Consider the following 68,733-nt stretch of genomic DNA (forward strand, 5'->3'; position numbering starts at 1 on the left):
TTAGCGCAAAATTCTGCGAAACGGTCGTTAATATAGGTATCATATGATGATGATTATTATTATTATACCAGATTTATGATGTTACAGGACCACCAGACAAAGTTAACATTCTATATGCACACAAGAAGTACGTAAAATCCCACGGTGATTTCCATACTGCAAGCAAGCGCAATGTCAAAACAACACAAACTGCCTCGGAAATGTTAACTTATTTCTACAAATTCTAGCAGCCCGGAGAGATTGTGACTTCAGCATCATCTAAAATTAAAATGTGTTCATGATTTATAAAAGAAAATAGAACTCGTACTCACATCAAAAGTGTCCATTTCCTTTGTTTATTTTTCACGTGTAAATTTCAAGGGCGCCGCCATTTTATTTTCATCTCGCTCGACTTTGACGTCACTTTTCTCGCTTACGTCATAAATACCATAAGACATGAAATTGCTTGACGCGGCTCAAATATACAACACAACATTAAAACATATGTAAATGGCCATTCAATTTTAGAATTATAAGAGACATATAAAACGGTAAAAAAACAATACTACAAACATTAAAATCCACCAGATGACTTAAAACAGTACACACAATGTATTTATATGTATAAGCATGAGTGTGCTCGTGTGTGTAAATGCATGTGTGCTTGAGTGTGCTTTTTTGTGTGTGATTGTTTGTGCGTGCTTGCGTGTGTTGGTGAGTGTATATCCATTACGTAAAAAGTATACAGACGTGTGTGTGTGTGTCTGTGTGTGTGTGTGTGTGTCTTTTGTTTTGTGTGTCACACAGTGATTGTTTATGCGTGCTTGCGTGTGTTGGTGAGTGTATATCCATTACTTAAAAAGTATACAGACAAGTGTGTGTGTGTGAATCTGATGAGATAAAGTTACCTCAGAGTGTACTAATACACTAAGTATGGAAGTCAAATCCATATTTAATGAAAACGTGACAGTCACATTCCATAAAATATTAAAACACCATTTATATAAACCGTACTCTACCAATGATACGTATTTATTATAACAGTTGGTACTAAAAACCATACTAATAGACATAGTTGGTACTAAAAACCATACTAATAGACAAAAGATAGATTTGTGAAGTTGGCACTAATCCTGCCTGGTTCACTGGTTCATGTTTAAAAAGATGTACTAAGAAAGTTAAAGTAAAAAGAATACTAAACAAAGTATTTAAGATAGTGGATAATACTTCAGATCAGATCTAGAGCAACATGGTTAATACCAACTTCCTAAATAACAATTTACCCTCATAGCATTCAGAAAGAGATTAAAACTAATCAAATTTAGTGGAAAAAAGACTGAAATTCTATGTAAAATTATTTACATAAGTACAATTTACGACGGTCTAGAATTTTACAACAGGTTTTGGCAACAGATCTTACTAACAATGGGTTTGTAAACAGGTATTTCAGTTGTTCTTGTTCTGGCAAATTCTTGAAATTTTCATTGTTTTTAAATACATAACTGAAAAGAGACTCCCTTAAATCATTATACAAGGAACATTTCAAAATAACATGTTTTTCATCTTCCACAATATTTGGACAGAACGGGCAAATTCTATTTTCAACTTGTAAATTTTCATATCTACCACTCTCCATACGTATTGGTGCTACACCACATCGAAATTTACATAAGGCAGACATATGTTTTCTTGGCAGAATAATTTTACAATAATCTTCAACAATAAATTCAGATTTAAATGTACAGTATGTCCTTAATTTATTGTTGCCTTTACCACTATTACTAGTTATTCTATTAATACCATTAAACCAATCTTGAACATATTTTTCCATAATACATTTCTCAATGTTACCAACAACATTTGACTTACACACATAACTCATTATATTGAAAGTAATATTACACTCTTGGAATTTCTGTTTCACATAGTAAAACCAATTTTTGCACCGAACTTTAGAACTAGCCCAGACTGCAATCCGTTTATACAATGTCATCTGCATATAGTAAGATGCATAAAAGTTCATCACCAATCTTTACACCTATGTCTAAAGATTTAAGAAAAACAGCAAGATCATTAATGTACAAATTAAATAGTAAAGGCGATAAAATACACCCTTGTCGTAAGCCTGATTTAACATCAAACCATTCGGTAGAAAAACAATTTACCCTGATTGAAGCAGAAACTGTAGAGTATAGAGATTTTATAGCACTTAACATTTTTCCATTTATACCAGTATTACATAATCTATTCCATAATTTACTTCTATTTATAAAGTCGTAGGCCTTTCGGAAATCTATAAAAGCTGCAAAAGTTGATTGTTTTAATTTTTTCCTGGTATCTATTACATTATATAAAGATGAAGCTTGGTCTAGAATGATAAGATTAAAATAGGAGGAAAATATATAGTTTATACTTTTATTTTCGCAAGTTATTTTCGTAACCGAATTTGACGCAGGTAAATTATATCGCCGGTTAATAGTTTAGCTTTCGTTTGTAAGAGTGTATTAATAGGATTTATATAGTAACATTATATTAAATCAAATTACATATAAAACAAAGAAAAAAAGATGTAGCTTATTTTCGCCTATTTAGACCTATCAATTTTTAAGAGGTATAATTTTATTCTCGTACCTTATGATAAAGTGATGGAAACTTAAACACTTAGTAGCATATTTTAATCTTTTTATAACAGGCAGGAATCCATTGCAAATATAAGGAAATAAAAGAAGCCATGCCATTGAGTAATTTTTATTTTCGGAAATCGATCCAATTATTGGAAACGTTGGGCTTTTGATTAGCTGATTACGGAATTCCGTTAAGGCCATCGCCTTTGAATGTATTGATCTGAAATGCGATACTCGATAGTACGATGACGAAAACGCGAAATTACGAAACTACAACGAAAAACGCGACAACACGATGATGATATAGAGGATAATTGTTGGTTTCGGTGTAATATCACGTTATAATTTCACCGAGTGGGCACCAAAAGTGATATTTTCACGAGTGGCGCAGCCACGAGTGAAAATAACAACTTTTGGTGTTCACGAGTGAAATTACCGTGATATTACATCGATACCAACAATTTTTCTGTTTATTTTATGTCTAAAACTCTACTTTTGTTGTGTTTATTTCAATAAAATGTCGAAATTTGCGGGAAATTTTATCAGGAAGCATCGCAAAGATGACGTCATTTTAACGACGTCATCGTCATATTGTTTCCGGCTTTCAGTACGCTCGGTAAACTTTTTGACGTTAATCTGGGTATCAGATTTGATAATTTTCACTGAGTGGCCAGTGAGTTTATCAGGATATAATTCACCGTTATATTTCGATAAACCACCGAAAAACATAAAATAAAACGGGATAGTACGATAACGAAAACGCGATAATACGATAGTAGGATTATAAAAAAGGGATACACTATCTCGTTTTCACCATCGTACTGTCGCGTTTTTACCATCACGCTATCGCATTATCGTGTTTTCGTGATCGTAGTATCGTGATTTTACAATTTCATGATCTTACTATCGCATTATCACCATCGTACTGTCGCGTTATCACCATCGTACTGTCGCGTTATCACGATACTACGACAACGAAAATGCGACAATACGATAGTACGATGGTGAAAACGCGACAGTACGATGGTGAAAACCCGAGAGTATATCGCATTATCATCATCGTACTATCGTATTATCGCGTTTTCGTTATCGTAGCATCGCGTTATCATCATCGTGTTGTTGAGTTTTCGTTATCGTAGTTTCGTGATTTCGCGTTTTCATCATCGTACTATCGAGTATCTCGTTTCATATTAACACATTCAAAGGCGATGGCCCTAACGGAATTCCTAGCTGATTCACACTTACTTACCGTTTAGGTATCATTTGATTGCACGATCATTAGTGACACGGGAAACGTTTCAGAAACATATATAATCGGGATGGCACGGAAATTATCGCAAGCTCCACTGTAGATAGTTCTTAAATTCCACGAGGACAATCTTTATAGAATACCACTAGATGATCCTCAAAGCCCTCTGCGCTGTGGTTTTGGACAAAAGATTTTCAAAGGTTTTCCCTATATAAGTCTATATAAACCATGTGACCCCCACTAGATGATGCTACATACCAGATATCCAAACGTAGGCCCTGTGGTTATGGACAATAAGATTTTCAGTCTTTCCTTTCGATTGCCATGGCAACCCGAGTTCAGCAATTCGTTTCTTTGAACAATTTTTAAAGAAGACCATCCAAGGAACATCCCTGCGAAGTTTATCAAAATTGGCCTGGTGGTTTAGAAGATGTTGTTTAAAGAAATTTTGACAGAAGACAGGCGAGACGGACGACGCACAACGGACAAATCACGACGGACGACGAAAGGCAGACAATCACTGACCGCAATAGCTTACCCTTGAGCACTTTGTGCTCAGGTGTGCTAAAATATTAACACTTATGCCAAACATCTTAGACAGGGTGCGCATCGTAAGTGCTTGGTTTTTATCCAAGATCTCTTACATTGACGTTAATGTCGAATCACATATTTTTTTGTTTTCTCCCTCCGCATTCGCCGTCTTGAAGCAGTTCAGGGTCATTTGCTATTCGATTACCTACACAGATGACAGAACATTGTGGCGTCTGCTTCATTTGATTATAAATTGGCCTGGTTATCTATGCAACAGAAAAAGTGGAAACTCCACAGGTCGCTCAACACGATAAAAACAAAAATGTTGCAGGCACGGTCTGATTGAGCCTGTTCATGGAAGGTTGTGGAAACGCATGCTGCCGTCCACGCCCTCTAGCCCCGGGATGAGCAGAACTCAACATTTACACATGCTACAAGTACAAAAAAACAATTTACAGACATCCGCAGATCTGTTCATACGGCGATGCACATGGAACCTTCGATGATACACTAGCGCGTAATTCCATGAAAAGCGACTTATGGTCCCCAGTTAAAAAATGTGTTTGACGATGACGACATTAAATGCATTAAATTAGTTTTAAAGAAAAAACGTTGCTTACTTCTGCCTCCCACGTCCGACTGTCGCCAAACTCTCGGTGCATGTCGCCCTGGCGTGTTGCTTCACTTTAACGTATTTTCGGGCAAACCATTAAGTGCAAACCCAAATTTTGATTGACAAAAAAGTGACTGTGCCGGTTATGCTTAACTATGGTAATTAAAATGTTCTACCTACGTGCTGCTTATCAGCAAAACATGTCACAAAATGTATGACCAAATTACAGAAAGATTGCGAATGACAACAATATACTTCACATTGCTCTTTACACAATATGCTGTTTTTGACAGTAAAGGTCGACGACATTTTTGAACAGCCGTCGGAAGACTTTCATTATTCTATAAACATAATATAGAAATTGTATCGGTAAACATTGACGTGATATACAAATATAATTAGGTCATTTCTTAAAATACATTTGATTTACATTTAACATTTATATGTTTATGTAACAGCATCCATGTAACGACCTTACAGAAAGCCTTACACATAAGATGTATGGCAAAATAAAGAAATTACCACATCTATTATTTCTACAATAAGTACAAAGCTATGTGTAACTATAAGATACAAACTTGTATTTCATTTTTAATACATTGTTTAAAAGCATGCTGATATAAAGAGAACTATTTTTCTGCGAATGTGACTTTAAATAAACCAATGAACTTTGCATGTCGTCCAGATGGCTATTCTTCTGTCGTCTGTTCGCAGCGGTACCGATAACCTCTACTGGTCTTATCATCTACGGTGTCTTAGAAGTTGATATAAGTAATAGAAAATACGAATTTAAAAGCTGGAAAACACCAAATTTGTACTCACAGTGTCACCCAAAGCATCTTACCTAGCAGGTCCTTCTTTTTTCGCTGATGGTATTATAACCAATTGCGTTTTATAGACTCCTTCTGTCGGAAAACGTAAGAATTTAAAAGTCTCATTGCATTTTGTTATTATTTTGATAGAGTTTGCACAAGAACGTCTTTGCAAACAACGAAACAGAACAATTTGCCACAAAAAAATCACAGACATGCTGGCACAATGGCAAACTTCACAGATGGGAAATTCGTATGAGATATTAACCAAAGCGTGCTCGCTGGCTAATTCGTTCCAGTTATGGGTGTTATTTTCCTGATATTTAAAACAATATAGACTTGATAGACTTGGATTCAGTATGTCCTCTGGGATAATGGAGTTTATTCAATACCTCTGTAATAGAGTTCCGCTTAAGCCGTTACTAGGGGGCGTAAGGGATGTTGCACTTTCGAACAGACTCAATCAAACCGAGTCTGGCTATTACCTTGCTTAGTTGCATTCTATGCTTCTCCAAAGGATCTTCCTATAGATATTATTGATATTGAATACTGCCAACGCATAAAGCCAGTTAGAATTGGTGGAAGTGTCATAATTCACTTCGTTTTATTCAGGTGTCTCAGATAGCTAGACAACTTTTCTAAATAACTAATAAATGATTTCGAAAATAAATCTGAATGTGACACCAATAATGTCACGTTGACGCAATCAGTTACGTCTTAGTTTCTATTATTACATTCGTTTATACATGTTTGTAAGTATTGATCTGTCACTCATTCGTCTTTACCAATACTTTCGGGCGTCTTTTTGGTATTTTACGCGGTATTTGTATCTTGAAAATATCTGTATTAATTAAAATATATATATACAGTTAACCAATGTCAGGTTGGCGTAGTGGTAAGCTCTCTAACTCTTACGCACGTTACAATGGCTTGAAATTCAGTTCAGACCATTTTTTTATTCAATGTAATGTAATTGTATAGATATCCTTTATTTTTACATTATTTTATGAAATATATCATTTTTCTCGTGTAGTGACGCCGGTTCCTTGAATTTTTGCGTTGAATGAAAAAACACTTCTCAGGTCCTGAATATTTTAATTGACTGCTTGTAGAAGAATGTAAAATAGTAGAGTATTTCTTTGAATAAATTAACAATAAATCATATTAAGTGTGACAGTGTTTTCGTCTGTTAAGTTTACATAATTATGAAAGAAAAACTGATATGGTCAGGTCAGACAGAGGACTCGATCCCAAAACCCCAATATCAGTGGCTGAACGCTTTGTCTACCAAGCTATATTTGCACATGCGACATGATAATGTCAATACGTACAGACAATAAATGCTCAGTCGGTGTAAATGTACATGTGGAAAGCTTACCACTACGCCTACTGCCATACTGAATGTTGTTTGGTTGGCTGAGTTGTTTTTTTTTTATTTGACCTCACCTGTTGTAAATTTGTCTTTGTTTTCTTTGTTTTTATTTCATGATGCAATATTAAATATGATCCAATTGATTTACAATTAAACATTGCATTGCATTGCACTGGCATTGGCATTGTATTGTATTACAATGCAGCATTGCATTACATTGCATTGTATTATATTGTTACTAACGCGAGTCTGATATTGGTTTAACACGTATGAGCTAGCATTTTTCGACTAGCATCAAATTTGCCTAATATACATTGTAAAAAGATTCGAACTTTCCAGTTGCTGACTCGATATCGCTTTTATTTCTTTCTTATCCATATAAAAATAAGGAACAAAAGAGAAAATTACCATTGTTGTCATGAGAAATTACGAACAGACTTTCAGTTTTAATTTATTTTTAGCTAACCGCAACCAATATATTTTCACGTTACTTAAAACGTGTTAAGATCTGGATCCGTGTAAATTATCAATGGTAGACAATATTAAAAGACAAAAATAGCCTGTTGTCTTTAAATATTGATTTAACTTTTTGTTCTGTTTATATCTTACCTTAGATTTCTTGACTTTTGAAAATTCTCCTTTGATATTTATTACAGTAATCCTGTTATTTTTGCTGCGTTATTATGTAAACACATAACTTGAATGACCTGACCAAGGAATTCTATTTTCACTGCATCAGTTATGTAAATCAAATGTGTGGCATGTAAGTACATCACATCCAGTTATCTATTCTTTAATCTAATGTTACAAAATTATATGTTAAATATATTACTTTTTATTACATGCTCTTCAGTGAATTATCGAAAGATTAGAGTAAAATATATTTGATATATTCACAGTGAAAAAATCAAATATAAAGAAAAAAAGAAATGGGTAAATTTAGTCAAAACATGAAATAAAAAGAAAATTTGTTTGTTTTACATTTAAGATCTGTTTTACATTGGAACACCATAATTTATGTTTTCTCTATTGGCTGCAACACTCGTGAAAATATTGCATATGGTGTTCACGCAATGGAATATATTTTGATCTTAAACTGAAACAATTAAATATCCTCTATACATTATACATATTTTCCTATTTTTATAATGCAGTTATTATAATTACGTGTTCTTGTTTTTGCTGTTGTTGTTGGTGGTTGTTTTTTGTTGTTGTTTTTTTTTATTTTTTTTTGGTGATGGAGTGGGGTAGGAGTCTGTTTCTTCAGAATAAACTTTCTATTGTAAAGGTACCGCCTCGGAGGCCTAGTGATAGAGCATCCGCTTTGAGTGCGGGAGGTCGTGGATTTTGATCCCTGGCCGCGTCATACCAAAGACGTAGAAATTGTACTAGTAGCTTCCTCGCTTGGCGCTCAGCATTAAGAGGGTAGTGCTAGGACTGGTCAGCCCGGTGTCAGTAAGATGTGACTGGGTGGGTATCATGTCACGTGTCTACGGCGTGTTATTCCAGTGAGGCAGCACTATGAAGTTGGGCATTGTGCTCACTGGTACAAGTAGACGCCACCGTTTATATGACTGCAAATTGCTGAAAAAGACGTTAAAGACGCATTCTCACGTAGGGGTGACAAATGCTGTCACTGGAGTTATAAAAGTCAAGACAGTGCCATTATACGTTTTATATGGCGAAAATAAGTATCATTCATACCACTTATGTGTCTCCTAACATTTGCACACATTTTATACCTTATACACATGAACAAACTTTTATTTTTACGAGTTTTATGAGGAAGGGGAAAGCAAAAAATGCCTGTCAATGGAAAAAATTAAATAAATTTCGGTATCAATTTAAGTACAAATCATGCCTTGGTAAAGTAAGTTGTTGCTAAATTACATGGCCATTATGGCCATGCACATTTTTAGCTAGTCAACATTTCACTGAAAAAGATAATCCATTTTCAAAATTAATGATATTGTTATGTCATCAAATTCCTATCATTTACGAGTCCTGTTTATATTTGTGAATTGTGAGAGTCATTTCAAAACATATTAGAGTGGAATTATTGTGTAACTTATTGTAATTTATCAATGTATAAGTTAAACATTGTTATATATTCTTTCTAGATGCTGTAAATCAAATAAAAACAAAACGAACTGCATGCCTGCAAGCGTAATTTTTTAAAAATCATTTACGATTCTTGTAATTAACACTGCAAAACAGCATAGATATTTACTTCTAGTATCTGATGTACCACCTATATCGTGCCTGGAATATCAAAGTTACCATATCTGTGGTGTTATGTCATACATATATGTGTTTTCTCGTGAATAAGCCGTGTCAATTGAAAAATACAATCATTTACGAGACGTCATTTACGAGTCATACGCCGACATTTCTTACCGTAGCTTAGGTTTCTTGTGCGTTTTTATGCATCTTTGGACTCATTCATGACGTCAGCTGGAAATCACGTGAATAAAGTTTGCAAGCCGCCATATTTTTGAAAGATTTATGGACGGACAATAGAAGGCATTTGGATGATATTTCTGGAGAGTGATTCTATCAGGATATTACAATAACGGATAACAGTGAGTATATTGTGCATAACAGATTTTGGCCATACTTTTATGTAATTGGAAACGAAGGTGTGCAAAAACTTCACAGAATTAGTAAAACCTCGTTTAAGTACCGTCCCGTAAATGATTGAATGGACTCGAAAATGACAGATATTCTTTTACCTAGATAAAATGAAGTTTAAAAAGTACAGATTAATTTATTTTGCATTCAAACATGTAAACACATTTGTGTGTGTATAAGTATCAGTACATTTGATGTTTAAATGCAAAGTAAATCGATGTTGATTCTTTCACTGACACATATTCCAACAGAAATCTTTTTTTTTTGTGCAATGAACTAAAAGCAAAGCGCGATCGTCTGCTTATCAATCACTTGAATTTGATATAAAATATCATTATAAATCCTCCCTTGTCATTACGTTAAAAATATGTTATAATGCATGCCTGTGTTATGTTTTGAATGAGATGGTACTGCAGATAAAATGCGTTCCGTAAATGACTCTATTCTGTCCCGTGAATTACCAAAAATTTTCCAAGCCTAATTATGGGTAAAAACTTAATTAAAGACATCAAATACACGCTAATAATGAAATTATGATGCTTTTATAATAAATATAAACTATGAATTATATGTATTTGTTATATAAGAAGAAGAAGAAGAAGAAGAAGAAGAAGAAGAAGAAGAATTTTATTAGACTCTAAACTTTACAGTTTCTGGTCTATAACAATACACAATCATATATACAAATAAAATAAAGGTAAACACGGAAATAGATCTATTGTTACGTTGGTGTATATTTGGATTTCGAATTAATCCAACACCTGACACACCCACCAGTGTTTAACGCATGCGCTAGAACTATTAATGACCGGTGCACAACCACGAACCGCGGTCGGCCGTGACTGATTATTTCATTGACTGAGATCGATTACCATATTTGGAAACTGTACTACGATGTTGTGATGTAAATAAATTGGATGACCAATCAATGACAAGGTGAAGTGTTGACCCAGTTACCTGGCCACGATTAGCACACTTAACACGGGACCATTTGACAACGGAATTATTGAGAACAGGTAAACTATACCTTATAAGCATGTAAATCCTTCATGTGATATGGAATTATTTGTGAATTAAACAATAGAAGTATTTATATACCAATTTCGGAAGGTACATGTATAAGATTTCTAATGTATATAAGACGTAAAAATCTTGTTATTTCTCTTTATTTTTTTTCACAGAATGGCCAAGACAAAAGCACAGAGAACGAAAGAGTACAGGGCAAGAAAAAAAGCTTTGTTGGGCGATGAATGGCTTCGAAGAGAGAACCAGCGCGTTAAAAGTTACTTCGTTCCTGTTTCAGAATTAAGAGAAGAAAAGCAAACAGAAAGAAGAGAGAAAAATAAGGTACATGCTGCAAAATACAGACAAAAGAAACGGCTTACCAGAGAACAGAGTGACGAAGGACATGAAAATTCTAGTCCGCCTTCAGTTGTTAATAACGAAAACATTGTAAGCAGTACCACAAATGATAAACCTGTGCATCTAAAAGTGAAAATGAACTTCCGTTCTAGGTCACGAAGTCCATCCAAGGCAGTGGACGCCAGTCAAGAGGTAGGAAAAGAGTATCCCGTGCTTTGGCAAAACAATACAGACGAAATGATAGGTTGGAAGATGAAAACGAATCGTTAAAGCGAAAACTGAACAGTGCCAGAAAGAAGATAGAACGACTTGAAAAGAAAATGCAACCAATACCTTCAACACCAAGAAGCAAAACTGATGCCCTTTTAAGGGGAGAAGGGATCAACCCTAAGAATGCACCCAATGTAAGAAAGAAACTTTTATTCGCCGAATGCCTAAGTGCAGAGATACAAGAAGCGTCATCATCTAACGATCAGCAATGTCAGAGTGTAGTCCGGCGGGTTGTGAGCGGAAAGGTTGTAAAGAAGTATAGAATGAAAACGATGGTTGGACACAACACGAAATTAAACCGCAGAAAGATGAATAGTACATTGAAATCTGTAGAAATACAGAAACGCACGAGAATGCAGGCCATAAATCTGAAGATCGCCAGAGAAATTCGAGAATTTTTGGCACGAGATGATAATTCGAGAGTTTTACCTGGAAAGGCTGATGCGGTGAAGGTAGGAAGGGCAAAGGAACAGAAACGCGTCCTGAATGATTATATGTATAATCTGCATGCCAAGGTTCAGGCGGAAGTGACTTACAAGGTATCTCTTGCAACATTTTGTAGAAAAAGGCCATTGTCAATTACGCTAGTCAATTTTTCATCTGTCTGTGCCAAAAGCACCAAAATTTTGCTTTAAAGCTTAGGTGCCTGAAAAATTTGAAAATTACTGCATGTAGCAGTCCTGATAAGTTTATGGAAACGTATTCAGAAGATGAAACAAAGCACCTGTTGCAAGGAATTTCCAAAACAACAATCATGTATCAAGAGTGGAAACGCAAGAAAATGAAAGATGGACAGGAAAGAATGAGGGTTGTTGACATTGAATTGCCAAAGGGTGAGTTCATTCAGATGATGATCGAAACATACCGACATTTTGCAGAGCATATAAAAAGGGTAATAGAACAGTATACATCGCTTAAGAATATGAAAGATAGATTACCAAATGGACATGCTTTAGTCCAAATGGATTTCAGCGAAAATTATGTATGCCAAAACCTCGAAGAAGTCCAGTCTGCATACTGGAATGCGACAGCAGTGACCCTTCATCCTGCAGTAATCTACTACAAAACAAACAGTGGAATATTAATGCACAAAAGCATTGTCTTTGTTTCGGAGATTTTGCAACATAATGCAGCAATGGTCATTGCGATAGTTAAGAAAATAGTGAATTCTGCTAGGGAAACCCTCGTTGAGTTGAAAGGCATTCATTTCTGGACTGACTCGCCAACATCGCAATACAGGAACAAAACTGTTTTTGATCTTGTCAGCCGATTTCAGGAAAAGTATGCAGTAGATGCGACGTGGCATTATTTTGAGTCGGGCCATGGGAAGGGCCCATGCGACGGCATAGGCGGTACAACTAATAGAAATGCTGATAATGCTATAAAACAGGGCAAAGTTGTCATTCAGGATGCTGAAGATTTTTTCAAATGGGCAGCACATATTCACAGAGTCAAATAGAATACCAGAAGGTTACCGAAGAAGAATTTAATCAAAGTAAACAGGAAGTTAAAGTTCGTAATGAAAACTTGAGGCCTGTGAAAGGAACTATGAAAGTTCACAGCGTTTTGGGCATGGGAGACGGAAATATTCATACAAAAGAGACAACCTGTGCATGTGAAAATTGCTTCACGGAAAGTGGTTTCAATGTAGACACTAGCTGCGTTTGGGAAAGACAGTGACTTAAGAAGGTAGCTGATGTTCCAAATGAGAAATTGGAGAATATAGAAACAGTAGATGAAAGGCCAGCTCAGATGCAATTAGGTGACTTTATAATAATTCCTTACGAAAAGAAATGCTACATTGGCAAAATCGAAGATATAGATAAGAAAGACAAAGAAGTTGAGGTGTCGTGCATGGAGAAATGCAGTAAAGTAGAGCGGCGGTTTAGACGGCCAGCAAAAGAAGATAGAATCTGGGTGGCTAACGGCAATGTTTTGAAGGTGGTCGATGGGCCGAACGCAACAGGAAAATCACGCAGAGAGTTTGCTGTGAGTGACGAGACCTCCAAGTTTATGAAGGAATACACATTTACGCCGTAGTCATTTACGGGACATAGTAATAAGGGACAATACGAGATTTGACTTAACTCAAAAGGGTTGATATTTTGTTACGAATGTTCATGTTTTCCTGTTACGGTCACATATAATTATGTTTGGTTCTTTTGGTATATGCTAGAAGTACTAGTTTGCCGTTAATTTGTCCGAGTTCTTGAACACGAAACGAGTTTTCAAAAAATATTAATGTTGATGTTATCGACACTGGTTTTTATTACTGGGGAGTGGTAATGAACTTGATGATAGAATGTATTAAGAATACAGAGATTTTGCAAGCACTCGAAATCTATAAAGCATATAATGTGTTTATATTATATTGTACATATCAGTAACAACATCTGGTTTAGTAAGTCATTTACGGGACAAGGTGTGACTTTTAATGTGAGATGAACACACGCGGTGATAACTTTACTACGCCCGAAAACTACGATATTTTGTACCATGTGTTCATTTTTAAGTCAAACTGTCAGATATTTGTTTTGAAATTTGGTACACAGTACAATTTTTAGTTAATCTGACTAAGTTCATTAAGACGAAATGTGTTACCTAAACTATAAATGTTAATATTATTTCCATAGTTTGCACAGAAGATTGGACAAGTAGTGATTAAAATCTTTCTTTGAATATCTTAAGTGTGTTTTATGATACTTTGCCATATAATAGTTACGTCTGACTTGATTTGTGCATCATGCAAATAACAATCATTTACGAGATGTCTCATATCATTTAAAGGACAGTTTGAATGCCTTACTTTTATGGATTTAAGCAATGCCGGTTCCTTTTTGTAACATGATTGGTTAAATTTTGAACGTTTTCCCAGTCAGGAAAGAGCAAAACAATTATATTTTCAATTTTTATGTCTAGACTGCTTAAGTTGACAAAAGAGTGTTTGGTTCATTTGAGTAAAAGTTTGTTTTTTTATTTAATTTTAATTTTGCTTATAAATGAAGGTTATGCTTTTTGTATGCATTTGCACAAATGATCCAATTTATGAAATCTATACCAAAACCGAAAGACACACCATTTTAAAGCTGTAGGTGTGCACAATTTACATACTTAAAACAATAGTTGCGAAGGGTAAGTCACGAAAATGATGAAAAAATATTCATAGTTGTTATAAATATGATGCCATATTTCAGAAAGTGGACTAGTTGTACTTGTAAAGTTTCGGAAAACATGGCAATTCATATGATATTTTTGTAATATCGCTAAATCAGCTGTCACTCTGAAAGTAAAAACAAATGAATTTTTTCATATCTCATTTGTCACCCCTACGTGAGAATGCGTCTAAACCCGAACACACGCACACGGATTTGAAAGGAGAGCATTTACAAACTAAGTGACGAAGTGGTGACTCTGTTACAGTGTACTAATTATATGTCATTTCACTGCTTCCAATGGCAAATCAATAAAATGAAAATATACAATGGTACAAGTTAAAGCATAGCAAAAGTTCCTTCTAGGGCACATCTATATAAATATAAAATGTTCATCTTGTAAAATTTTGGTTGCAATGTCTGTTTTATACTGTCAAAAAATGTCAGGTAAGTATTTACGCTAGTTATTTAACATAAATTGTTAAATCCAACAACAAATTAAATCTGTTACCACTTTCAGTAGAGTAAATACGGCAATAGACAATTGACACGGTCATTCCATTACGATTCGATGCGTGAATTTGTTGCGCATAGTTAGAGGGTCGCAATGGGGTTTGTTTTCACATATTAACCATGCATTTGAAGGTAACGATAATATTTAGTTGTTTACATTTAAATTTGCTGATGTATGTCTATCTGGTCGACTGAATGTACATATGTTATGTTCTTCAAGAATTGAGGAAATAAAAGAATCATGCAATCAATCATCCTCGGGTTTAGTAATATGTAATCCATGGAACGCGTTCAGTCAGAGAGTCGCCTCAATTAGGAAAGAATAGTTTAACGTCAGAGGTTATTTCTAAGGTCACGGAGTTTAATTGGCCAGCTTGTAATTACAACAGCTTTCAATATCAGTAGCTCAGTCAAGTGTGACTTACCGAATTAAGATATTCCATCTCAAGAGATGGAATAATTATGATAATTATAAATATACAACAGTAAATAACTTATAATCCATGTTCGAATCTTCCAGACTCAGGTGTTTAGGTAGTTTATATGCCGCAATGTTCTGGTGTGTATATTGCAGTGTCATCCTAAGTGGCGTGTACTATTTTTAGAAACTACATAGACTTCATAAACTTTGAATAAAGTATTTACTTCTGATTTCTTTTATATCAGACCTTATATTAATTAGATGTTATTGAAAATAACAGTTCCACAGTTGTTACTACTTTATACTTTAATTAAAATTTATGGAATATCGGACAATTCAGTTATGAAACGCTTTTCAATCTTGGGGAGATGTTTATAACAGCATGGCCCGCCATATCGAGCAGTAAAATGCATGGTTAGAACAGAAATAATAAATATGTTCCAATAATTATATCAGTAACTGTTGGTAAAATATGGACAGTCGCGATTTAATTATTATGCATCCGAACTCCTGTCCATATTTTATTAACTGATAAAATATAGGGACATATCTATTAATTTTTAAAGAAACAAAAACTAACCTGCAAGAAATTATTACAGTGGACGCAACTTGACCCCGATGGTTGACCTTTGTATCATAAAACATAATGAGGCACAACCTTTTATTGAAAAGGTGTGTACGTAAAACGCTTAATCTCTTTGCATTTATAAATTTAAAAGTGACGTAGATTTATCGTGATCTAGACAGTATTATACACGTCAAGAGCTGCAGGAGAAAATGGAAATATAAATTTGTGTAAATATAAATTATGTATTGGAAAGTTTTAACTGATAAAATGTAAGCATACTTACTTTAATACTGCACTGTATACAAACTAATTCCATATAAATATATACGGCTACCCTAAGCAACCCTTATTTCTAGTGAAACAATGAAATAATCGATATGAATAATCAGCCTAAGGTCAACCATTGCGGTCAAGTTGCGACTACTATATCATAGATAATTTATTGCGTAAATAAAATAGAAAAAGTTGAACACGACAAAATACCTTTTAGAAGGATAAGCATATTGCACTTGTTTAGATCACCGAGTCATAGGCAAGGGCATAGGTGCACGGTTAGCATGGATTAGTAGAAGGGAATATAATAGACATCTGCGAATTAAGGAGGTAGGTTACCTTAATATTTGTATGTGCGCATGTCTAACCGGAAGCTAACGTGATGATTTACGACGACGTTTACGACAAACTAAATGTGTTTGTATATCCATTCTTCTAAAAACAAATCATGAACCTGTCTCCGATCTGATGCTTTATGGTTTTATAATGCAGAAATAATGAATAAATTGCCGCAGAAACGCTTCAAAACAATGTTGCCTTAAAATGACGTCATGACGTTACGTGTCAGTTACCGCGCAAAATTAATAGCTTTTATTTTGAAAGTACGTAATTCTGTGCATTTTCTTTGTTCGAACTATTTTCAAATAACCATTATTTGCTGAAATATTTTTTATGAGTCTTTTGCTCTGAATAATAATCAATATTTTGCTTCTTTTCTGTAGTTATATTGAAATCTTATGCGGAATGTAAGAAAATGGATGATGGTTACCAATGTTATTTGAAATATAGTTGGGTAAAAGGTTACTTGTTACGGCCATTTTCAAATAAAAAAACTAGCAGTTTGATTTGTAATACCTATTTTTCAGTTTCAGTTGATAATTTGTCACTTATATACTAAAACTAAGATCCAAAATTGTTCAAATTTCAGTAGAAAATTGTGGTTTCTTGAATTGAATTGATGTTACCATGGAAACGAAGCCCGTGACCTATATATCTAAATGTAAAATTCAAAAGCGTTAACACTGGTCTATTTAAGGAACACAGCTTCGGCTTTTTATTTTCATTTCAACAATATCCATGAGAATAATAGCAGCATGCTGAACGATTTTCCATGAAAAATGCCAGACGAAGGGTACTGCTGTAACTATTTTAAGCTGTGAAATTTGTTTGAATAAATGCAAATAACACGAAAATATAACTTACGTTAGAAATAATATGTTTTAAGGCTACATTAGGCCACACCAAATTGATAAGTTGTTCATCGGATTTTTTTCTGAAAAAATTGAGGCGGCGAGCGAAAAAATAATTTAAATATTTGTTTAGGTTTTTGAGAAAATCAGGAGCGAGCGAAGAGCGAAGAAATATATTTATCTTCATTTGGCTCTCGGCTGACTAATAAAAACCTTAAAATAGAATGCATAGCCCTTTTAAATTAAAAAGTAAGTCCCCAGGGATTGAGAAAATCTGACCTGCAGACGCACAACAAAGCGAACTCGTGAAAAAAAATGTATTAACAGTGTCATACAGTACACTGTAATCAAATAATGCATGCTTTTGAAAATGCTGTTAGAAAATATGTAATAAACAACAATGCATAACCTTACACCATACTTATCACATACATATCATTATGTGACTTGAATATTTACTGCTATGAAAATCTAGCATTCTTAGCTGACTTTACAAAGTTTTTGATACATCAAATATTAAGTTTTATATAATGACCAATAGCTCTGTACTTTCAAAGCTTCTGACTATCATGCCCCTTTTACTGGCAAAGCTCTAACTCAGAAAAGTCGAGCATGATGTCTTATTGTACAGCTCTTTTTCTAACTTTAAACTTTCATAACATATTAAATTTGTTGAAACAAAGTCTCAATTAAAGTCTGAAATGGAGATTAACGTACATTACCATTAACATTAGTCAACTAAATGATTGGAAAATTTGAAAATCGAAACGGTTCTGAAAACAACTCATAATGTAAATTCCTTACCCCACCAACTTTCGTCTGCAAATGCTGATCATTTGGACAGGAAAAACAGAAAACAGATAAGTGACATGCATCAATAAGTATTTACCCTTACCAAAATAATGTATATTGATGTTATCAAATAAATTAGTAAGCTTTTCTTCATCCAGTTTTCAATGAAATAAAATGATTTTTCAGCATGTAATTTGGTAAACATTTGAAGAAAATGGCGTAACTGCATAAAGGGGAAACAACTTTAATGCAACTAAATATAAGTGAACATTATGATTTATTATAGACGATGTGTGCGTAGTATGTATTTATTTTGATTAAAATCCATTTGAGAACAATCTAGGACTGGAATTATAAGCATTTATACACTTTTACGTCCGTAAAAAGTAGCGCACCAAAACATTTTGGATTGATTTTTTTCAATGGGGCGAGCGCAAGCCAAAAACAAAAAAAAAAATATTTTTTTTGTGTTTCTGAAAATATACGAGCGGCAAATCCGATGAACAACTTTTTAATTTGGTGAGGCCTTAACAATACAGATAATTTTATTCAATATTTATTTTAAAGAAATTACGACAAAAAGCAATATATAAGCTATTTTAAACATCTCTGTTGCCATGGTTACTTTAAACTTTAAGAAAAATAGGGTACCATGTAAAGTGCTTGGTATTTTTCTAATAATATTACCCAAATATTCCACGTTAGGTATTAACAGAATGGCACTGAAGCCGTCGAAAAACCCCGTTTTTATACATAGTTGTTTAAAAATGAGAGAAAATGCGTTACCATGGAAACACGAGCCCCGCGACATATACATTTTAAGCTTTTATTAGAAAGCTAACGCGCATACTAGAAAAATTATCAATTATGCAGACTTCTACGGATATCAACGAACCTAAAATACACTGAAAAGTGTTAAATATCCGTATTTTCCTTCTTCTTTCAATATAAAATATCTTTGGAGGGTCATGTTCTTCAAACCTGGATAAAAATTGAACTTGAAGGGACTGAGATAAACGAAATTGAGATTGTAGCAGTTAAAACATTATATTACACGAAATACAAAAAATTGCTGTGGTTCAACTAATTTGAATTTACCCTGGTAACAAGGTAACCTACCTCCTTAAGTCTACGTGAACTGTAAACACCTAGGACGATCGAATTTTCAAGGGGACTGTCTCAACATGAGAATTTTAATTTATGTGTGGTAGGAAACCTATAATGATGGTAAGGTCTGGCTTATTATGTCACCGCACAGGATAAGATTTGGATTTGTCTGTCCGTCCGTCTGTTCGGCAGAGAAATGTTTTGTTATACATATCGCAAAAAGTATTTGATCTAGCGTCATAACACTTTCCTGAAATGTTCTTCGATATTATAAGTTGCGCATCTGCAACAAAGTTGAAAAAATTAGCTAGTCTGATTGCAATGTATCCGTATTCCATCGTCGTCGTCGTCCGAAATGAAAAAAAACTAACTGTGTCTAAACTGTGTCAGCTGGGATCAAAACATTGTGAAAAATGTAGAAAACGTAATATTTTGCGTCTCCATTCCTTTGTTGTTATTATATGCCCGAAGGAACGTATTTTGGGATACCCCAGGTGTTCATCTGGCCGTCTGTCTGTCTGTGTGTCCGTCTGTCCGTTAGCAATTTCGTGTCGACTCCGCTCTGTAACTCGTGAACCCCTTGAATGATTTTAAACAAACTTGATACAAATGTTCTCCACATCAAGACGATGTGCATAGTGCCTGTATTAGGTGGCTCGCTTTAAGGTCAAAGTCACACTTAGGGGTCAAGGTCATACGACTTTGTTTCGTGTCCGGTCTGTAACTCTTGATCTGTTTGAAGGAGGATTAAAGACACATTGCACAAATGTCCACCACATCGAGACGACGTGCAGAGCGCATGTTTTCTGTTGTATAAACATGTATGGTACCTGCAAAGTTAAGGTGTATTTCGACATATCTGTACCTGGTAATGATTTTTAGTGGACTTGTTTTAGGGGAATTTCTTACCTTTGTTGTCCTTTACCTTTGGGCTTCAACAGTAAAGTTCTTTAAATTTTTCTCCCATCCTCTGATATTTGACTTAATCAAAAACTTAAACCAAAAATTCTAAGTTAAAAAGGGGCATAATTCTGTCAAAATTCAAATCAGAGTTATGGGGGTTGTTTTTCCTGGTGAATACTTCGATAGTTAATAACTATTTTAAGATTCAAGTCAATAGCTTTGATAGTAACAGAGATATTTGACTTTATCAAAAACTTTTACCAAAAATTCTAAGTTAAAAGGCGGCATAATTCTGTCAAAATTCAAAATCAGAGTTATGGGGATTGTTTCTCCTGGTGTAGACTTTCATAGTAAATAAGTATTTTAAGTTTCAAGTCAATAGCTTTGATAGTAACAGAGATATTTGACTTTAACAAAAACTTTTACCAAAAATTCTAAGTTAAAAAGGGGCATTATTCTGTCAAAATTCAAACCAGAGTTATGGGGATTGTTTTTCCTGGTGTAGACTTTGATAGTAAATAAGTATTATTAGTTTCAAGTCAATAGCTTTGATAGTAACAGAGATATTTGACTTTATCAAAATTCTTTTACCAACAGCGACGCCGACGCCGGAGCGAGTGCAATAGCTCTACTTTTTCTTCGAAAAGTCGAGCTGAAAACAGGCACATCCAAATTCATATCACCCACCGCATAGTGATGATAGAAATACCCAAACCCTATTGCTGTTATTAAATACTTTTCCTACCGCGCATAATATAATCAAATTATGTTGAGACGGTCTCCTTGAAAAATCGATCGTCTTAGGTGTCCACAGTCCACGTAGACTTAATTCGCAAATGTCTAATAGGAATAAAGGGACTATTGTAAAGGCAATATATAGGCTAAACAACAAGTAAAATTAGTACTGTATGGTGGACTGAATATCTCTTAGCTGTCATTTAAAGGAGTGCACAATGAAAAACAACAAACACTTTATTCATTTTGTTTTTATTAATGATGATACCCTATGACATTAGCAAGAAAAGCATGTCTGTTCTTACTTCCCTTTATACAATAATAAAAATTCGTAATTATCAATGGTGATTTATGGCATGTCAAACGTTGCTAAATTATATATGTATGTTATTATTATTGTATGTTTGTTATTGTTATTCAATGTCTTGTCATTCATATTCTAAAAGTCATGATTGTTATTCTATATTTCGTTATTAATCCCCCGCCACAAGTGGTGGGGAGTTATAGGAATGGTCTCCTTCCGTCCGTCTGTCCGTAACACTTTCGTGTCCACTCCATATCTCTTAAACCCCTTGAAGGGTTTTCAGGAAACTTGGGTCAAATGATCACCTCATCATGCCGATCTGCAAAACTCATGAGTCAGCCATGCCGGCTCAAGGTCAAGGTCACATCTCAAGGTCAAAGGTTTGAGCCTTCCGTTTTGTGTCCGCTCTATATCTCCTAAACCCCTTGAAGGAATTTTATATAATTTGGGTCAATTGATTACCTCATCAAGACGATGTGCAGAACCCATGAGTCAGCCATGCCGGCTCAAGGTCAAGGTCACAACTGAAGGTCAAAGGTTTGAGCCTTCCATTTTGTGTCCGCTCTATATCTCCTAAACCCCTTGAAGGATTTTCATCAACCTTGGGTCAAATAATCACCTCATCAAGACGATGTGCAGAACTCATGAGTCAGCCATGCTGACTCAAGGTCAAGGTCACAGCTGAGGGTCAAAGGTTTGAGCCTTCCATTTTTTGTCCGCTCTATCTTTTCGTTTTGAGCTCTGTATCAAACTTGGGTCAAATGATCGCCTTATCAAAACGATGTGCAGAACTTATGAGTCAGCCATGCTGGCTCAAGGTCAAGGTCACTGTTTAGGGTCAAAGGCTTGAGCCTTCCATTTTGTGTCCACTCTGTATCTCCTAAACCCCTTGAAGGATTTTCATCAAACTTGGGTCAAATGATCACGTCATCAAGAGCTCATGTGTCAGCCATGTCAACTCAAGGTCAAGATCACAACTCAAGGTCAAAGGTTTCAGCTCTGTATCTCCTCAACCCCTTGAAGGATTTTCATGAAACTTGGGTCAAATGATCACCTCATCAAGACGTTGTGCAGAATTCATGAGTCTGCCATATCAGTTCAAGGTCAAGGTAACAGCTAAAGGTCAAATGTTTACCCTTTCACTATCCATAACAGTGGCGGAGGATTTAGCTGTCTTTCAGACTGCCTTGTTCTTATTGTATCTTTGATATTGTTATTCAATGTCGTGTCGTTCATATTCTAAGTCTTACCATTGTTATTCTATATGTCGTTATTCTTATTGTATGTTCGATATTCTTATGGTAAAAGTCATTATTGTTATTCTATATTTCGTTATTCTTATTGTATCTTTGATATTGTTATTCAGTGTCGTGTCATTCATATTCTAAGTATTACCATTGTTATTGTATATTATTATTATTATTATTATACCAGATTTATATAGCGCCCTTTTCATGATCAATTTCACGTTCAAAGGCGCTTTACATAGTTCAAATGCAGCCACATAAGCAGGGCGCATAATTCATCCTCTACTAGTACAGACACAGAGCGATCTGACCAGAGGGACAGAGTTAGACAAAGCCCCCACGACAGAGAGATCAGAAATCAGATACAGGCTTGTCCGGCTAACTTAGCCTAGCTCGTTGCGAATAGACAGCCTGGTTCTTTAACGTGCCCAGTGTATAGCACTGATACACGCAAGGATTATATATGTCGTTATTCTTATTGTATGTTCGATATTCTTATGGTAAAAGTCATCATTGTTGTTCAATATCTGACGATTCTATTTACAAAACGTGTCATTCTTATTCTATGTTATGTGATTGTATTTGTATAGCGTCGCTGTGCTATTTATATCGCGGGAAATCGCACATATAATAGGAATATCAAGCTTACAAAAACAATAATGAATATACAACAATAATAACGTCTTTTACAATACGAATATGGAACATACAATAAGAATAACGACATATAGAATAACAATGGTAACACTTAAAATATGAATGACACGACATTGAATAACAATAACAAAGATACAATAAGAATAACGAAATATAGAATAACAATAATGACTTTTACCATAAGAATATCGAACATACAATAAGAATAACGACATATACAATAACAATGGTAAGACTTAGAATATGAATGACACGACATTGAATAACAATATCAGAGATACAATAACAATAACGAAACATAGAATAACAATAATGACTTTTACCATAAGAATATCGAACACACCATAAGAATAACGACATATACAATAACAATAGCCAATTTTAGAATATGAATGACACGACATTGAATAACAATAACAAACATACAATAATAATAACATACATGTATAATTTAGCAATGTATGACATGCCATAGTGATTCACTTTTGAAATTTCACATATTTTAGAGACTTACCACAAGGGAAACAATGTTTATAAATGGAGTGAAATTGTTGAGTGACCTAATCCTGCCTGTGTTATATCAATGCAATGGGAAAGTAAGCTTACCTTCTATGCAGGATAATACAGTCTAACAGCTCTGAAATTGTTTTCTTTTATTTTCTAATATTTCTAGATAGTTCCCATACTTTATAGGTAGCAGAGATTGTTCACTTTTCAGCAGTAGCTTTTTCAACATATTTTACCTTGTGCTGTTCTGTGGGTTTTGACGTTTTCAAAACAGTCGTATGTTTGTTGACAAATTTCACCATAATTAATGTCACACTTCCCCCAGGACATTAACTGATTGGATAATACATTGTACATGATGTTGCATATACATATTTCAGCGTGCACTTGCATGACATTCATACCCGACCGTTTAGCTCAGTAGGGAGAGCGTTGGTCTACGGATCGCGGGGTTGCGAGTTCGATCCCCGGACGGGGCGTATGTTCTCCGTGACGATTTGATAAAAGACATTCTGTCTGAAATCATTCGTCCTCCACCTCTGATAATTCATGTGGGGAAGTTGGCAGTTACTTGCGGAGAACAGGTTTGTACTGGTACAGAATCCAGGAACACTGGTTAGATTAACTGCCCGCCGTACTGTTGAAAAACGGCGTTAAACCCATTACAAACAAACAAAAGCATGACATTCATTTCCGCATCAGTCAGAATTTCTGAATATCGTATTGACCGGAAAGTCAGATGAGAAGGATATACAAGTTTTCTATAACCTTGAACATGAAATGTGGGAAGTGCAAATGTTGTACGGTGGCAGAAATGACACTTGTTCAATATGCAAGGTAGCCAGTTACGAACTGAGCAGTTAACGTAAAAATACTCTTGGAAGAGGTTAGCATATTTTCCCGTTGGGTACTATGATCATAGTATACTTAGGGGTAGGAAATAACACTGTACAACGGCATTTATTTCGTGTCAGTGGGATTGACCTGGCGGGGATAAACTTTGGAACAAAAGGATTAAAAGTGGAGTGAATCGTCTCAGATGCGTTAGTCGACAAACCATTACAAAAGGCGGCCTACTTCGTTCCTTTGTTTGATTCTTGCGGCCGCGGTGTCTATTTTTGTACTTTTGTAAATATATCAATGATGCACATATGCTTATATACACTGCTATAAGAGTTTGAAGGTGATTGTTCTTCTATTCTTACTTTTCCTTTAGGCTTTATTTTAACTTGGTGTCATACATCTGCCACGTGTTTGTCAACCAAAACACAATTGTCAACATATTTCTTTGTTTTACATTTATGTTAACTGTAAGTATTGTCTCGATTATTTCAATACAATAAGGTTATGTATGTATAAATGTAATGACATTGTTTCAAAGACCTACAATTTCATTTGTATCTTATAGCTCCGTGAAACGTACGAAGTTATGTATCTGCAGTTGCCCTTGTTTACTTCTCAGTATCTCTATACAACAGTATCTCGTTTCATGATGTCTTTACCTGAACTCACGAATTCTCCAAATTAATCGTCACTTTTCACGTATAAATCTTGTTATCAAATTACCTTTCACTTTTTGAATTAGTACTATGTTGTATGTTCCATATTATGTGAATTTATATACAATTTAATGTTTTGCATTGTATACTTGTAAAACTGTAATCGGTTTTGAGTTAATAATGGTATGTTCTGTTCTGTTCAATAGTGCACGATACATATACATTGACTCGAGAAGCCACGTGAAACGACCTCTTCACATTTTGTTTCATGGTTTGGAGTTCTACTTGCTTTGCTAGTCGAGCTGTTGCAATGCAATTGTTGCATATCATCTAGCACAGGTGTAGTTTAGATTCACCACTTCAGAATCCCTTCTACAATCAGTTGACAGGAAGCGACAATACGAAAGTAAACATAAGCATAGTAGCTTTGAGAATATCTTTGAAGGAATACAAGCGTTGAACCATATGTTGTTTCTGAATTTCATCTCCTGGTGTGGAGGTTTATTTAATTGTACCCGCTTAACTCAGTAGGTAGAGCGCAGATCTACAGATCGCGGGGTCGTGAGTTCGATCCCCGGGCGAGGCGGATGTTCTTCGTGACGATTTGATAGAAGACATTGTGTCTGAAATCATTCGTCTTCCACCTCCGATTCATGTGGGGAAGTTGGCAGAACAGTGGTTAGATTAACTCTGTTACATAATTGAAATACTGTTGAAAAACGACGTTAAACCCAAAACAAACAAACACAATTTAATTGTACCAAATCACTTAATTTCCATCTTCTAGTCCTAAATGTTCATCAAATGTAATATGTCCGAAGCTTTATGAAACACAAATCCCGAATCAATAGCTGAGACGGCCGGACTAGAAATTAGATTACATTTATAGGATCTTCTTACAGATTCTATTACTACAGAATGACCAAGGATTTGACAGATACAGGCGAATAAATGGAAGAAGAAAGTCGGATGATCTATAAGGTTTTTGTTAAAAAAAAAAAGCCCTTTTTACGCGTCAATATCATATCATTTATTATACATGCAGCTATTCAATTGTAAAATTCGTGTATCCATTGACATGCTAATTGGTGCGTATATTTCTATAGCTTCAGTATGCCACACATTATCAATGTCTATTGGATTGAAAAGTCGGGAGTAAAATACGGGAAAGCTGATCTTTATTCATTTGATTTATTGTAGACTTCAGTAACAAGAAACGTATATGCATACAGATATTAAAACAAATAATATTTTATAAAAACAATATTACGTTTTGAAACAGTGTCATTATAATTATGCACTAACGCAATGAATACTTAGCTGTCAGTTCTAAAATAGCGTTTATTTTGATAATCCAGTCTTGAATGTAAATTTTTAAAGAGGAAATTGAGTTCTGGCTTTCGTCCATTTTTTTTTTTTTGTATTTTTTTTTCGAAAATCAATAAAGACATATCATGCTGTTGCCAAATTATATTCATTATAGTTACAATACATTTATATACACTACGAGGGTTGTCCAAATAAATCGTGGACTCTCGGAGTAGATCATTTTTTTTATTGACGTTCGATTGCAATTATCTTACACACGTGTGTATTTTATCTGTTTTCAAGAAACTATTGAATGAGCATTCTATGCTTGTAAGGGATCTTTTTACAGATTTTATTTATCAAAAAAATAATTTTGAGCAAAACTGTTTTCGAGGTTTTATTGAGGACCGATACATGTGAGCGGTGCATCATACAAGGTGCAACAGTATATAATTTGCGATCCATCATCAGACTGTTACAACAAACAAAAGAACAAGGACAAATATCTAACAGGGAAGCCATGTTCCAAAAACGCAGCCTCCCAAAACAGCAATTAAGCACGCGAACGTGCACATGACCAACACATAAACTCACATAAAGCTAACACACAAGGACAAAACGAACAAATAAAGGAACACAATGGGGCACCGCCTTGGAACGGTGGTTAGCAAAAACACCACCGGGGAGCTTAAACCGGTTTATGATGCATCTGACCTTAATCTTACCCCCACCATGTTCCAAAGTCATAGCACAGTGTAAAAAAAATATCCCCAAAAATCAAGACAAAAATCAAAATAGCTCAGTCCCGTTCGAATTTAAAGGCACTGGCCTCCAGGTCGTTCGACAACAAAACATTTTTTCCAGATATCTGGAAACCAATGCTATACTTCTTAAGAGTGCTTTGAAACTTAATTACTGACAGACTTTACGTTACGGAAACACACGAGAAGTTGTTTATATTACTTTTTACGATGTTTGTAACGCTTTACTCGAGGTAAACCCATGATTATAAATATCCGTATTTAACGCGGATCACTAAATCCGCCATAGCGTTATTGGTAACGACAGCGGAAAACTTCCTTGTTTTCGCGGCCGTCCGGGTTCGATTTCCGACGCGGTCTTTTTTTTTTTTTGTCTTGGTTTGAACTTTTTAAGACAGTTCAGAAACAAAAACTCATATTCTAATGTTAATAATATAACCAAACTTCAATTTGAAAGAATGATCATTTTTAGCCAAACTCTAGTGGTCTGTTCCTTTAAGAGCTACCTATCATAGAGTCCTCCATCTGTTTCGCCAGACCACAATCAAAGAGGAAGCGTAGCGTCCAACTGTAAAGGGCTGGACACTAACATACGGCGTGTCTCAAAACAGTTGGGTCATAACCTCTTTTAAAAAAACGTTTCGTAACTTTACTAAATACAACTGCAAAGTTGCCGTGTAAACCAGATCCCCATAAAAATGGAGAAGTGTCTTTAAATCTCTATATTATTATACTTTAAAATAGAAGAAGTGGAAACTCCACAGGCCGCTCAACACGACAAAAACGAAAATGTTGCAGGTTCGGTTTGAACGTTTACAGCGCTTTTGAACGTTAATTTTACGGATGAAAAGAGCGGTATAAAAATCTGGTAAATAATAATAATAATAATAAAATAATTGAGCCTGTTCATGGACGGTAGTGAAAATGCATGCTACCGTCCACGCCCTCTAGCCCCGGGTTGAGCAGAACTCAACATTTACACATACTAAAAATACAAAAAAATCAATTTAGAGACATCCGCAGATGTGTTCATACGGCGGTGCACATGGAACCTTCAATGATACACTAGGTGTAATTCCATGAAAAGCGGCGTATGGTCCCCAGATAAAATAATGGGTTTGCCCTAAACGAGAAAACAATGGGCAGAACTAAACAAACTGGAATTTAGAAAGGGGATCCGAGATTATGGAAACCAAATCTGGATTACGATAGTAAAACTTAGCGAAGTATTTACGTAATTTATAATAACGATAGCCTTGTTGAAGAAACTTATTTGTAATATATTGATTACGTTCATTTAAATCCTCAACATGACTAAACGCTCTTGCAAACCGAATTAATTGAGAAATGTATATCCCATAAGATGTTGCCTTGGAAAATTTACAATACTAAAAATAAATAAAATCTGAAAAGTAGATCCCTCGGAAGCACCGAAAACAAGGCAAACAGTGAAAATTGCAGACTCGGTTTGATTGTGTCTGTTCATGAGCAGTAATGGAAAAATGCAACACTGCCCACGCCCCCTAGCACCGGCTTAAGCAGTATTCAATCTTCATTCTAAAGTCATCCCTCTTCTCATACATTTTGACATGTATGAAATTGTAAATAGATGTAAATCTAGAAATAAAGCCTAAGTCGTTAGTTTTATTTATAGTTGTTAGTTTTGTTTAACAAACTACCGGCTTTATGAACTTCGTCACAGGTTCACATAGTATAATTTGTTACAATGCAACTTGTAAAAAATGCTTTGAAATTGCGAGCGAGAAAAGTAGCATTTTCCCTGGCAAAAGTCTTTTGAATTAGGGCAGGTAGTTTTTTCATTTATTGAATTATTTGGTAAACTGGTATACAAAGTAGAAAAATCGTATGTATTGACTGAAGACACCTTGTAATTATTATTTGTAAACTTATCCAGGATTTCGACAGAATTCTTTACCGACCAAAATAAGTTTTTTCCAGAGTTTTCATGTATTTTATCACAATATCTTTTCACGTTAGCTTTGACAACAGTAAGGCATGATGTTAATAACTTGGAAATAGAGCTTGAATTAGCGATAAATCTCACATTGTCAACATTTTCGCTAAACGTACGTTAGCGTTAATTATTCTGAAGTCGCACTGCAAAATTTCAAACATCATTAGTTGGTGAACAGTTTTCACATGATGCATACGAGTGATCAAAAACGTCAGGTAAAAATGGCGACTTCGGAAGATGCCGCAGCGCATCGGAAAGACGTCAGATCGTGTGTAGATACCGGAGTAACTCTTCTATACACTTTTGTAGACTTTTCGAAGTAAATGTTGAGTTCTGCTCAACCCGGGGATAGAGGGCGTGGACGGTAGCATGCATTTCCACTACCGTCCATGAACAGGCTCAATCAAATCGAGCCTGCAACATTTTCGTTTTTGTCGTGTTGAACGACCTGTGGAGTTTCCACTTTTTCTATTTTATTTGCAACATGTACAGAGGCATGAGAATATTTCTTGAATACTAGTTTCTTAGGGGCTTCGCAGATATTCTACGGGACATTCAGAAATAGCGTCCCAAAGAGACAGGAATGCTGCGATGGTAACAATATGCGGCTCATAAAAGTGAGAAGTGTCTCAAGTTACAGGATGCTGAAACTGAACAAGTGTACAGTGACTATTTTGAATGTACCAACGATCTGTAACTGTTGCATGTACTTTTGTGATGGGTTCTTCGTCCATTGAAAGTGAATGGGGCATGCAGGATATCATTTTAGAAAGGGTACACATCACACTATATGTGTTTTACAGTAACGATGTTACAACATGCGGCGGTCATATCTATATGCTCTAATTTAACATCATGCAGAGAATAATAATTCTAAATCACAACGTTTATATTTAGTGGTAACTTCTCATAAATAAATAAACAATGACATTGATTTCTAGTAGTTCAAAATTCATGGGTTAAACAATTATTTAAGCGGGGATTTTTTTCGGAGAACACACCAGAATTTAAGCAACCCTGTTATTGGATGGTGTGGTCAGATCTTCCCCTGTGGTCAGACGGATCGATGTATTATAATATTATGTACACACGAGCCGTCAGAAGGACTGCTCGTGACTCTTCTTAAATTTGATTCAAATCGAATATATATTAAAAAAATGGTTTTATTACTAGTTTATTGATACGTATCTCACAACACAACCATAACAGCAAGATATTTTAACCTGTTAAATGTGTAGAAAAAACTCTTGACAATATTCAAACGTAAAATACCCGCTGTTTATCGAGAGATAAATAAACAATATAATTTTTTTTTAATTCTAAATAACATAAACGTAGAGCACTTAAAATAAATAATAGCAGTAACATACAATCAATTCGTTTACATTTCATTTCTTTCATATTGAAAGATACTTCTGTAGTGTCTTTATGAAAGCTGATCCTGTGTTCTGATACGGAAGATGTTTTATTCACCCTAACAGTAGAAAAAGACTATTTTCTAATATCTGTAAGCTCCGTTTCTGAAAAGAAATATGATTTATACGTTTCAACCATACATAAAACAGTATACAATTAACAATTCCCGCATTTCTGAAAAAAAGCAGATATATGTTTTAAAACTACAAATAACAGTTATGTATCGCCGAAGAACGAATGAAGCAGTGTGTGTGTATGCCTGTGCAGTTAGTTCAGTGACACTTTGACTTTATGGAAACGGGTTGACTTTCAGATTTTTACTATTACATTAAACTGATGTCATTCGTTTGAAAGAAACAATCTTCTAACATGGACAAATAATTTACATCTGTATTTTGGCATGTCATCACATGTCAGTACATTCGCATTGCACTGATATAAGTGCTGAATAACTTGAATTCTACAATTGCAGCTTTGAACTGAATTTAGGCGATATCATTACAATATGCGGGTCTGCACTCAATCGATAGTCTTTAAAAATTGTTATGAATTAACGTTCAACAAGCAAAAATACTCACGGTGTAGAATATCTTCTGTTATAATTTCTTGGAGGTCTTAAATCTTCTGATGCCCGTCTTCTTTCTGTCCTGGTGTCTTCCGATCTCCGTCTTTCATTTCTTCTGTTATTATCAGATGTTCTCCTGTTTTCTTCTGACCGGCGCCTTTCATTTTCAGATACTCTTCTGTTTTCCCCCGTGTTGCGCCGTCTGTCACCCTATAAAATAATGTCATGTAATGCACACATGTACACTCAATACTAAAAACTACACCACTTGAATAATTTGCTTCTTTCATTCTAGCGTTCGCTTTCAAATTTACAATTAATTCCTGGAATGAATTAGCAGTTATAACTAATACTTCTTTTCAACTATGAGAATAAAATTTCAGTGCAAGGCAATCGTTTTACACACAGCTTTTCTCATTTGGATCAATGACTGCATATTGAATTTAATATTTCCCTCTCATTTAAGCTTCTTATGTTGTGTTATGTCTTGTGTTATGTCTTCTTACGCAACCAATGATTTGAAGCTTCTTATATGCAAACGGTATGCATTATATTCCGTACCACGGCCGCAATTCCGTGATGTATTATGTCACTTTTCGTTATCATTTGTTCAGTGCTGATATTGCACTCAGTGTTGTCATATTTTCTGGTCCTTTTTGGATAATGGAGAACATTTGATTTGAGAAGAACAAGAACAGACTTCCATTTAAGCCGGTGCTAATAGTACTTCTCATGAGCAGATTTAGTTAATTAAGATTGCTTTTATTCTGCTTGATTGCGTTCTACGCTTCCAAAGGACCCTCCTTATAGATTTTACCAAGTCTTTCAGAGCCGTTTGGCGGCTGTAACACGTTGCTCGGTGCTCGGACTCAGTGTTATTTTATTTTATGGTCACACACTCAATTTTACTGTTATAGAATTCTTCCTAAGCCGGTGCTAGGGGCATGAGGAGTATTGCACAAGATTAATTCCACTCTCATGAACGGAGGCTGCTATTATTTTGCTTGGTTGCGTTCTATGCTGCCGGAGGAACGTGTCTTATAGATTTTATCATCTATGATTGAGTTTCATTGCAGCCAGAGCAATGAAATGTTAGGCCTACTGCACATTTTATTTCCTACAAACAAACCCAATTTACTGTATTTTGTTTGTCCAAAGAATATTATATAAAATTTGATACTTTATGATTCTTTTATAGCTGAAAACTTGTGTAATGTGTTTTGCTTAATTGTTGAATTTAATCAATTTTATAGAAAGTCTGGCTTTGTGCAGATTTATGCCCAATTTGTAAAGCTCACTGGGTGGATTCTTCTATTCAATGAGATAATTTGTGTATTTTATCACAACGCACGCAGTCATTCTTCAATAACGAACTTACTGAATGTCTCCTGTCTTCCTCACTCTTGTATTTTTTTTTGGAACTCTGTTTCATGCAGTAAGTACAAAGCCCGATAAGAATTGAGAGCACTAGAACCCCTCCTGCGCCAGCTGCCACCGGAAGTACCCAGTCTACAAGACGATAAGAATATATTTAATTAAATGAACAATCAAATATATGTATTTCTTTTCAACTTATTAAACAACGTATTTTTGATACATAATTACAAAAATGGTATTCAGATACGGCTTCCATCATCCTGTCGTATATTTAAACACGATTTTGAAATGTAAACATTACTTAGAAGTTAGATGTTTTAACTGAACTAAAATATAGATCCGCCTTGTCAAGATTTAAAAACACTTCGCCATAGCTTATTAATTGAAACAGGAAGATAATACCCAATCGAAAGCAAAGAATGTGTAGGTTGTAATATGAATAATGTTCAAAATGGATTTCATTTTTACTTGTTTGTCCAATATTCCGTGATCTAAGAACTAAGTTCTTTAAACCATATTTTTTTTATCAAAGTCTAGAAAAATTTATTTTTGATTTGTTAAATCATTTGTATTTTGCTACCAAAACCGCATTTTATAAATCAATATGGAAACTAATCACCTATTTAGTGTGCTCATTTTATGTTTTGATCTTCTGCAAAAGTTTATTTTTTCATTTTGCGATGGCTATAGACATTGTTATTATGTTTTATGCTACTAAAGATATACGTATTCTTATATTTAATTTTTTAACCAGATGGAATGATTTTAAAGTCGATATGATTGCGCAGCTTAAGCTGACATTTAACGATATTTAACTACACTTAGCGGGTGTATATTTAAATGAGTAACAATTATTTAAAATATTTATTTACAAATCAGTAATTTGATATAATTTTAAAATATTTATTTACAAATCAGTAATTTGATATAATTTTCTTTTCTTTTCAACCCTCCTCCCACACCCCCCCCCCCCCCCCCCCCACTCCCAAAAAAAAAACCTCTGAAAAAAGAAGTTAGTATGATTTTATCAACTGTTTCCATTACCAGGTAAACCATCTTGTTCGACTGGTGTTTTAGTTGTCGCGTCTTGCGTCGGTGTAGTTTTTTTGGTTGTATCTGATGTGGCGGATGTCTGCGATGAGGTAGTCGTAGATGTCGAAGATGTAGATGGCATTGTGAAACCAGTACAGGAGGCACAACAGTCAGACATGAACTGTGTGCAAGTCGCAACCGAATTGTCGCAGCCTGCTTTTTTATCCCCATATTTGCATTCTTTAAAAGTAAAAGTTCATATTTCGGTACATTAAATGTCACAAGATGTTTTATGGATCTTATTATTGCGTTGTTTCTTGTACATGTATCATATTAGAAAATATTCATTCCTGCTGGTGTTGTTTACAATTACCCTAAAAGGCGACTACAATTGATTAATCGTGAACATATTCCATTAAAAATAAACTGTAGTTACAGTTTACAAATGTTTATTTTTATAAAAAAAATTCGTTCTAAACAACATTATCATATTGATATAACTTCGGACACTAAGCGTTTATTAAGCTATATATTAAAATACCTGCTGGTAAGTTAGTATACGACTTCGCAAAGTCGTAACATGTTTTGCAACAAGACGATTTTGCTATATTCTCGTTATAGCACTGAGCAGAACTAATGCTGCTGCAGTCACTGACGTCCCCGTATTCGCATCCTTAAATAGATAGAACAAGTGTAATGTTGCACATGGCCATCACCATCCCGTCGAAGCAAGGGATTCAAGTAAAGCTGACCGAAAGAAATTGTGAATTCTATGAATATTAGTTAGGAAAGAAAGAAAGTGCTATCAACTACTGTGTTCAATATGTATGCAGGTAAATAAATACTAAACTAAACAAGGTACATTATTCTTTTTTGTACATTGCACTTTCTGCAATGATTCATAAAGTATAAGTTCGTCATAAATCAAACTACAAAGGCATTTCTCTCACACCCCTGTGTTGGCTAAATTATGATTACATTGAAGAGCATACGTCTCTTTTCAAATAAAACTTTTTTTCTTTAGAAGAGTTATAATTGACAAAATATTAAAAAAAACATGAGAATAATGTACACAAAAATGTAGGTCTTCCACAATTTAACACGCATATATTGCAAAATACCACAAACGTCGATATGTACAATAATCTCTTTTGTGTAAATCCGCCCGGTAACGTCTGAGGAGTTGTTTGGACAAACTTTGTAACATACAGACAGACATACACACTGAATGGCAACACTAAATCAATATGTCGTCCCCACTATTTGTGGAGTCCCTAATATAAACTAAGACTTAGCACACTGATAAATGGATATTATCATAGAAAAACTGTGATTTAAAACGTATGGATTTACAAAAAAAATCTACGTTTTCCATTATTATCTAGATGTTGATTGTCTACACCTGTCATACCTTCTAGACCTGTATTCCCAGCTGCACAAGTCCCACAACACGTCTGTTCTATATTTGCTTGATAACATTTCCATATGTTGTCGCCTGCTAGTGTTTCGGCGCATGTCGAGCCACTAATAAATGCTCCAGTTTGGTCTCCGTGTAAACAGGTGTCTGTATACACAGGGTGATTATTTGTTACATTAAAAAGTGTTGTGTTTTAATTTATCACATAAATTATTCTTCGTTTAACTATAATTGCCTCTAATACATGGACGCTCTGCTTTGCTTTGTAAAATCAATGAAGAATATTGAGTCTGTATTTGTGCTCAATTAGTATTCATAGAAAAAACAACACCTGCATCAAGTTATGTAAAGATTATTTTAACAGGAAAAGCTGTCTGTTCACCTGAAAGGGTAACCTTACCATTAGCTGGCGGAGCTTCTTCGGAATAAACACATTTGCCGTTCCAGCACCACTGAAGTATTCAGACATATCAGATAAAGAATAACCTTTGTAAGTGAGAATGTTTACAGATATGACAATGTTATCAAGTAACAGCTCAAATAATTAACCGTATCTTAGACAAAGACGTTTTGTATATTTTCAGTGCATGACATTTTTTGTATAGTAGGCAACAAAATGGTCCGAGGGTCAGTTTTATATATGAGCCATGCCATGGGAAAACCAACATAGTGGGTATGCGACAAGCATGGATCCAGACCAGCCTGCGCATCCGCGCAGTCTGGTCAGGCTCCATGCTGTTCGCTAACAGTTTCTCCAATTCCAATAGGCTTTAAAAGCGAACAGCATGGATCCTGACCAGACTGCGCGGATGCGCAGGCTGGTCTGGATCCATGCTGGTCGCATACCCACTATGTTGGTTTTCTCATGGCACGGCTCATATATATTCACAATATCAAATGTTATGTTACATGACCTGATTGAAAACTAGATATACAATACATTTACAGCCCGCTCGCTCAGCTCAACAGGGAGGGTGCAAATCTACGGATAGCAGGGTCGTGAGTTCAAACCCCGGGCGAGGTGTATGTTCTCCGTGCCGATTTGATAAAAGACATTGTATCTGAAATCATTCGTCCAACACCTCTGATTCATGCAGCAAAAATGACATTTACTTTCGCAGAACATGTTAGTACTAGTTCAGAATTCAGTAACACTTGTTAGGTTAACTGCCTGCCGTTACATAACTGATATACTGTTGAAAAATGGCATTAAACCCAAAACAAAACAAGACAAAGAAACATTATACAGTACAACCTGTCCAGAACGGCCCTCCCTTAAGCAAAAACCTCTTTATAACAGCATCATTAAAATTTCCCTATGGTGAAATATACTATCAAATTTACCTCTCCAGAACAACAATATTTGTATCTCCCGAAGGATGTTGCTCTACAGAGGTTGCACTGTATATACAAAGTAAAGCAAAGTACAATAGCTATAGTTACCTTTTTATCTCCACAGGTCGTACCATCCCCTGGTATAACAAACGTTATCTTCGTCAGTCCTAGTTGCGTACAAGCCATAGCGGTACACATTCTGTCAAATGCGCCATCATGCCTTTGCTTTCATTAAATATTTTATCAGTTCTATTAAATAGCTTAATTGTTCGACATTTAACTTTTTTAAAATACGGCACTAAGCTAGGTGTACTAAACATTGTTGCCATGCTTTGAGATTTTACAATAGAGTAAAGTGAAGAATGTCAAAACACACATTTTAGATATTTTCATATTTTCGTAATATTTTTCACACACACTTATCAAAATACGAGTAGAGTCAGACGGCGTACATGTTCTTTTAACAACAGTATGTTATAAAGCTGTTTAAATTATCTTGTTCAAGTTTAGACCAAGTACGATGTACAAGGCTTAATAAAATTTTGTTCCGTCTATTCTGTCCTACTCTGTTTTATTCTATTCATGAGAGGCATCAGTGGCCGGCCGAGCGGTTAAAGTTTTTGGCTTCGAATAAATGGTCCTATTTACCCAGTAACATGTATTTTATTATCACTCCGTACATATCATTTAGAATAATTATATTTTATTGCGCATTAAAACAACGTCATGTATTGTAAATAAAATGCTACATAATCTTATATTATTTTATTGCGAGAACAAGAAAAGAAACATACGCGCCACATGACTGATTCGTCATCAAACATTAATTTGCATTGTTTATCCGGCGGAAACATTTGCCCTGGCGGAATTCCGGTTGGCAGTAGCAACGGATCGGTGTCATCTCGCCTCAAACAGTTATTGCCTGACCTTGATAAATGAAAGATTAAAATTTGCATTACAGTGTTTATGTTCGTAATTCAAAAATCAAAACAAATAAATTGATTTTTCTATGAAAATATATTTACAATAAAAGAATATACATCTGCATAAAATCTGGAAAGTAGATCCCTCGGAAGCACCGAGAACAAGGCAAATAGTGAAAATTGCAGACTTGGTTTGATTGAGTCTGTTCATGGGCAGTAATGGAAAAAGCAACACTGCCAAGTCTCAAAGACAAAAGTGCCACAGGAAAATCTACATTCAAAGAACGCAGTCGCTCATACAATATTCCGCAAGAAGATATGGGTATGTGTGAAATAAGTTTAGTTCTTAAATCATGGAACACAATGGAGTCAAGCCTTATAGAACATGCTTATCAAACAATATGCATTTTATCATATAACAGAAAAATCAACGATGACACTTTTACCACGTCTCGTGGTATACCAGTATACTATTGGGTTTGTGAATGGGTTAAATTACTGAAAGTAAATTACAAGTAATACGAATTTATAGAATTAAAATAACCTGACCCCGAAAATTAGTTATACTAGAATGTAGAATTTATTTTGTCAATGCAAGCTTTTTACTTATACAAGGCGAAGAGAATGGCAAATTCGTAATTAACAGAATGATAAAAACGAAACTCATATTGTCCTTACTCTTGTTAAGTTGACAAATAATTCTTATGTGGCAAATCACGTTGATGTTTATTCTAACACGACCCGATTTGTTTTCCTATTAAACAAAGAAGACTAAAAATGTCTGTTCATTTGTTTAAGTCAAAATACGTCATAGCATCTAACGTCATAGCATCTAACGTCATATTATCTAACGTTATAGCATCTAACGTCATAGCATCTAACCTCATAGCAGCGCGCTGGAAAAGAAACTCATACAACTGGCAAGTATTTGGGGGATGTCAAGGATTTTCATAATAATTCTTGATAACATAATATACCATAAGAACTCAACAGTGATTTCCTCTTAAATAAAATCAATTTTCGTATTTATAATTCACTTTGGCTGCATCCGCGTGATATAATTCCTTCGCATCGGAACTCCAAACAATGACTGTATTCGACGACAAAATCGTTGTTTTGGATTTATTATTTTCTTAAATACCACACGCTTACGTGACGTCGATCCAGACTACTTGCAATGACAAAGAAATAAGACTTCCATATTTAAAATCAATTTATCAGATAAATATTAAACATACAGAAATGATACACAGCAGATACGTGTTTTAATAAGTTTCAACACTCCGAATCAGTTCTACGCTACACGGAATAACATTCTTTGGTCATGAAACACACGCTTCAACAAAATATCATTTAGATCTATTATGTAATTAATCCCATACGCGTAAGGGGAACGACAATCAAAGGGGAGCGGTGGTCTATTGGTTAAAGTTTCGGTCGCTCAACTCGGATGTCATAGGTTCTATCCCTACTGAGATCACCTTCCAGGACTTGGGAGTGATTAAAATAAACTTAAAGCTTTCATCACAATCGAGCTACAATAAGTTAGAATAAACTATAAACGTACGCTTGCAATTCTGCCAGTTTTGTAGTAAATGCCGCAGCGGAGCAAGGTGAAAATTTCCATGGATGCGTGGCCTTGGAATCTGTATATACTGCATTTATAGAGGAAAGAATGTAACCATCTTCATCCCTACAGTTGGCATCGTCCGTTTCACCGTCGTGCACGCCACCTAGACTAAAACATGAAGAATGTAGGATATATATGTTTTGAAGGCTGCTGAGATTCGTGACGAAATTAACATTTCCATTTCATTTTATATTCTGATATTAAGTCCAACTTAGTCACGTTTAAAAATGGGAAAAAGTGACAAAGGGAAGGAAGTAATTTGCATTCCATAATGAAATTCAGGCTACTTTAACGAGGAATGATAGTTTAGACTTGTGTTTGATGCGTTTAGTTTTAAATCACATCTTCACAATGCAGGTTAGGTAAATATCGTCCAGCATGTACTAATAATGGAAGACTCGGTGGGCACATGGATAGAAGCACCGATCCAGTTAGAAAGCTTCCTCACGAGAATTATACTGTCCTTTTGGGTTTCTGAACCCACAGTCGTCAGGGTTCAGCGTCCTTAAACATTCGGCCACGAACATTCAGCCACGAAGACTTGGAGTTTTAACAAAGTAATATGACTGTCTTACCTGTGACCAAGTTCGTGTGCTGCTGTCACAATAGACAGAAAGTTAAATTTGTCTTCAGCAATAGACATGGACTCCGAAGTACATACTTTCCCGTAAAACGCGTAGCCTGAAAGCATGACATTTGTTAATTGTACATGATTTATAGCAAAGATATCCGATAGATTGCCGCTGTTTTAACAGAAGAGTAAACATGTGTTCCTAACAAAAACACCCTCGCGCTCTTGCGCTGTTAATGCATTTATTTTACATATGCACGTTCCTTGGCAGAGCGAAAACGGTTTACGGCCCATAACGGATAAATCAAAAGGAAATAACGTCAACGTAATCAAATAGCACTGACATTCTCGTGCGTTTCCTGAACATATAATGACGTTGATGGATATTATATTCACACGTTTGCTTTTAACACATGTTATTGCTAGAATAACCCTAATATATCTTAGTTTTGTGATGTATCGTATGCAAAATCCCTCGGGATACGTTCATACATTGGCCCGTCCGGGCTTGGGCACAAACCAGTCCTTCACAATTCTGCAGATGGTACTACACGAAACTACATGCATAACCCCTACATTATAAAATGCGTCGTCTAAAATGCTTGCACTATCGGGCACCTTTTACTGGACAATATCATAGTTCTCAACAAACCTGCGGCATCAGCATTCCCTGAGAGTACAATTTCCCTTCTGAAAACATAAAAGAATCATCCTTAGCCATTATAATTGAGCCGCGCCATGAGAAAACGAACACAGTGCGTTTGCGACCAGCATGGATCCAGACCAGCCTGCGCATCCGCGCAGTCTAGTTAGGATCCATGCTGATCGCTAATGGTTTCTCTAATTGCAATAGGAGCCGCCGTAGCGCAGTTGTATCTCGTCCGCCTTGAGATCGAAGGGTCCCGGGTTCGATCCCGGCCACTGCCTTGGTGGTAATGCCCTTAGGCAAGACACTTTAATTCCACATTGCCTCTCTCTCCCTGCTCTTAGAGGTTGGTTCTATCTGGAATGAGTCTCGAGAGCCATTAATATAAGTTGTAAGAACTTGTTTGGCAATCGAGAATAAATAAATTAGTATAAAACTAATTGCAATAGGCTTTGAAAGCGGATGCGAAGGCTGGTCTGGATCCATGCTGGTCGCAAACGCGCTATGTTGGTTTATGCTGGTTTTCTTATGGTGCGGCTCATATTATCACACCCGTACAGGCTTTAATTAGTTCGAGGTTATACTTGGGCAGGCATACATATTTTTTTTTAATTTAACCTGGTACTGGTCGTCCATGATGCTGGTATAACTTATGCTGATGGAAGACATGACTGAAGTATGCACTGTTAAGGTTCCACCCCGATATTGAAGTACTTCTGGGTCGTTGTGGCCTAACTAATTGCCGCCGGCTTCTTTTTGCCACGCAAGTATTTGGCAAAATCAGCTTGTATTTACACGCGCTTTACAAAAGTGAAAACTGTCTTAAATTATCATTTAAATTTAGTATGATTTTATTTCACATTATTACAACTGTCTTGTGAATATATATGAAAAGATTGAATTTACTATGGTTAAAACGAATTTGCCATGGGAGATCGGTCGTTTGCTATGTGAATGCATTGCCATGGAAAATAACTCTACCATGACAAGAAAAATTATCATTTTGCCATGGCATATTTTTTTTAATTTTCTGGAAAAAAAAACGTGTTTTATCTACTTTTGAACATATTACAGGTAGAATTATAATTCTTTATATCATTATCTCATGTTTTATCGCGTTATACTTCTATGGCTTAGAATAATACTAAAATCGGATATCCATGGCAAAATAACTCTGTCATGGCAATTTTTTCTCATGGCAAATATCCATAAAATTCATTAGAAATGACAACTTAGTAAATACAAAAACGGTCGTCCTGTAGCGCGGGAGAGGGACCCGACAAAACGACAGTCCATTTTTATAACTGGCAGGTATAAAACTGATGTTCTTATCATGTTTTTACCGGTTCGGGTACCAACCAATCCCTTGAGATTCTGCAGATGTTATAACACGAAAAATTATGCGTTATTTCTAAATAAACATACCCCGTAAGTAGCATAAAATGGTCTGCATTGAGAATATTATCTGGATTAGATACGCTCTGTTCGTCTATCCAAGACTTAAAGCTGTTAAGTAGGGTTTCTGCATCCACTGTTCCACGGGAAGAAAATGTGAAGTCCACATTCTCTGTTATAGCGGATTCTTCTGAAGTCTTATAAAACATCAGTATTTTAAATAAACTGTCATAAGATGTTAGATTTTATCCACTATCTTTTAAAGACAAAACTTGTAAATTTGTCTTAAAATAATAGCGTAATAACACAGTAAAGTATTCTAATCATGAATACTAAGCGTGTCAAGCTAGACACTACGGAATACTGTTTTGTTCATATTGCACTATCGCCTTATTATCAAAGCGCGATGGTAGGATGGCATGATAACGGGTTGTTAGGATGGTAGAATGGCGATGGTAGGATGGTAGGATAATAGGATGGCGATAGTAATATTGAAGGATAGATAGCGATATTTGGAATAGGGTGAAAGGATTATCTGAACAATCAGTCAAAATGTTAACTATCTGGCTTGCATTAGAGCTGGTTTAACATAGACTTACGACTAAATTATTGCCATTTCAGCCAGGATTTGAATCCATAATCATTATGGCAACAGTTAAATGATGCTTTCGTGATGTAACATTTCCAACAAAATACAGTCAGCATTGTGCTTAATGGCATGTATGAACAGAAATCAATTTCCTGCAAAGACCAAAAGTTTCTATCCTTTTGACAATTGTAATATACTTTAACTTTTATGTAAATATCATCTGCAAGTAGTGTATAAAAAAAACAAAGACAAATATCAAACGGGGTATGCCACGTACCAAAAACGCAGCCGCCCCAAAACGAAACCCACAGCACGCAGACGTGCACACCACAAGCATACACACACGCGCCCGCGCACAAAGCCAACACATGAGTATCCCAAGCGATGTTTTAAACAAAAGTTTAACGGTATAACTAAAAAGTGATACTAAATTATCAAAATATTAATAATTCATTGTATGATAATAGAATAGCTTTACCTTTAGAACGTAAACACTTGTTAATTCCACATCAATATCTATTCCATATGTTGTTTGTAGACCTTTGTAACGTAAATGAACCTTAAACATTGAACATGCAATAATGCAACCAACATATGACATTTTTAAATGGAATTATATAATCTCAAATTGTCTTGATGTTATAACTGTTGGAGGAAGGTTTATATACTATACATTAGATTATACTATACACTTATATACTTAAAGTTTTTATTAGAATATTTTGTAACTTAGGAAAGGATAGGAATGGAAGACAAGTCTTATAGATATATATTTTAACCTTGGCATGAAACCCATCTGCATATAAAAACCATTTTCAGCTCATCAAATCATGGAATTTATTTACGGGTTGACTGTACATAAAAGAAACGTAAACTATATAGATCAAAGCAGCCTACCCCGTTTCCTAAAAATGCATACATTTTCTGTATAAGATCTAAAGCAGCTGCCTCACGTTCCAGTTGCGTTCCAGTGGTCAGACCATACCAGCTGAAATAAGTAGCAATCGCTGTTGTGCTAATACCGTCTCCTCGGTTACATGTTCTAATACTGAGAGCGGCAACCAGAGTTTCCTCGGTTACATGCTCTAATACTGAGAGCGGCAACCAGAGTTTCCTCGGTTACTTGCTCTAATACTGAGAGCGGCAACCAGAGTTTCCTCGGTTACATGCTCTAATACTGAGAGCGGCAACCAGAGTTTCCACGGTTACATGCTCTAATACTGAGAACGGCAACCAGAGTTTCCTCGGTTACATGCTCTAATACTGAGAGCGGCAACCAGAGTTTCCTCGATTACTTGCTCTAATACGTATACTAAGAGAGGAAAGTCGATTTTTCTCAATGACTTGCTTTATGCTAAGAGCACCAATCTGGATTTTCTCAGTCATTTGCTCTTATACTGAGAGAGGAAAGCCGGATTTTCTCAATAACGTGTTCTTATACTATTAGCAGCAAGCCGGGTTTTCTTAATAACTTGCTGTGATACTAAAATCGGCAAACCAAGGTTTCTTAATTCCTTGCTATTACACTACGAGCTGCAAACCAGATTTCTCGAGTACTTTCTCTAATACTATGAGCGGCAAGCCGGGATTTCACAAAAATTTGCTCTAAGGTCGGTGTGTCTCTGACTCCTTCATCTTATACACAGAACTGCAAGCTATCTTTTCTCTTACGACAATCAGTTGCTCTAACACTAAGAGAGGCCAGCCGGCATTTCCAGTTACTTATATTAATACTTAGAGCGGCCGGGTTTAAGCCGGGTTTACTGAGTTACTTGCACTAAGCCGAGTTTTCGCGGACGGGAGAACATAGAACATCGAATCTGAAAGCCGCAGAATGGAATTCGGGCGATGTGTATGTTCCTCGATATATGTGATTGAAGGCATAAATGGAGGTAATTAATAAACAAATGAAATGTATGTCACTTATATGGTACTAAAGAACTTGTTTTCAAATTACACACCAGAAAAAGTTAATTCTACTGTTGGTCAATGCAGAGCTGCACTTCATATCAACCTAATGTATTGTAACCATAGTAATGCTGCGTTTACCTAAATATACCATTAAGTTATAACTTGTGCCTGGGTTTACATTCTACAAGAAGAGTTAGTCTACAAATGTTAATGTTGACAGCTTTTTATATCTATCAATACCAATTATCTTACAAAAACATCCTTTTATTTTTAAATTAGTGAGAAAACTGATATAAGAATAAAACACATGTATTTTACTTCATCGTATAATGGGGAGGTAATTTCATGTACAAACAAAATAAGAACGTTAACCTGGGTGCCATTGTCCTTGACCTTTGCACACGACACAATGTCTTGTAATGGTAAATGTGTATGAAAGGTTATTTAAATATACACCAATGCAAAAAAGAACAGACAAAACAAAAATTACCAAAAATGTGTGATCTTGACCTTGGAGCTAGGGGTCTGGGTCTTGCACGTGGTATATCAACTCATTATGGGGAACATTTGTGTCAAGTAATAAGTAATTTTAAAGTCCCTTGAATGGCACAGTTATGGATCAGACAAGAAGCAGACGATGTTAACATTCACATTGACTTCTACGTGTGACCTTGACCTTGGAGCTAGGGATCCGGGTCTTGCGCATGACACATTGATATATTTTAAGGCACATATGTGCCAAGTAATTTTAAAATCCCTTGATAAATGGCAGAAGTATGGAATGGACACAAAACAGACCATGTTTAACATTCGACCTCTAAATGTGACCTTGACCTTGGAGCTAGGGGTATGGGTCTTGCGCGTGACACGTCGTCTTATTATGGGGAAAATTTATGCCGAATTATTTCAAAATTCCTTCATGGATGGCGGAGTTATGGACCGGACACGAAGTATGACGGAAGGACGCAGCCTATTTCTTTGTCCCCCTCTTTTCTTCGAAAAGGGCGGGGGACAACAAAAAATCCCTTCGTTATACTGATCTGTCGAGACGGGCCAGAATTACAATAGACAGTCAAAGGGCTAGCATCGCTCACGGAATAGAAAAATACATAAATTTTAAAAATGCTATAAATTTGTTGTTTTTTTTCTTCTCGATAATGCTGTAATAAACCATTTAGTTTGTCTAAAAAATAAACTTATTGCAAAGGCTTATTAGATTATATATCCTCAAGTACATCACGGGAACAAAAAAAACTCATACAAATAAATCGCAATTTGATATACTTACAAGGTGTATAAACTATAGTCAATCACAAGCTGTAGTTCAACATAATTTCTTTCAGTCTGTCTTCTAAACCTATCATTCACGCTGGGGATACTGTTTTCCTCTAAAAACAGATCACAAATTCACATAAAATGACAAAAAAACTAAATTACATCCGCGGAAATGTAAAAGCATTTTGATGACTTATTGTCTCAGCATTAAACATTGAATGAACTTAAACATCTTCTCCAAAATCGTTAAGCCCAGAAATTAGCTGTCTGGTATTTCGAAAGTTTCAAACTTTACAAACTTTGGTTGAAACAATTAAAAACATGTTGTTTTTTTTTACGAGTTCAAGTAAGATTAAATTTTATTTCATTCTTGAACACCAGATTTTACTCGAGAACACATTGTCTCCGCTGTTAAGTGGAAGTAATGGCGTAACGTCATTTTTTCTGGATAACTTAGGAAAAGGCCTGACCTCATATACAGGGAAACGAAAATCATTTAATAATTTAATGACAGTCGGACAGTGAATTTAATGAAATTTTAATCTACGGCAAATATCTAAAAATAATAATAATAATAATAAAAACAGGAACACTGACCTTCATATTCTATTTCACCATATTATAGATCATAATATGCTAATTGACAACAATAAGTTTCATTGAAATCTGACTTGTAGAAAGAAAATTTCACCAGACTTTTAGAAGGTCCGAACTGAGCCTAACACATGCCATTTTTTAAAAGTATATTTTAAATTTTCGAAATATCAAGGTTTAATCAAATTCTTTGTTGTGGAATTCACTATCAAAACGTGCAGAACTACCTAAATCTATCATTTCCACCCACGTTTCATTTGCTTAGCAATCAAACATACCATTGGTATTTTCAGTGGGCACTCTGTAGTCATGTGAATAGTCTCTTGTAGTGTTGACCTTGAAAAGGCCATGTTGAAAACTTTCGTCTGCTTTCTGTGAGTCTTTAGGTAAAATCATATACAGTTCGTTATTGAGAGCAACTTCTGCTACCACTTTTATCGAACCGGTCTCGCCGCAGCTGTCGAGTATTGCATGAGCAGAATGGTTGATATCCTCGTAAAAATGTGTGCACTGTAATAAAAGTTGCATGTCTATTTAATGTGGTGATGTCAATTATATTGGATTTCTTTGTCATGGAACGGTTGGGGTAAACTAAGTTTGTTTTTGTTTTGTTTTTGTTGGACTTCGCACCGACACAATTATAGGTCACATGGCGACTTTTCTGTTGTTGATAGTGGAGGAAGACCCCAGATTCCCCTCCGTGCATTATTTCATCACGACCTCCCATAAACCAACTGGATGGCTTTGACTTGTTAGCTCGATTAAAATGCATCACATGACTATAACATTCCAGATGGATGGATGGAACGAACGGAGGGACAGTTAAAGTTATACAGTTACACTAGTTGCTAGGATGCTGCATTACTGTGACCGGGAACACCCGCTTGTAAATCTGGACATTGTATGTCTAGCATGCAAAATCATTATCTACATCATTATAAATGCTATAATCTGAATGGTTGAACACTGAACGAAAACAATCACATAGAATCGCCTATTGACTCCATACTTCTTCTGAAATGGTGTTAACCCCTTAAATATGAATTATGACAATTTATGCTGTAAAATCCGGATTATTCTAGGAAACGCCTCGGTCGAACATTCTCTGGTAAATTGTCCATTGCTGTAAGCCCATTATGTATCAAATTTCAAAAAGCTTAGAGTCGGAAAGCGCATATGCAAAACTACAATTTGATACCTTTCATTTGTGTGTGGAGGGGGTGGGGCAGTTGATTGGGCTCCGTGGCCGAGTGGTTAAGGTCACTGACTTAGAATCACTTGCTCCTCACCAATGTAGGTTCGAGTCTCACTCGGGGCGTTGAATTCTTCATGTTAGGAAGCCATCCAGCTGGCTTACAGAAGGTCGGTGTTTCTATCTAGGTGCCCACCCTTGATAAAATAATGCATCAAAGCCATATGACCTATAATTGTGTCGGTGCGACGTTAAACCCAACGAAAAACCCTTTCATTTGCATTTCTACCAATCACAAATCCATTATGTAAGCTAAAATAACCTGCAGTTGGACCGATCAACACGAGTCAGTTCGTGTTAATGCTTGAAACTGCCACGTGATACTTGGTAGCACTTTAAAATTTCCATTAAAGGTATACATTTGTCTTAAAACACTATTGCAATAAAGTATTTTTCCTAGATGTTCGTATTTCCATGAAGCTTTAGGCTATTGGGGTAAAATTTTCAGAAAAGTTCAAAATATCAAGATGCTTAACTTATAAACGGCAGCTGTACATAGGCATTTGCGCAAAACGTATCAAGATAATAATGTAAATTATCACAATGATATTTCCGGACAACCTTCGGCTACTGAGATAACCTTTTCAGAAGATTTCGCTTTATCAAATCTTAGATAAATTCTTGAAGTATTACGATAGCTGCCAAGCTAACTCGTGGCAGAAATATGTCACCATAGTAAATACTTAGTAATGACCTCGTTTTCTAATTTTCGGTAAAACATGATATAAGTTTGGAGGCATGCTGCTTTAAGAAGCAGATGGTTCGAATCATTCAGCACATATTTCAGTCCGAGGTAACATGCAGTATAATTCTTTAATATTTTGTTCAGAGATCAAGAAATTTATTATCAAAGTAAGAAAAATACATACATATTCATTTTTCTGTCTCAAACAAAATTGCAATTTATGTAGTTTTATGAAGACTTACATGAACAGTTATTTTCTTTTCCACCAGCCCCAAACCTACTTCTAAGGTGAACAAGGGGCTTAATGTTTTCTTTCTATTTCGGTGAAATTTCAAATATGAATGCTGATTGTCTCCTTTTATTTCTGTTACTATGACGTCTGGCATGACAGCTGTATTTCTTAAAGAAGCACGTCTTCTTGTTCGGTGTACAAATGTATGTGAAATAGATACGGTTTCTGAAATTACATGAATAATACAAAAGTTTGAAGAAAAAGAAAATAAAATAAAAAATGACAAAACTATCATTAAGTTATTGCAGTTCAATGTATAACAGTATTCCACACAATGTTTAGAAAGAAATATTCAAAAGATTTTTTTCTTGGACAAGGCAATGTGCGTGTATCATTTTACATTCTGGTACTTTTGGTCTACAAGTAGTGCAAGACTCAAGAACTGTATACAGTATACGAATCAAATCAGGTTTAAAGATTTGCATCATGATTTGAGCCGTGCCATGAGAAAACCAACATAGTGGCTTTGCGACCAGCATGGATCCAGATCCGCGCAGTCTGGTCAGGATCCATGCTGTTCGCTTTCAAAGCCTATTGCAATTAGAGAAACTGTTAGCGAATAGCATGGATCCTGACCAGACTGCGCGGATGCGCAGGCTGGTCTGGATCCATGCTAGTCGCAAAACCACTATGTTGGTTTTCTCATGGCACGGCTCATTTTATTCTGGCCAATATTATTCAATAGGTGACCTAAATGCTTAATGAAACTTTCTTCGAGAACATTTTAAAAGATTTGTAACTGTTTTTTTACTTAGAAAGTAGATCTATATAAACCTAATATTTTTTTTAGAAAAGTATTTGAAATAAAACCAAACCTATAACAGCGCTTATGACCACGAACAGAAATAAAATCCCTAGAGATAGTGTAAATCTTTAAACGTGTCCTACTGGGGCCTGTTTCACAAATATCCCCAAGTTTCAACGTCAGTTCTCTCCTAAGATAGATTTTACTAATATAAGTTTGCAACAACATTTTGATAGATTTAACTTTGCCTTAAGTAGGCTTCATGAAAAGGGCAGCTGTTCCCTAATTTCTTAAAGTATTCCCTACTTGAGGTAACCGTAATAAATAATTCTATGTATGAACATTGGCAGAGCTTTAAATCCATTTTTGGCCGGGTTTTCGAAGAAACATCCGGCTTGTAGATTATGTCTGTCCGGGATGGATGGATGAATGGATGGATGGACGGATGGACGGGTGGATAGAATAGTGAGTCTCATGTTAACCTTTTTGTTCATTCAATATCTTAAGTATTTCTTTGTTGATTCGCCGTAAAACCCAACTCACTCACTCACTTAACAAGTATTTCACCTAGGACCTTGAAACTTCACAGGTATATTATTCTTGATGTGTACATGACCTTTATTGATTTATGGTCACTGGGACAAAGGTCAAGGTCACAGTGATCTGAACATTTGAAAATAGTTTCTGCATGATATCTGGACAGGTATTTCACCTAGGACCTTCGAACTTTAAAGGCATATTGTTCTTGATATGTACATGAACCCTATTGATTACAGGGTCATTGGATCAAAGGTCAAGGTCACAGGGACCTGAACATATTAATATTTTTGTCCACTCAATATCTTGACAAGTATTTCGCCTAGGACCTTGAAACTTCATACGTATGTTGATCTTGATGTGTACATGACCACTATTGATTTTGGGGTCACTGGATCAAAGGTCAAGGCCACAGGGATCTGAAATTTGCAAATGGTTTTCTCTCAATATCTGGACAAGTATTTCACCTAGGACCTTGAATCTTCTTAGGTATGTTGGTGATGTTGGTCTTGATGTGTACCTGGCACCCATTTCAGGGTCAAAAGTCAAGGTCACAGGGATATAAACATTGAAAATGTTTGGGGTTTATTTACTTTTTTTATACCAGTTTAATTTCATTTTCTACCTGTCCATTTCTTTTTTCCCTTTTTCCTTCAATATTGCTTATTAATTTGGGGGTTATTGATAGCATGTCATTATTAGAACTTTACCTCATTATCACCTAATTTGGAAAACCCGGCCAAAACGCCGTCTGGCGTTAGCTGCTGCTTGTTTTAAATTGCTTTCCCAAAAATCTGTGGCACGTTTCCCTGAAGGAATACTGTTACAGTAAGAGATTCTGGCAATCATCCTATGAAGTTTGACAATTGTCGGCCAAAGCTTTCTTTAGATATGGAACGGAAACAGCCTTTGTATCAAGTTCAGTATGACATTGAGTTTTGGACTACTGACCCCAGAAAGAAAAAACATCATCCAACAGTCACAGACAGTCATTCTTTAAAGTTTGGTGCATTATTTATTATTTATTATTGAGCGGAAACCGTTTTCAGTATTAGGGTCACTGTGGCCTTGTCCTTTGACCTACTAATCCTCAAGATAACAGGGGAAATTTACAGACCACAGGCAATCATTATATGACGTTTGACTATTTAAGTCTAAGCATTCTCTTCTTACTGATTGCCAACCGAATAGCCTAACTACCGACCGACCAACGACCAACCGACACAACAACAAACAGACCAACAATGAACAAAGTAATAAATATACCGCCTCTTCTTCGAAGGCGGGTCAGGGCCATAAAATTGAAGCAACGCACCATTATGTACATTGTACTGATATAGAGCAGCAAATACAAGTATTGAATTCCGGGAATATTGGAACAGTATTTGTTTTGAGACACTATTTGCATCTAAAGTGTTTTGTTTTATTTTTGGAACGACTACATTGCCAACCGAATAGCCTAACTACCGACCGACCAACGACCAACCGACACAACAACAAACAGACCAACAATGAACAAAGTAATAAATATACCGCCTCTTCTTCGAAGGCGGGTCAGGGCCATAAAATTGAAGCAACGCACCATTATGTACATTGTACTGATATAGAGCAGCAAATACAAGTATTGAATTCCGGGAATATTGGAACAGTATTTGTTTTGAGACACTATTTGCATCTAAAGTGTTTTGTTTTATTTTTGGAACGACTACACGCTAATTACGTTGATTTTAACACTATGTTTTGTTTTGACAATTTGTTGAAAAGCATTAACACGATTGCACTAAGGTCTCCTTAAGCTTCTAGAAAACGTTGTTATGTTTTATAGTTAACATTTTCCCAAATGTATTTGATATCAAACTGACATAAAGTTTTTACTTCTCTATCGAACAATGACGACCGGGCCAGTTAAAGGACAGCTTCTAAAATGCTCTTTTCTGTATTCACCGATGATTTGATGTTACCTTTATTTTACAAACAAGCAACGGAAACAGTGTTAACTTTCTTAATTTTACTATGTTACAGCAGAAAAACCTTTTAGTACTTGCTTGTCACACAAAAGATATTCGGCAAGTTCCGTGCGACTTCGTTTTCGTATTTGGTTACAGCACTTGTCCGACGTTCTCATAGTTCATAAGTGCAAATGGTTTTCTAATCATTCCGGAGAATTCCGAAATCGCATCCGGAGAATACCGTAACCGAACGGAAATTGCCGATTGTCAATTCGGGTCTACCACGTTAAAACGTTATACTAAAAATTCTTTTGATTCATTTTATAATCAATGCGCCTTTAAGTAATTACACTGTACAAAATGGTTTAAATAGTTCTACACTTAAAGTTAAGCACACGTTACAAAGAACATGCAATACATCTTACGCATCATGAGATAATAACTTTAAATGAACTCTTAAACTACTCTGAGACACAGATAAAACGACTTATGTTTTAGATTTGCATTGCATTTGTTTTCTTTCAGTTTTTTCTTTTCTTCTTATTTCAGTAGTATTTGACTTAAAGGCAAGGAACATTTCAATTTCAACAATAATCGAAACTGTTGTTTTTTGTATGAAAATGCTTTTCAAAAACATTTGAATGTTCTGTTACAGTTGCTTTACAATATTCTAGTAACGACACATTTGGGAATAGAGGTTATATGAGCCGTGCCATGAGAAAACCAACATAGTGGGTTTGCGACCAGCATGGATCCAGACCAGCCTGCGCATCCGCGCAGTCTGGTTAGGATCCATGCTGTTCGCTATCAAAGTCTATTGCAATTAAAGAAACTGTTAGCGAACAGCATGGATCCTGACCAGACTACGCGGATGCGCAAGCTTGTCTGGATCCATGCTGGTCGCAAACCCACTATGTTGGTTTTCTCATGGCACGGCTCATATACAGTTTTGTCTGCTCTTATCTCGGGGCAAATAAAAACCCCTAACCATTCCTCATTTAAATCAAAGGAAAATAATGTTGATATCACCGTTACATGAAACAAAATAGAACTGTACACGAAAAAACGTTCTAAAGCATGTCTGTTAAAATTCTCAACTTAACAAATAACCAGTACATGTGTACTTTTATTGAAAAGCTGAACTAAATAAACTGACATAAGTATATAATTCAATCCATATTTAATTAAGGTTCAATAGTAAGGCAAATCAGTATCACAACGTGTGGCATAGACCGCAGAGAATAAAATAAATATAACGACATTGTGCGAAAATAAGTTCTGTTCAAAAACCACTTTTTAAAAATTCTCGCTGCTTCTGAATTTGCATGCGATTTTTTGCACATTTCCTGTTGAATGTATAAAGTTTTATTTCAGACTTTGACAATAGTAACAAATTTCTATATAAGAAATAAATATCAGCATTACATCGTGTATTGAAGAAATTTCAGAATTTTCTGAATTCATGCGAAATGAAAGACAGAATGTGATCCGAAAATCCATTGATTGTGCTAGAGATTTGTAGGTAATTTGCCGATCATATTTTGTCGTTCATGAACCCCGTCAGAAAGTGTTTCATTTCTTATATTTAAGTTATATGATACATTTCAGTCCACATTATTCTGTGTGCCTAATAAGGTCACACACGCCTAAATAGTATTCACTATAAATTCTTTATTAAACTGACCTTTTTTTTGCCAAGCATAGCTAGAACTATTTCAGGGAACAATTTTGTTGATGTTACATAATTAAATGTATTTCGTAATAGACGCTCATAAAACAAAAGTCCAAAACTGATTTTTCATATTATATCATTTGTACTATTTGAATGTTCTTCACGGGTATCTGACCTTCTTGCAAACATGAAGAAAAAAACTTGAAATACTTGAAGACTTTCTTATCGGCATGAAGATAAATCAAAAACGATTGTATGCATGTTTTGAACAGAAATAAGTTTAACCAGTATAAACACATGATTCAGTTTAGATAAAAATAGTACAAGCAGGCTTCTTTTAAAAAAGAAACCTAGGAGAGGTCCAGTGATGCTCCGTTTAAAGTGATATCAGACAAGACACATAGATAATAGACCTTGAGCTGACAATTGACCCTGCTCCCCCACCAGGGGGAATTTTCAACACTATGATTTTCTTAAACCTTATGGTAGTTGGCATTCACAGACAAAAGTTTGCAAGTTTCCGTTGGGGCTTTAACGAGTTACGGAGATTTAAAATACGTTACCATGCAAATTTTCATTTAATTCACCATTTATGTGAATTTAATATTATAAACATGCCTGTTGTACAATTAATCGTAATAAACAAGACATTTAGATATGTTTATGTATTTAAAATTGAAATTATCATATGTTCATATCATTTTAGGTGAACAGATGTTATGTATTATCCGTAACTTACGTTACTCTTTTTGTAATTACTAGAACATAGAAATATATCAACAATGATGATTTTTTTAAGTTGTAAAATACTGATAATGGCCAATACACAGTTCAGTAATTAAATTTATATATAATAAAACTGTCCCTAGAGTTAACTTATTCAATACGTCACATATGATACGTTACCTTTCCGAAATATGTGTTAAAGAAAAAATATTTAAAATTTTGGTATTACCTATATGGTTAGGATTTTAAAAAATTTATACATTGGACTATAAATAAACATCACCAGACATGAACAACATTATCAAATAAATGTATATTGATTTTATAATTCATTAGAAATATTATTTAAATGTATATTAAGAATATATAGCTCTTTGAATGTACCAGTATGACTGCATATCATAATTGTCATTAGTATAATTAAATAACATAGACTCTGCAATGCGAAGCAATATAGTCCTAAGGTATGACCTCTGACAACTAAGTGTGACATTGAGCTTGAAGTGAAAATGGTATTCACTATACCAGGGTCGACACTCTTATTAGGGGCAGAAGAGGTTTCTAACGCTAAAAGGCAGATGGCCTTAGATTTCGGTTGTTGATGATAAATACAACTGCATTCAATAGAGTCTGGTCGAGAGGAGATACTCCTCGTAAACGATTGATCCTCCTAGCCATGTGATGTCGATCCTCCTCGCTGATTTGCTGTTTCTCCTGTGAACTCTGACAGTGACCTTGGTAACCATTAACAGCATTCTCACTACACTCCCCCAGCCCTGTTCTATAAAGTGGGTCATAAGGGCTTGGGAGGCCACAAATGGATTCCTTGCAGAATCAGACATAACAGGGATACCCTGCAGGATAATTAACATGGAGGTTTTGCCAATAACGATTATACATCTAATGCAAAGCAGACCACAAGTACTTCCTTCTTAAAACAGATGAGATTCCCCAATGGATGGTTAATTACTATACTGAAGCAGTTATTCCAAAACTTAAGGCCATGGGATACCCTGACCCAAGTTCATAAACCTCCGGGATGCCTGGAAAAAATACCAAATTATTAAGGCCCTGGGATACCCAGAGCAAGGACCATAATACTGACAATAATGTATGCCAGGTGATACACATACTGCATTAGTTCATAAACTCTTAGGTTGCAGGGAGAAATGTACCAAATTATTACCATGCTGGAATACCCATACTAATGTGTACTATGGGATACTCATTCTGACCTAAACTTCTAAAACACAGTCAAGATACCTAGCAAAACATACACATCTGAGAAACTTGGGTTTGCTTGAAAGTTTGGCGGACGGATGGACATAGCTTCTGCATCTTTCACAAGGATAAACCTGGGATACCCAGGAAGCTGGGAAGACTTCAAACAGATGGACACAGTTTCTGCGTCTATTGCTGGACTGGGCTTTGCCTCTGCTGACACATATCTAAACGAGGATCTAAAGTAAATGATCCAAGACCCGAAGTCCCTTTCCTAGGCCTCCTATTTGTTCTAGGTTATAACTCCGGACGGATAAGCAAAGAAAGGAAAGAGAAACCTACTGGATCCGCCGTCTCAACACCTTACAACCTATAGGCATCAATAAGGGAGACTAGATTAGCCTGCTGAAGCATTATTTTCCCCACTAAGATTAAAAACACAGATACTAGTAGTTCATTTTAGCAGATATTAAATCACTTCAGGCAATCGGACATTGTTTTTAATTAACATCGACCACAACATAGATTTTCTTTTTCCGCTACCTTCTCTGTTGAAAACGGCGTTAAACACAAAACCAATGAACGAAATCCTCAGGAAAAATACAGAGAACCAATCAAAAACGCTCTATTTTTATAAAACGGCTATTTTCATTTATCACTCATTCTGTTGATCGATATGTTCATTGAGCATTTATATATCGAACTATACAGGCGGTATTTACGCCGTTGCTGTGTTGTTTTGATTTATGCTACCCTTGAAAAAGGCTTTTTTAAAAAGCCGAAAGCGCTCGGGTTTATAATTAAACTTTTGACACTGTTTGAACATACATTTTTTCTCATACTCTGTGTGTATATATATATATATATATATATATATATATATATATATATATATATATATATATATATATATATATATATATCTGTATTTGTTTCGTTAATAACTGAGCTGTTTCCAACATTTATAACAATAGTATTACATCATATTTCTTTATTTTAAACGAACAGTTAATTTCGTCTTAGGGGATTTTAAAACTTACTTGTGCGCAAGCGCATTGTACCATTTTAGACTGGCTCACCGTAATTTGCGCTAGAAAGTGAAATCTAATGCCGTAAACTTAGTAGATTAGTCTGAAAAGCCAACACTATGGAGAGGTCTTGATAGACCTCTCCAATAACAGTGTACACAAAAACGGCGGCTGATTCCTGTCGTTTCGTTATGTCGTTTTGTCGCAGCGACACAACGACAAACGTCGTAATGGCGCCCCGCCGAACATCGGTCCGCTGAATGTCGCCCCAGCAAACGCCACCCTACCCTGTGGGCGACGTTTCGGAGTGGCGACGTTCAATGGGGCAACGTTCGGCGGGACGCTAAACGACGACTGAAGTTGCCTGGCTGAAATCGGCAACTATAAAGTGTTTATCAATATCACAACATGCGGCTCCGTGTTTATAAAACGAAGAAAAAATACAATTACATTAAATATAACTGCGTTAAACAACTTTTGTGGCTAAACTGCTTTAAATCACAGTCATGCTGTTTCTTCAATTACAGACACTCAGCTGCGTATCTGCCAATGAAAGCTGTTTCATACAACGCGGTATCAAATTATTTTTCGGATAATTATATAGAATTCAAAAAAGTCATATTTGCGCAATTGCCTAAAACCTGATGTTATACGTAGTTTTAAATCATTTTGGTAAATAATTTTATTTTATATTGTGTAATAATATTGCCATCATGTGGTATGTGTGGTTCTATACATTGATGTTAAAGTTTATTTTATGTAAATTTTAAGTTTGAAATCTAAACAAGAAAGTGAAAAAATCAAAACGTAGAGATATATTGTATGATATGGAGATGAATAAAACTAAAATTCTTTGAATCGCTTCATTTAATTTCATATCTTAATGAAAAGATAATTTTGCATTTATAAATACACTGCTGTGTTCGTTAGACCATCGTTTGTTTGTTTGTTTTGGGTTTAACGCCGTTTTTCAACAGTATTGAAGTTATGTAACGGCGGGCAGATGTTCTTGGATTCTGTACCAATACCAACCTGTTCTCCGCAAGTAACTTCCCCAGATGTCGTGTTAGTATTTTGTTATTTAGACATGTTTAAAGAAATGACCTTGGTACAAACTGATAATGCGGAAAATGTGGCAAGGGCCAAAGGGTTAATTGAAACCCTGCATTTGATTTTAGTCATTCGAATTTGTGCTCAGAAATAACTAATCAAGATTAAGATATATTTATCATTTCTTTAAGACGTATATTTCCGATGTTTATATTTATGTTGTAAAGCATCAAAATTTACTAATCTTTAAAAAAAAGAATTTACAGTGTAACCGCATATTGTCATATATGTATAGAGTGTTACAGTTACAACCTGCCGACATTAAATATGTATGTGAGCTGCGCCATGGGAAAACCAACATCCGCGCAGTCTGGTCAGGATCCATGCTGGTCGCTAACAATTACTCTAATTGCAATAGGCTTTGATAGCGAACAGCATGGATCCTGGCCAAACTGCGCGGATGCTGGTCGCAAAGCCACTATGTTGGTTATCTCATGGTGCGGCTCATGTTATGATAATGTTTCCTTTATGGAAGAACCCTTTAACTTTCACATACATTTATGCTATGTTTATTTCAGTGAAAGAAATTTGAACAGTACCCGCTGACACCACGGGTATTCAATTTATGAAGCCAACAGGTGTGAAATATATATAAAGCAAGTCAGTCATTCAATGCCCATCTTCCAATAAAATATATTATCGTTAAGTATTACTTTAAACGTAGAAAATACCCATAAACGGTATTTAACTTTCTATCTTAATAAATTGCATGCGTATGTAGACCCAAATTCACAATCAAATATCATGCAGTAACAGTCGTTTGATAAAAATAACTTCCAGATTTATAGTAGAAATCGTTTATACTATGTTATATGTTTGTACCTTTTCAAACGAAATGTAAACACTGCTAATACACATAGAATCTATGTAGGTTTTGTTCTAATCATTTTAATTTTATAGATTATCATAACTGTATGCAAAATAATTTTAGATGTCAAGGTGTAGGAAAAGAGAGGTTGGTGGCATCACCATGACTACCGAAATACCGATCATGCGAACTGATTAAGGTTTCGATACTAGCTCTTCCTGTTACACCGGTTGTTGAAGACAGTGTGTTAATAAGTGAGATTGATTGTGTACCCCGATTTCGCATTCGCCCAATTTGCACTCGTTTAGTTGGGCTAGTTGATCAGGCTATGTCCCGCAGGTGTAATGAATTGATGCGTGCACAGCTAGCCTGACTGAACAAGTGAACATCGGGCGAAATCGTGTACACATTTGAGCCCACCTATTAACACACTTTTTAAAATAACCGGTGCATCAGTTTGTAGTACAAATATCAGACACAGTTCGTGCCGAAACCTTGATCAGTTCGCATGAGACTGATGTAGAAAGCGGTAGTTCGGCAGTCATGGTAATGTCACCAAACTGGACTTCAAAAATTACGTTGTATACAGTTGTGATAATCTATCAAATTAAAATGGTTTGTACAAAGCCTATGTACTTTTACATGTTTGAGAATGTATTTACAAATGCAAATGAAGTATGGCTGACAAACAGGTTTTCTTTAGCTCTTCCGCATTAGTTTCTATCCATTTCATAGAAGTTATCGCTTTGTATGTAACTTAGATTTAATTTAGATCAGTAGCACTAACTTATTCTTGTATTAAAAGCATGTTCCTAACGGTAATAAGCGCGGTAAGCCGAATTGATGTTTTATTTGAAAATCACCGTCAACTGTTGAGGTCACTACGTCTTCATGTCAAGCCACGGTTTAGTTACGTTTAATAATTTAGCTTCAAATTTATATGAATATAATGTGACACAGAGAATATATAGCGAATTGAAAATACAATGGTGACATGATAAAAAGTATAAAGAATTCCTACCGATTTCCTGTATTCCATCAAAAAATGAACGGTGGAAACATTCTCCCATCGTGATCATAATTAAAACACAGCAAATGAAGAGTAAAGAATTCATCCTAGTTTTCTTTCTTCCACCAGCAAATGTATTACGAAGTCACAACAATATGGAAGTTTCATACGAATTATTTTTCTCCTTTACAAGTGATAGAACTTTTATATAAAGGATTAAATTATTGTAACATCGAATCAGGCGACGGTTCAATGTTTATTAAAATTCATTTTTCACAGGTGAAGTAAAATGTGACACGCCTTAACAAACAAATTTGCATAATTCATGCTATGCTAAATTTCCCTTCATTCATTTTTTTGTGTTCACCTGATATCCCTTCATATCAAATATAGATGAAGCGAAATTTTCAATTTCCTTGTATGCCAGCGGGTTGAAAAAATTGTTTTGGTAAAAAAGTACTTATACTACCTTGAGTCAGTTCATTGCTGAATTAAGTTGAATAAAATAACTGTGTGTCTGTTCACCCAAGTTAATATATTCAGTACATTGATATTCTTTTATCACATAGACCCAAATAAAAATTGAAATTTGAAAATTTTTCTAAATAGAGGGAGACATGCATAATCGCTCAGTTACGTAGTATTTTATCTTTTGGATTCAGTTTCTTCGCTGCGCTTTGAATGAAATTTTTAAGAAAAACACACACTTCAAGTTAAGCTTATCTGGCAGTAATTTGTGACCGACTTTTTATATCTGTTGAGGAGCTAACTGATGGGATTTTTAATTGTACTAAAGTATATTGAACAGTTACAGAATTTATATCAAAAGAAAATCATATATTTAAACATATTTTGCAAATACAAACGGCATATATAAAATGCACGTGCATGTATTTACAAAATATGTTTAAATGTATGATTTTAATATATATTTTCTACATTAGTTGACTCTGACAACTTCTTGGAATACGACATAGTCTAATTAAATTCATAATTTAAGCTCATCCCATTCTAATTTTCATGAATATTCTTCGTGGGTGATTGCTTTAATAATACCCATTCCTTTAATAGCTGTAAGAAATGTGAGGGGGAAATGTGTTTGATATAATCCTTACTGACGATTGGTTTCTTTTTACACCAAAAAGGGAATGACACATGAAACATGTTATCAGAGTAAAGACTTCCTTAATCAATATTAAACGATATACAAGTTGTTAAAGGACAAACTATCTAAAATTTAAAAGATGAAGATACAGATTTGTCCGTACCATGTTTCCCTGGATAAAAATTGTGCTTTTTAGTTTAACCCTTACCCTGCTAAATTTCTAGAACTTGTCCATCTTTCAATTTTGACAGTACAATTAACTGTTAAAAGGGGTGCTTACTGAAAACGTACTGACTGAATGGCGAACAGTGCAGGTCATAATCAGACTGCACGGATGTACAGGCTGGTCATAATTTGAACTGGTCGCAAGGCAGAATCAAGCGTGTCCAGCATAATAAGGGCCAATGAATAATATTAAAATGTTAATACTTTAATAACCGTAACCGTCATTCAATTGATAAGATAAGGATGACCTGGTTTTATTGTTGAAGTGTGGGTCTTTCGCTGCCGGACTTATATAGAGTATTATACAGTTCTTCATTTTAGTACGAAACACCGGTGATGACACTTCAAACTTCAGATTTCTTACTCCATATTTCAGACTTTGTACTTCACACTTCACATTTCATACTTCATTTTTCACACTTCAGGCTTCAAGGCAATTCATAGATTAAACATCACGTGACTTGACGTCACCTATTGTGTATTGGCATAGATGTGCACGTTATTTCTTATTTGAGTTTAAAGTATTATTGATTGTGCACATTTTAAATAACGGCTTCCCGAGTTTAGATTATATCGTTTGTTGATATTCATTCACCGTTTGTCGTCCGTTCGTTCAAATCTTCTTGCGAAAAACCATGCCGACATTGGATAAAATTTGTATCTGAAAATTTGGAATGGGCAGCGCAGTATCAAACTATGCGACGTCAGAGGTAAGCTCTCTCAAAAGTTACTGGTGAAGATTAAGCATCAAAAGTATTTTATGTCACTAAATGTAGAAAAACGTAGGAGAAACAGCTGTAACTTAGTTTTTGTTTTATTGCAATTGTCACACTGACACAATAATAGGTCATATTGCGACATTTAACAACTTTTGCCGCTTCCGAGATACTGTTACAGGAATGGGCGGGCTCCTAGGTAAAACCAACGACTTTCCGTAGGTAAGTTAGATGACTTCCTTACATAATAAATTCTACAGCCAAAGCAAGGTTTCTAAACGACATCGGTAAAAGTCACGTGATTTCACATCAACGACGGCATCAACAGCTGTAACGTTCAATTTCATTTGGCAACAGCTGCAAAAAAATAGACATGGAGGGTGTGATGACCTCTGTTTAAGGAGTTTTTATACATTTTGCGATCTCTCCAAGATATTAAGATGGCACGAAACATACATGTATGCAAGAACTTTGATAGGATATACTTTGAATGTTTCCTACTTATTTCACAATGAAGAAGATTGGTAAAGCCGACAGAAATCAGAACAATCAAGAAGGATGCTACAACCAGTTAACATGGATACAGTCAGGAAAGAATGATGTTGAAATAGAAAAAGTGGAAGCTCCACAGGTCGTGCAACGTGACAAAATGAAAATGTTGCAGGCTCGGTTTGATTGAGCCTGTTCATTGACAGTAGTGGAAATGCATACTACCGTCCACGACCTCTAGCCCCGGGTTGAGCAGAACAATTTAGAGACATCCTGGACAGATTTGTTTATACGGCGATGCACATGGAACCTTCACTGATACACTAGACTAAGTGTGAAAAGTGGCTTATGGTCCCCAGTTAAAATAATGGACTTGCCTTAAACGAGGAAACAATGGGCAGAACTAAACAAACTGTAATTTAGAAAGGGAATCTGAGGTTACGTAAACTTACTTGCATTCCCATATATAAGTGGCAATAAAATATGCATATTGTTTTAAGAGGAGTAATTCATACAGAAAAGAAGTTTTTAACGAACCAGTAACTACACTTCTCTCAACTGACGAAGATGATGCGTGTATGATATGACGTGCCGTCTGAACTAACAGCGCTTGATCAAAGCGATGTTTTCTTGTTTCTGGCGATAACATACTCCAGGCATATGGTCTTACAGAGCTTTGGATCAATGTGAGTTGGAAGAGTCGGATTGTTTTTAAAAAGAAAAAATAATATTCAAAAGAAGTGCGTACACAAAGCATTAGATTTAACGTTTTGATGTGTACATGACTAATACGAAATAAAGCACAGCCTCAATCGGGAATCGATACGACTTCAACTCACCCCATAGCATTTGAAAATAACTGTCTAATACTAGCATGGAAGGACATATTTTATTTTAATTCGATTCGGTATTATCGCATGTTACCGTAGAGGGATCGATCCCGAATTTCGTCGTTACGGGTAGGATCGATTCCCTATCAATTTAAATGTACATTTCGGAATAAAAACAACACCGCCCATATTGCATTACAAGTAATTTCCGCCTCTTGGATAGGCGCACCCTCCGGAGAGGTATATTTATGTATATGAACTGTGCTCACTGGGTACTTAAATTTACAAGTGCACACTACGTGTATATATACCATATATCCATGATATTTGCACTGATGTGCAAGACGTTGTGGTTCGGACAAGTTATGTAGACGCTTATTAGGCACAAGGAAAAAGCGTGTTCTTCCAAAAAATCCGAAGTCAGACGCTCTGTGCACGTGCCGGAAGTATACATTTTTTTTAATTCGATAGTATATATCTCATTCGGTATATCGCATGTTACCGTAGAGGGATCGATCCCGATTTTCGTCGCTATCGGTAGGATCGATTCCCTAATGTAGACACAAAAAGTATATCATAGACCAAGTGAAAACATTGACGAATACGGAACGAAGAAATAAAGGAAAAAAGGAACACCGTTGGCACCACATTGGAACGATCAGTAGCAAAAAAAACCACAACTTTGGAGTTAAAACCTTCAAACGGTGACACCTACCCTAACTCGCAGCTTCTACCCAACCCCCACTCCCAGCCTCCCGCACGCAAACCATGTTCCAAAGTCACATGACAGTGTAAACAAGTTCAAATCTTGCTTCGATTCGGAGCAAAGCAGATAGAGTTCCCAAATTATTTGCAACATTAGGTACAGTAAATAAACATTATACGGAAAACACAGTATGATAGTGCGGTGCCATGGTGACAGTACTATATCTTTATTTTGATACTGTAAGTAGACAACACACATCACGCAACAATTGGTATTTTTGATATAAGTCATGTACACATTCATACACAACTATGGGATCGCTGTTTGAGACAGCTGCTTTAACGTTTTGAATTTCCGGGGAATGCCAAAAAATATATTCAGTTTACGAAAACAATTCTACATGCTATATGTAAATGTCTATTGAATAGCCTTACTGAAGCCAAAACAAACCGAACAGGCTTTGGTTATCGGGTGTAGAAAACGATTGGGCTTACGTTATCTTTTGATCTAATGAAAGTCAGTTCAAGTAGATACACATGCAGAACAGATATTGAATCTTGTGGATTATAATGCCTTGATAATAAAATGACGATGGTAGTACGTAATATCCGAAATAAGATAAAAGTACCTGTGAACTTTGACCTTTACAGCAAATCAAAATAATTTCAAACTTTACACACCTTTTAAATTCGTGTCTATACATTTATTCACGCTACATTTAAGAATGTTACCTTTTCACATTATCATAATCGGATTTGAAGAAAATTGAAAGTTTATATGTGACCTTTTGACTAAAGAAATAAGCATATGAACCGAACATACTTTCTGCCGATTCACGAAATTAAAAGCAAAACTCACGGCTTAGCTCAGTAGGGAGAACGCAGATATACGTATCTTGGAATCGTTAGTTTGATCCCCAGGCGAGGCGAGGTTTGATATGAAATTACTTGTCCTCAACCTCACATTCATGTGGAGAAGTTGACAGTTATTTAAGGCGAAAAGGTAAGTGTGGTACTGAGTTTGGTAAACTGCCTGCCGCTTCATATTGAAACACTTGAAAAACGGCGCAAAGTCCAAAACAAACAAACAATCCGTCTTTCAAGAAGCATAAAGAGTTGAACGATTAGACCATTTTCGTCATTTCTCTCGATATTTTAAAAAGGCGGAAGATCAAAATAGTCAGAAGTATAGGTTTCCATACTTGCTACAGGTGACTGTAAACGAAAGGCAAAATTATTACAAAATCTTTTAAATTGTCCTTCTGAAATATACACAAAACCAAAATAAGTAAGTGAGATATATTGGTTCATATTTTTTTTTTTTTTTTTTTTTTTTCACTTTGAGCATTTGGTATTTACGAAGGGATTTTAATACTATTTTCTGTTTTCTAGTTGATGGATGACTGTGTTTTAGAATCCGGTACCACGTGTTGAATATCCATCCTTGTTATATTTATTATGTCATCTGTCCTGTCATATCCAACTAGCACATTTAATTAAGAATGAAACGTTGATCGAATTGACGTGGGCTGTAATTTGTAAAAGAAGAAGAAATTTTGATTTTTCACCAAGAAAAGCAAACATGTGATAAACTGAATATTACATCTGTGTCTTTCACCATAGAACTCATCAAACTCGTTGAATAAAATTGATAAAATGCTCGACAGAGCCTCGCATTTTATCACTTTATTAAACTCGTTTAATAAATTCAGTATGAAGACATTCATGTAATATCCTCTATTAAACACTTTTTCTTGTGTCTTGAAATGAAAAGGTTTTCGATGCTTCGATGAGAGCTGGACAGTTTTGACTATTGACCGACACGTCATTCACAAAGTATGTAATACTGTATATTCTTCTTCTTATTTATTATTACTATACCACATTCATATAGCACTCTTTTCATACGAAATGTGTGCTTTCAAAAGTGCTTTACAAAGACATTAAAAGACAAAGAACACATACACATGTAAATACACTGGTAAAAGATTAAAAGTAATAGTATTTAAAACAAGATCATCCTTAAAATTTGCTCAACGTTAAATCACATTACATACACTATTAAAGTTCTCAACACGAAACAAAGCTGTCATGGTTTTATTATTTTTGTTTGTTTGTTTTATGTTTAACGTCATTTTTTCTATAATATTTCAGATTTTGTTATTTTATATAACATGCGTGAATGAGGTGAGTTTTCAGGGCTTTTTAAATAGACACAGTGAGCTTGAATCTCGGATGCTTTCTGGGTCGGCATTCCAAAGCTTTGGAGCTGCATGCTTAAAACTTCTGTCACCATACTTTAATTAGATCTAAGCTAGATTACGGTTGTGTTGTTTATGGTTCAGCAAGAAAATCTTATTTACAAATGTTAGATACCATCCATAATTCAGGTCTTCGTATTGCTCTCGGTGCATTCCGAACATTGCCAGTTGAAAGCTTGTATGCTGAAACAAACGAACCCTCTCTTTACACACGCCGAGAAAGACTTTCATTGCAATATGCTTTGAAAGTGGCGGCAACTAAATCTAATCCTGCTCATAAAATCATTTTAAAACCCAAATATTCCGATTCATATGAGGAAAAAACAAATCAAACCGTTTGGATTTCGCATAAAATCTTCTATGAATGAAACTGACTTTGAATTCGATGGTATTAACGAAAGTTCAATTCCAGATACACTACCATGGACCCTTAATTCCCCTACACTTCTTTTTGATATGAAAACTGCCTTTAGAAAGTTTGAAACAAACCCTGAAATATTCAAGTCCAAATATAATGAAATCAAGTCTATTTACAAGGACTATTTTGCAATTTACGCAGACGGTTGAAAGGATGAATTAAAGGTTGGGTGTGCTGCTGTAAGCCACCTTTGTCAATCAAAATTACGTTTGCCAAATAATGAAACAATATTTTCAGCCGAGGCAAAAGCTACTGATTTAGCCCTAAATTTTATATTAAAATGAAGGGAGGAAAAATGTATTGTCTTTTCTGACTCGCTTTCTGTTTTACAGTAAATTCATAACCGAAATATGGAAAATCCTTTCATTCAAAATATTCTTCTCAGGGTTCATGAACTAGCTTTAAAAAAGTATATCATATTTTGTTGGATTCCCAGTCATGTTGGTATTCATGGAAACGAGGATGCTGATACTGCATGCAGCAAAGAAATCCCTTTCATTATCACAATCTAATTTGAAATTACCACATACCGATTTTAGGCCTAATATAAACAAATACATTTTATCTAAATGATATTAAACCTACTCTAGGGGAACGGCACCAAGTGAACAGATCTGTTCGCATGGAGGAAGTTGTTCTTTTACGTTGTCGAATAGGTCATACCCGCTTGACTCATTCTTATCTTTTGAATAAAGAAGATCAACCCGAATGTCAAACACCGCTAACTATTAAACATGTTTTAATCAGCTGTGTGGACTTTCCTCTAACACGCAGTACATACTATGACATTCAATCTTTGAAAGAGTTGTTTGAAAAAGTTTCAGTCGGAAATATTTAATCGTTTTATCGAGTCTTGGTTATGATACGGGTCGCTGTGTTTTGTACACATTGGAGTTTTTGCAGTGTGTCTTTGGAAATTCCATACAGCAACGAGTTACAGTGGTCTGATTTCAATGTAACTAGAGAGTTCACAAGAGACTTGGTAGCATCAGCTGTAATGTACTGCCTAATATGGCCTATTTGCCGAAGTTGTGCATACCTAGCTCTAAACAGAGAGTAAGCATGCTGTGTCATGTCCATGTTTGAATCCATTCTAGCACCGAAATTCTTCACACACATTGATGGTTTAATACGAGAGGGTCCCACTTTCACGCAGATATCTTCGGGTATGTTTTAACAATATGACCACAATTTCGTCAGTATTGAGCTTCAGCATGTTCTGTAGTCTGTGTTCAGACCGTATGTTTTGTTCATAGGAGATAACTCCTGAGGCTATTCAAATTTTGTATAATTATGTCCCTTCTCTTCTCAATTAGAGCCAAGACTGACGAAGTCAGAATATATAACAGAATTATTTTTTTCTAAAAAAAAAAGATTATCTAGTCGGTAGCCAGACTACATGTTCTGATGCATCCAAGAGGCTATGTCTTTGAGGCAGATCTCAATTCGAGATAGGGCTTCATGTTGGTAGGAAAATTGTTTGGCTTAAAACGACAAGTATAGTTGCGAGTCATCAGCATAAAAGTGATGATTCCGTCCACGGCTTCTGCAGATCGAACCGACTGGTTTTGTGTACATGATACATTTTTTCGGTCCTAGAACAGATCCTTGTGGTACACTGTAAATCATGTGGACTGGAGTAGACAGTTAGCCATTTACTGAGTCCTTTTCCAAGCGTTTAAACAACATTTCATGGTTGATAGTATCAAACGCAGCTGATAAACTAAGCATTACCAACATTGTGATTTCGTCTTGACCCAGGAATTGAAGAATTCCATTTTGAACTTTGAGAAGTGCAGTTAGTTTCTGTTGAGTGATGCTTTATGTATGCAGACTGGTGCTGTTCATGTAGGTTTTTTGAAGTCAGGTGCACTCAATGCGTTTGTCTAGCACTTTTTCCAGCATTTTGGAGACAAAAGGTAGGTTTGATACAGGCCTGTAATTCTTTAGTTCTTTGGAATCAATGTCTAATTTTTGCAAAAGATGTCTAACATGAGACATTTTGAATTATTTTGGAACATAAGGAGTTTCCAGTGATATGTTGGTAATTTTTGTTTAAGCTGGAATGAGCTCATCAAGGCATGTCTTTAAGAGCCAACTTGGCATTTGGTCTAATTAACACAACTTACCTGGGGATGCCTGAATAATATTCTTCACTTCTTCTGGTGTAGATGGAGTAAAACTGTTTAGGCAGTCCTCTATTGGTGGTTGTCTTTCAGTGTCATCTGAAATTTCAGATAAAGAACAGGATGCTATGTCTTTCCATATTTTGTCAATTTTGTTTATGAAAAAGTCACTAAGGTCTTGTGCGAGCTGTTTGGAAGATGCAGCTTTTGGCAAAGTGATGTCATTTGTGGCACCTAACAGATGCTTTTTGATTTTGAAAAGACCCCTTGATTTTTTTTGGGCATGATTCTACCTTACCCGAGTAGAAATGAACTTTTGCCTTCTTAGTAACCTATTTACTGTTGCACACTGTTCTCTGTACAGCTGGTGGTCTATTGTCAGTCTTGATTTGCGCTATTTCTGTTCCAACTTTCGTCTTAAATGTTTAGCATCATACAGTTCTTGTGTATACCAGTTACACGTTGGTCTCTGAATAATGGTTTTTGTGTGCAATGGTGAACGTTTATCAATAACTGATGCAAGTTCTTGTGTGTATGTGTTAGCTAACTCATTAACATCTGTCATTTGCATGATTAACTTCGAAGTCTCTGAGTTCAGAAGAATGAGTCAACATCAATTGCCCTAAATTTTCAAAAGGAAACAGTTTTTCTCACTGATGAAGGACTGGCAGGCTTTGAAAGTCACTGAAGTATGATCGCGAGAGACCTTACCGCTGTTATCAGACCTGGATCAGTGACCAATGTTTGACACGATGTTATCGTTATCTCTTGTAATGACAACATCCAGGTTGTG

The 68,733-nt window shown here is 35.5% G+C and overlaps 3 protein-coding genes across 3 annotated transcripts in view; all 3 read right to left on the bottom strand.

Moving 5' to 3' along the window:
• LOC123552413 (uncharacterized) overlaps positions 1 to 1,861 on the bottom strand; it is a 5,884-nt gene extending 4,023 nt beyond the window's left edge. Inside the window, exon 1 of the mRNA XM_053530659.1 lies at positions 1,342 to 1,861. Coding sequence (XP_053386634.1) covers positions 1,342 to 1,861 — 520 coding nt within the window. The remainder of the gene's footprint in view (positions 1 to 1,341) is intronic.
• Positions 1,862 to 30,579: 28,718 nt separating this feature from the next.
• LOC123538553 (A disintegrin and metalloproteinase with thrombospondin motifs adt-2-like) lies at positions 30,580 to 39,745 on the bottom strand. The gene is made up of 11 exons (XM_045322737.2): positions 39,626 to 39,745; positions 38,988 to 39,158; positions 37,292 to 37,424; positions 36,606 to 36,722; positions 35,563 to 35,614; positions 35,157 to 35,309; positions 34,287 to 34,418; positions 33,758 to 33,985; positions 32,715 to 32,845; positions 31,350 to 31,546; positions 30,580 to 30,875 (listed from the first exon to the last, which is right to left on the bottom strand). Exons 1-11 carry the CDS (start codon positions 39,739 to 39,741, stop codon positions 30,854 to 30,856), a joined length of 1,452 nt encoding a protein of 483 aa, XP_045178672.2. The 5' UTR covers positions 39,742 to 39,745; the 3' UTR covers positions 30,580 to 30,853.
• A 469-nt stretch (positions 39,746 to 40,214) lies between these two features.
• LOC128550826 (uncharacterized) lies at positions 40,215 to 59,329 on the bottom strand. The gene is made up of 8 exons (XM_053530660.1): positions 59,078 to 59,329; positions 48,211 to 48,425; positions 46,310 to 46,541; positions 45,451 to 45,550; positions 43,149 to 43,239; positions 42,730 to 42,810; positions 41,693 to 41,859; positions 40,215 to 40,311 (listed from the first exon to the last, which is right to left on the bottom strand). The coding sequence occupies exons 1-8, from the start codon at positions 59,169 to 59,171 to the stop codon at positions 40,215 to 40,217; spliced, it is 1,077 nt and encodes a 358-aa protein (XP_053386635.1). The 5' UTR covers positions 59,172 to 59,329.
• Positions 59,330 to 68,733: the final 9,404 nt, after the last annotated feature.

Source organism: Mercenaria mercenaria, chromosome 18 (genome assembly GCF_021730395.1).
Source record: "Mercenaria mercenaria strain notata chromosome 18, MADL_Memer_1, whole genome shotgun sequence".
Classification (NCBI taxonomy): domain Eukaryota; kingdom Metazoa; phylum Mollusca; class Bivalvia; order Venerida; family Veneridae; genus Mercenaria; species Mercenaria mercenaria.

What these genes read in the sequence shown, in the direction of transcription:
- LOC123538553 (XM_045322737.2), bottom strand. Translation starts at nt 39,741, where the DNA reads ATGCTTTCAGGCTACGCGTTTTACGGGAAAGTATGTACTTCGGAGTCC. An exon ending in GCACACGAACTTGGTCACAG is followed by an intron (nt 39,159 to 39,625) that starts GTAAGACAGTCA and finishes TTCATGTTTTAG; the next exon opens with TCTAGGTGGCGTGCACGACG. An exon ending in CGAACAAGATGGTTTACCTG is followed by an intron (nt 32,846 to 33,757) that starts GTAATGGAAACA and finishes ATCGTCTTGTAG; the next exon opens with ACTGGGTACTTCCGGTGGCA.
- LOC128550826 (XM_053530660.1), bottom strand. Translation starts at nt 59,171, where the DNA reads ATGAATTCTTTACTCTTCATTTGCTGTGTTTTAATTATGATCACGATG. An exon ending in AAAAGAAAATAACTGTTCAT is followed by an intron (nt 46,542 to 48,210) that starts GTAAGTCTTCAT and finishes CTTTTATTACAG; the next exon opens with TGCACACATTTTTACGAGGA. An exon ending in CAAGTGTTTACGTTCTAAAG is followed by an intron (nt 41,860 to 42,729) that starts GTAAAGCTATTC and finishes ATGTTTTATAAG; the next exon opens with ACTTCAGAAGAATCCGCTAT.